The 72,089-nt window shown below is 45.1% G+C and overlaps 2 protein-coding genes and 1 long non-coding RNA gene across 3 annotated transcripts in view; all 3 read right to left on the bottom strand.

The window, feature by feature from the left end:
• LOC130122447 (uncharacterized) overlaps nt 1–4,093 on the bottom strand; it is a 13,782-nt gene extending 9,689 nt beyond the window's left edge. The window contains exons 1-2 of the long non-coding RNA XR_008811240.1: nt 3,965–4,093; nt 2,449–2,604 (exon numbers count right to left, since the gene is read on the bottom strand). This is a non-coding gene — a long non-coding RNA (uncharacterized LOC130122447). The remainder of the gene's footprint in view (nt 1–2,448; nt 2,605–3,964) is intronic.
• A 16,249-nt stretch (nt 4,094–20,342) lies between these two features.
• On the bottom strand, nt 20,343–30,802 carry LOC130122513 (cone cGMP-specific 3',5'-cyclic phosphodiesterase subunit alpha'-like). The gene is made up of 22 exons (XM_056291445.1): nt 30,335–30,802; nt 29,504–29,656; nt 27,860–27,949; nt 27,551–27,691; nt 27,284–27,358; nt 27,115–27,179; nt 26,885–26,951; nt 26,719–26,766; nt 26,466–26,615; nt 26,203–26,346; nt 25,891–25,956; nt 25,514–25,660; nt 22,989–23,096; nt 22,760–22,869; nt 22,525–22,612; nt 22,052–22,152; nt 21,436–21,543; nt 21,211–21,274; nt 21,047–21,121; nt 20,861–20,944; nt 20,486–20,633; nt 20,343–20,383 (listed from the first exon to the last, which is right to left on the bottom strand). Exons 1-22 carry the CDS (start codon nt 30,800–30,802, stop codon nt 20,343–20,345), a joined length of 2,541 nt encoding a protein of 846 aa, XP_056147420.1.
• Nucleotides 30,803–33,474: 2,672 nt separating this feature from the next.
• LOC130122512 (centrosomal protein of 55 kDa-like) lies at nt 33,475–71,774 on the bottom strand. The gene is made up of 10 exons (XM_056291444.1): nt 71,583–71,774; nt 39,632–39,904; nt 38,557–38,607; nt 37,224–37,374; nt 36,760–36,886; nt 36,445–36,622; nt 36,283–36,345; nt 34,243–34,365; nt 33,900–34,090; nt 33,475–33,481 (listed from the first exon to the last, which is right to left on the bottom strand). The coding sequence occupies exons 1-10, from the start codon at nt 71,772–71,774 to the stop codon at nt 33,475–33,477; spliced, it is 1,356 nt and encodes a 451-aa protein (XP_056147419.1).
• Nucleotides 71,775–72,089: the final 315 nt, after the last annotated feature.

Raw genomic sequence — 72,089 nt, 5'->3', positions numbered from 1 at the left:
TTTCTCCCGATACGTACAGATGAGGAATTATGTTCATCAGTGTGCATCTAACTGAGTCTCTCCCTTAAGGAAGAATGATTTATAAGCTTTTGTTGGGCCCACCTGAATCCCAAAAATTGGTCTCAGACTTTGTAAATATATTTTCTGAACAAGTAAATTATGCCACACATTCTCTGAAAAATGCCTGGGAGGAGGAACTGGGAATATAGATTGGGGATGATGTTTGGGAGGAGGCCTTAGCAGGACCCGATCTTGTTCTATTAATGTCAAGCATCAAATAATCCAATTCAAGGTGATGCACAGGCTTCATTAGTCAAAAACTAAATTGCACAGAATCTTTCCTACCGTTTCCTCTCTGTGTGATCTGCTCAACCCCCTGCAGTTTGCCTACCGAGCAAACAGGTCAGTGGAGGATGCAGTCAACATGGGCTTGCATTACATCTTCCAACACCTTGGGTCCCCTGGGACACACTCAAGGGTCCTGTTTGTGGACTTCAGTTCCGCGTTCAGTACCTTCATCCCAGATATCCTCTACTTCAAACTCACCCAACTCACCGTACCAGCCCCCATCTGCCAGTGGATTAAAAACGTCCTGACAGACAGGAGGCAGCAGGTGACACTGGAGAAAATCCACATCCAGCAAAGCCCCCTGAAGCAAATTTGTAATTTGTGATATTGGGCTATACAAATAAAATTGACTTGACTTGACCTAGACAATCAGCACTGGGACCCTCTTCTCTTCTCCCTCTACTTAAATGATTGCATCTTAGCTGACCTATCTGTTAAACTCCAGACATTTGCAGACAACACAACCATCATTGGCCTTATCTAGGACGTTGACAAGTCTGCATATAGACGGGAAGTTGATCAACTGGCCCTCTGGTGCAGCCATAACAACCTGGAGCTCAATACGCTCAAAACAGTGGAGATGACAGTATAGACACAATCATCAAAAAGGCCCAGCACAGAATGCACCTTTTCCACCAGTTCAAGAAATTCAACCCACCCCAGGAACTGCACCATTGCACTTTATCACCTCTCATTTCACCTGTATAAGTCAATCCTTGTGTATATATCTGCAGATTGTTGTGTTGTAGTGTTGTTATTCTATGGTAAGTACACTGAGAGAGCCACAAAACCAGAGTCAAATTCCATGTATGTGCAAAACCTACATGGCCAATAAACATGATTCTGATTCTGAGCTAGTTGGGTTTTGACTCGCTGGTCTTCCTCTCAGAAGAGTGAATTACTACCACTCGAGGACCAGCGACCTGGGGCATCGTTCTCCTCCATCACCTCCACTGCGCCACTATCTGCACATGAGGTCAGGTTGTCAGAGGATGCAAGCTCAACCCTGTCATGTCCTGGACTACATTGGAGAGCAGAGTCGGAAAATTGTCAGCAAGCCCCTTGTCCCTCGACTGATTGCACCTATTACAGGCATAGGAAAGGTTCTTGCACACCAGAGAGATGAACCGGTAGAGTACTCCTCTATGTCAAGTGTCCCTAGACCCATTTCTTAAACCCAGCTAATTTACTCCTCAGCCAACCCCGTAAGGCTCTGGTCACAAGCAACATCAATTAAAGTGAGTGACATGAATTAAAGTAATTAAAGTAACAAGAAACATGAATTAAAGTAAAGGAGAGAGAGAGAGAGAGAGAGAGAGAGAGAGAGAGAGAGAGAGAGAGAGAGAGAGAGAGAGAGAGAGAGAGAGAGAGAGAGAGAGAGAGAGAGAGAGAGAGAGAGAGCGAGAGCGAGAGAGAGACACTCATCAGGTTTTCAGAGTCCATGTAGAGGTCCTCTGTCGCTGGATGCAGAGATTCAAAGTGCATCCAGTCTGTTGGTGCCACAGTCAGCGAGCCAATGACATAAAATTCAGCCCTGGATACAGCTGCCAAACTTAGAAATTAAACCTATTTTGAACCATTGGACCATTTTTAAAAAAAATTTATTTTGAGATACTTTATTGATCCCTGAAGGGAAATTATGCTCTGAATTTAACCCATCCTAGCTGTGTAGCTAGGAGCAGTGGCAAGCTGCCATGCAACACCCGGGGACCAACTCCAGTTCTTCTTTCCATTGCCTCCGTCAGGGGCACAGACAGGAGTATTAACCCTAACATGCATGTCTTTTTGATGGTGGGGGAAACTGGAGCACCCGGAGAAAAACCACTGCAGACACGGGGCGAACATGCAAATTCCACACAGGACCACCTGGGATGACCCCCAATTGAAACTGTACCTATGGAAAAACACCCATGGGTTGAGTCACAGCCACCACAATGTTAATCTCCCTTCAGGTAAACAATGGCAAAAGGTTTGTCTCGATGACACAGACTTGTCTCAGCTCTTGAGTTACATACCAACTTGGGGCCTGAGCTTTTCATGTTCAGAAATGTGCGCTGACTGAAACCAACATAATTTGAAAAGCATATGTGAAATATTTACTTTTGAGGTGGATTTTCCTATCACATGACGAGATGAGATGAGATGAGATGAGACGAGACGAGATGAGATGAGATGAGATGAGATGAGATGAGATGAGACAAGACGAGCTGAGCAGGGAACATCGCACTGCGTTGGCCCACATCTGATCTGGCCACACTACAGAGGAGAACAGAAGCTGGGAGTTTATTGTTTTCATGGAGTTTGCACACAGTACAAACATCCCTGTTACTTCACTCACCAAAAGACTAAAACAACGGTGCCAGAGCTTTCAATCACCATTTATATTGCTTACCGATTTCATCTCTTGTTCCATGAGTTATATCCCTAAATCAATACCCAGATAAATAAGCAATAAATAACTGATAAAAACGGGGCAGACCAAACGGTTTTCTCATGATATGTTACGAACACATTTCATTTAAATCATTTTTATTTTGCACGTCAAAATGCAAAAGGTTCTGGGGAAAAAGATATATATTTAGAGCACAATAAGCTGGACAGAAGTTCAATAGCAGCAAAGTCAGGTAAGTCGATTTGGGCAAAATCTCTCGAGCTTGTTTTAATTGGATGACCCCTGGATGTTCATGTTAAACCATGTATACTGCAATGTCTCTGGTGATGCAGGAGGAATTATAGAAACATTTTTACCCAGTGGTTCACAAGACGAAGAAGCTTGCTGGAACGTGTTGCAGCCACTGTTTTTTGTACCAATAAAATCTCATCCGTAACCTGTTCGTGAACAATGGTCAGCGGTTTAAAAACACTGCTCTGATAACAACTGTAGCTCTCCTGTCTGTCCTCTGGAGCCTGCAGATAACCTCTTATCAAGACAGGAACACAGGAACCATAGCAGTTGACTTTCCACTTCCTGTCATCATTCCAGTACAAGAGGCACAGTTGCAAGGAGTGGGGGGCAAAGTGGCCCTGAGCCACTAAAAATGGCCATGTATCAAATATCTAGACAAGAATGGAGGTTTTACCAGTCACTAAACTTTGCCAAATGGGTGTACTGCCATACATTTGACAGATAAACTAGTGTGCCAGACCCCAAACCCTTCAGCTCTATCCATTATCATTGAATCGGACAGCCAATGTGAAATAAGTTTGCCCATTAAGTCAGGCTCTTTTTCACTTTTCACTGACCAAACAAGTCATGCATGATAGATACTCTTAAAGTATGAGAATCACAGATACTAAAGGGCCAGTTTTGTACTTCTCTTGTGAAATCTAGGGCAAAAATGTGGGGTCAGGTTAAACCAAGAGAGGATGCCTGAGTGCAAAAGTACAAATTACAACAATAAAAGTGAGAATTTCTGAAAGAAAATTGTTCCAAATAACCTTTTAGAATACAAGGTTATAGAATGATTATAACCAGTAAATGTAATTGTAAATAATTTCACCATGGTAATTTGACGCTTTTTCTATCATCAATCATAATTTTACAGGGCCACAAAGACAATATTCAATACTCTGCATGTAAGAAGTAAAAGCTGATAATATCAGATTAATATAATACCTGCCTGGTACAAACAACAGGCAAAGCCAGCCTGCTCAGGAGGAATGTAGTTGGTACTGGATCCAGACATTCCTTCAAGGCTGTGGAATCTAGATGACAACAAGCTGTGTGTCCGCTGGTGGCCATTGGATGATGACGGCCCATTCTTTGCCTCCTCTCTGGCTATTGTTCACGCTGTGATTGACTGAGGGAGGTGTTTGTTGCTGCTGGACCCTTATCTGTGTTTCTTGGACTTGGTCACAAGAGGCAGTTGCTGTGGTTTAGGAACAAAGTCTGAAGAAACTGACCAGACCAAAAATGCGGTGTGCCTTTTAGTTTATTAGTCAGAGAAGGAGACACTGGAGCCTGTCGCCACATAACCGGTACAAACTGGTGGGGAAAAACTGAGATGCAATAGTACTGTATGTCTTATTAGATTATTAAATATCTATGTATTTGGCAGTGTTCCCTCAACAGAATCATTTAAACCGGCATATTTCAGTGTCAGTCTTCACAAGGGAGCATATTGTACTAGCTTATAGTTGCTGGCTGGTATTTACAGTAAAAGGGAGGACATGGTCTATTCCGTTGCCTACCAACACGGGGATCACTGGTTCGAATCCCCGTGTTACCGCCGGCTTGGTCGGGTGTCCCTACAGACACAATTGGTCGTGTATGCGGTTGGGAGGCCGGATGTGGGTATGTGTCCTGGTTGCTGAACTAGCGCTTCCTCTGGTCGGTCGAGGTGCCTGTTCAGAGGGGAGGGGGAACTGGGGGGAATGGTGTGATCCTCTCATGTGCCACGTCTCCCTGGCGAAACTCCTCACTGTCAGGTAAAAAAAAAAAAGGCAGGACATTTAATGTCGAACCCTTCTCTTCCTGCAATTGCTTTTATATGCCACCCAGCACTCATTATCGAAGCTCCCCGAGTCTGAGGCGATACAGCACACCTTACAGCCTTCCCCGTGAGAAATATCAGTTTCTTAATATGTTATATTGTTGCTCAGAGAGAACCATCTCTCCCATTTATTGATTCTCAGGGTGAACATTTGCCATTGCCAAAAAATTCATATTACTACCTGCATTACCATCCACCATGGACCCATCCATGGACTCCCTGTGGCGTTGTAATGCGAGGTTGTTAACTGGGAAGCCAAGCCCTATTGTTTGTTGTCATTTTCATTTCGTGCCCCTCAGTAACCGAGCAAGAGGGGGACCCATGAGGCAGTACAAAGGAAAGAGAAAGAGAATGAGCATGCAGAGGCTGAAAATTCTCCCAAGCTGTCACGAAAGCTGCAGCGGGTGAATACCTCTCCATTTTCCATTGCCTTTTATCACCAGATGAGCGAATTGAAAGCTACTAAAGTCAAAATGAGAAACACTCGGAGATGCCAAGTTTGCTGTCAGTCTCCTAGAAACTGCAGCCCACCTCTGAGACCGTTTTCTTTGTTTTTCCTTCAAGGAAGTTCAAGCTCCATCAGGTTTTTATTGGTTTTTCAAACAGCAAAAAAAAAAAAAAAATGGACGGGAGAGTGAAAGGAGCTGTAGATGTCAAGCTGTAGCATGAGCTGGATTTTAACTCATTTTCTTGTTCGTTAAAGAAAAAAGTGCATCGAATGTTTTGCCATTGCTAGATAAAGATAATTATACACTGTATTGATGATTGCCTACTCTAAATAGATATATCTAATCAATGAACGGGCTTTTCTCTAGTTTTTATAAAGCCGTTTTATTTGTCATTGTACTGTTACATCGAATTGTATTCTTACAATGAAATGTGTTCTCTGCATTTAACCCATCTTATTGTATAGGGGCAGTGGGCAGCTGCAGCGCCCGGGGACCAACTCCAGCTCTTCTTTCCATTGCCTTGCTCAGGAGCACAGACAGGTGTTTTAACCCTAACATGCATGTCTTTTTGATGGTGGGAGGAAACCAAAGCACCCGGAGGAAACCCCACCCAGACATGGGGGGAACGTGCAAACGCCACACAGAAGGGACCTGGGACAGCTTGGGGTTCAAACCCAGGACCTCCTTTGCTGTGAGGCAACAGTGCTAACCACTGGGCCACTGTGCTGCCCTTAAATTAGGTATATGAGTGTGCATCTTGATAAAAGCTCCGGGGATTGAAATAAAGACACAATTTGTTAATTATACCTATCGGCGGCATTGGACAGCTTTCCTCTGGTTCAATATTGCTCTTATAAATTTCTTCTCAGGATAATCTATCACGGGGCATTTCAATCCTCAGGTGATTACACTATATAAAGAAATCTGGGATGTTTCTCCATTAACAGTTATTTTATCCATCTGGACCATGGAGTGGGGCAGGAGTTTGGAAGGTGTGGCTAAAAAGCATACGGCAGACCAAGCTTGTGGGAAAGCTTCACTAATACATACTACAATGTCATTAGCTAAAACTCAGATCCACCGCAGTTCTTTTTTTCAGTGGTGGAGAGGGTGTCAACACAGTACACGACCGTTTTATTTTGAATGAATTTCTAGCACAAATGTCCGTAACTTGAGAAAAAAAAAAGAAGAGTCATTGGGGTTGTAGTCACAGGTAAAAAAAATTAAATGGGTGGAGAAAAAACGGTGTTAATCTTCTAAATAATTTTTTTATTGCCCTCAAATCTGTGAACTTCTTTCTTTTACCTTTTCTTGTACCTGTAATATCCTGAGCTACCTCATGCATATTAATTTTCATGAAAACTCAAAAATATCGATTCACATTTCACAAGGTCTTTCACTATCTGATAATGAAAAATGGACAAGCAGTTGAAATACTTCAAACTATTGTGAAATGCAATTTAACCCTGGTCTGCACATTGCACAGTGTCAGCACCAGTAAAAAAAAAAAATAGGTGGCCAGGCCAGTGCAGTTCATTCATACAGGGAGTGTGAGGAGACGAGTTGGGAAGGAGGTGTGGACTGCCGGCTGTGTCAACTTACAGCACTCTCTCCTTTGTGCTTTGCTTCTGAGGTAGGGGTGGATGGCTGATAAGACTGGCACCCAGGGACCTATCTCATCACACATGGTTTATATGACAAGTAAGAAGAGCAAGATCTGGGATTTCACTGCACGGGTGGGGATCTTACACTCTTGTGTAACTCTCACTGCTACACTCCTGTGACACATATGGTTGCTGCAAGGATGTTGTTTTGATGAGAACGGCTCTTTGTTGCAGTTACACCTGGCTTGTCAAGAAACTATGAACTGATTGCTAGCTCCTATAGCCCCACTTTCTGCCATAATAACACTACGTTAGTGGGAAGCCAGTATAATGCAGAGTTGGTAGGGATCCTCGTGACATGGTGAATTTAAATTATGCTAAACTCGGTTAATGGTGGCAATTTTCAGTACTTTTTACTCCAACTCCAAAGTCCTCCAAAGTCCTCCAGAATTGAATCAAGAGGAATCAGGAACACTTTATTTGTCATTTCATTTCATGTACATGAAATATCATTTCCCCCAGCCCACAGCAGTGCAAGACAAGGACAAAAACACATATCCAAAAACTACAAGAACACATATCTAAACTAGAATATATATATATATATATATATATATATATATATATATATATATATATATATATATATATATATATATCCAAACTAGAACACATGTATCCAAACTAGAACATATACATCAAAACTAAACACATATAACCAAACAAAGCAACAAGGCAAAAAAATCACTGTAAAATGAGCCAATATACAGATGGACATGTTAAGAGGTTATCTTTTAACATTACAATGCATTTAGCATTGAAGTGAAATTCAGATGGATCAGGATTCCCATATTTGGCCTCCAAAACGACACACCACTTATAGCTGTCTACTGATACACATGGCTGCAAAACCAAGTATTAAAATCATTAACATCATGTTTTAAACAACAGACGCTGTTGGTTGTAATTTAGTGTAAAGACTGAACATACAATAAAAAGAACATTGAAAGGGAAACAAAAACAGGAATCCTTCTCATGCCCATGAGAAAGCAATGCATGGGTTAATCTGCCGGCAGAAGTGGGAGTACTGCACTGTTCTCAGCTCCTGGTATAAAATAGATTACATAATTAAATTTGCTAACATGAATAGCAACCAGCTTGAACAGGTTCTCTATAATCATCATATATAGAGAACCTGCTCAGATGGTTGAACAGGTTCTCTATAGCTCTATATTTTCTCGAGGGGAAATTTACTCAATTTCCCCTCAGGGATAAATAAAGTATTCTGATTCTTCATTCTGATCATCAGCTTTCTGACTGCCTTAGAGCTGGGTAAGATGTTGTGTGCTAAATGTAAGTTGGTGGTGTAAGCAAGACTGTAAGGATGCATGTCGGGGGGGGGGGGGGTGTAGATAAATATAGGTCTGTCTTGAGAGCAGATACAGAAAGCAGTCGTTCTGGGATGCCAGAATTCACTGTTGCTCATTCTTGACGCGTTATGAGTGTGATGACAGGTTTGCACCATTTGAAATAACTTACTCCTTCTCACTCACTCTGATCTCTTCTGACACCCATGCCAAATACTGTTGTTTAACACAAACGGCATCAAAACCAGGTTTCTCCAGCTCTCTATTCCATAACTGCTCATCCTAAATAACACAGTGCAAGGTTGTATCAGATTTTGTGTGTTTTTGTAAGTGCCCTTCATCACAGCTTACCTCTAAATCAATTATGAAATCCTGCTAATATTTTGTGAAATTACACGGGACAGTGAATGCAATTTCATTTTTCAAACTGGTGCATCACACAGGGAGAACACACTGGTCTCAGACAGACACAGGAGATGAAAAACAAAACCAAATGGGGTTCAGAGACAAGAGCATTGTGCCGGGGAGGAAGATAGTGGGACATTTTAGCTGGTGCTTGACCCATTCTCCTGCATGGACTCCCTTCCCTGGAATGCATGTATGGCCTGGCTTGTCTTCACATCTAAAAGATGGGAAAATAGGAATGTTTAACAGGAAGTGGCTCTACTGGCAACCTGGGCGGGATACCAGAGAATGTTCTTTTAATGTCGGTCTATCACCTCAATGTAAGACTTTTTGGGTCTAAAATCTTTTTGTACACTTTCTTAAAAAGTCATTCAATCAGGTAAGTGTACCAAGACCACTTTCTTTTTGATAGCGGTGTCATGAAGATGTAGCTTGTTGTAGAGGTGTAGGGGTAAAAGACACTTATCAGTCTGGCAAGTCTCGCACTGCCGGTCACAATACAGTGCCACTGGAGCATTTGTGGGCTCCTCAACTTGCTCCAGGGTAAGCCAATATTTGCTGATACAGGCCAGAGGTTTGCCCATACACTTAACTTTCCAAGTTTTTCCTTGCTAGTCTGTTTATATTAATCAGTGACCATCCTGTCATAAGCCCTCAAGGTACAGCCAAAGGTGGTTAATTACAAACCATGTATGGATGCCAGCCACCGAAATGCTGTAGCTAGTTGTTGGGGGCAGAGTGTGAATTATACAATGACAAATTGGAGGGGGTCAACTTTTTCTCCAGGGTGTAAAGGGAACCCGGTACAGCACAGATGCGTGCCATTAAGTCAGACCCCCCCCCCCATACACACACACACACAATAGCAGCAGACCATCATTTCCGCTCAAACACAGACCCACACAATGCTGTAGCAGAACCAAAGACACTATCAACATGCCAAAGAGGTAGGCAGATGTGTTACTACCATACAGCATCTAGACGTGTGCCTGACTAACATTAAAGACATAGACCACCCAGTAATCTAAATGTCAGCTGTTTTCTTAATGTGAAAAAAAAAGAACATTCCACCTTGTCTCATTCAACATCATCATTCTTTACTATCAGGAGCCAACATTTTATTAAAAGTCCTAGCATATTAGTTAAAAACAGTAGAGTATGATTGTTGTGCATCCCCTCAGTTTCTGAAATTACTATTTGCCTAAATGATAGCATACATCTTTAAGTGCAGTCTCCTCTGTAACTCACCTCTTTGCTATTAGGTCTTGTCTGCTCACTGTCAGTCTGACCTTTCTCTGCTTCCTTAACACAACAGCACATAAATATAAAACTTACCATCACCCATACTATCCTGCTCAGTATGACGCTTACATGACAATCAGAGAAAATACAGGCTGCATTATGATCTCCAAGTCCTAATTCTTAGAAGTTTCAACTTACTCTTATTTAAGCACCAAAAAAAGTGCTGGATCTCCTCTTCTCTTGCTCATGTTGACTGTGAACTAAATCTAATGAGTTCAATAAAGTAGTCATGCATTTGAACTAATATAATCACTCAGCCTTCAGCTCACGTCGATTTTAATATTGTTAATATTGTTCTGATTCGGTTGCCAAGGAGGCACCCTAATCAGATGCCCGAACCATCTCAACTGGCTCCTTTCAATGTGATGCAGCAGTGGCTGTACTCCAAGCTCCCTCTGGATGTCCGAGTGCCTCACCCTATCTCTAAGGCTGAGCCCAGACACCCTATGGAGGATACTCATTTCAGTTACTTGTATCCATGATCTCACCCTTTCGGTCACTACCCAAAGCTCATGACCATAGGTAAGGGTTGGAGCGAAGATTGACTGGTAAATTGAGAGCTTTGCCTTCCGGCTCAGCTCCTTCTTCACCACAATGGTCCGGTACATTGTCCACATTATTGTTGATGCTGCACCAATCCGCCTGTCAATCTCTCTCTCCATCCTACCCTTACTCGTGAACAAGACCCCGAGATACTTGAACTCCTCCACTTGAGGCAACAACTCATCTCCAACCCAGAGGGAGCAATCCACCATTTTCCGGTAGAGAACCATGGTCCAAGACTTGGAGGTGCTGACTCTCATCCCAGCCATCCCAATGAATTAAAATATTGAATACAAACAGATTGCCTAATTACATTAACCATGACCTTTTGTGTACTCTGAGTGTTTTCTCTCTTTCCAACGAAACCAAAAAAATAAACAAAGGCAGATGAGAAGGTGCCTTGTAAGCCATGTTTCTGTATTGTCGCCCCTTATTATTTGATGATGGGCCATCTCCGCGTTGGCCAGCTGTACTTAGTCAAACAGGGACCAAAGCAGAGGATGCGCATGCACATATGTACGCTTACACACACACACACACACACACACACACACACACACACACACACACACACACACACACACACCTAGACAGGGCAGAGTGGTGCTGGCCCTTTGCCTCAAAACATCTGCTGGCAAGTCTGCGTTCACTCTGATCTCCAATGACATGCCAACCACTTTGTCCAGCTCTAACACCAGTCACACCATCTCTCTCTCTCTCTCTCTCTCTCTCTCTCTCTCTCTCTCTCTCTCTCTCTCTCTCTCTCTCTCTCTCTCTCTCTCTCTCTCACTCACACACACACACACACACAGACACACACACACACACGTGAGAAAGAGAGCCCCAGCATAACAAGGAGGACAAGGAGATGGAGACTGAACAGAAAACAGGGGGCAAAGTCACTGCGAGCCAAGTTGGAATGAAGGGTTGCACATCAGCTTCTGCTGAAAGTGGATACTGACACTCAATTTACCTCAGACTTGAGTCTGAAGAGGTACTCTGGTGAATGAGCTTGAATCAAGAGGAGAAATCCACTCAGCAGCGTAAACTTCATTTCTCTCCTATTGATGGATGAGGTCAACTCCCTATACCCTTCCTCAGATGACAATGAGACATTTGACAGTGCATATGTCTATGTTTGTGTTGTCGAAGGGGGGTGACGGGTGGCAGGGTGGGGGCAGGGGTGGAGTGGGCTATCTAAAATATTTGTACTGTTGCATTGGCTGAGGTGAGCTCTGTTCTCAACCATGCCGGGAATGTACCTGGCCTGCCTGCCCATCCATCAATCTGTCCAAATAGCCAGTCATTGTCCAGCACAAGTACTTTGCCAAAAACGTCATAATAAATGCTCAGTGTTGTCTACCACCTACCTCAGGGGTTGTCAGCCTACTAGCCAGGAGCCACAAACGAGTCACAAGGTGAGTTTGAGGGTTGCACAATGGTTTAGCCAAATATATACATGCACATTAAAAATGCTGAATATCATGTTTATAAAAACTTACAGTGCCTTCATGCTTCCTCATAAACTGACTTGAAATGTTGTTGCTGGCTAGCCTGAGAAGTACATAGCAGGAGATAATTTCAAGGTTTCATGTATGTTTTTGACAGCCGTTACAATATCAGATTTGTGATGCAAAACAAGGTCCATAAACATAGATTGGAATAAGGAACTCCAAATGTGAAGCTGTGATGACAGCTGAGATCGGTTTGGGCAAAATCCTTTCTAATTCAGTTCATATCAGACGTTGTTGGCTTACTTCAAGGATGAAGTCAAAGGTCAAATATTCCAAACACCGAAGAGCTGGTGAGGGATGATTTATCCTGGAAACTGTTTTGTTTGAGCCTGTTTCTACAGCACTTGACACTTGACTTTAAACACACCTGCTCTGAAAAGCATATCTGACATTTAATGTTTTCGCTTTCAGTGCTTGAATCGTCTCATCTAGGTGCCAAATTCCAGTTTCCTTTCATATTTAACTTGAAACAGATATGGATTTATCATTATAACACTTCAAATACGAATCAATTGTAAATCTTAAAATGCTGGAAACTTGACCCCCCCCCCGCCAAAAAAACAGCCAACCAAATACTTATTTGAAGAAAAAAAAATTCCAGACCTCTGACATGCTTTATATATTCCTTGAGCTGAACACAGAAAATTTGATGGGCTATGAAAATGCCACCTTGTTAATCACACATTCGTATTTCTGATTTGTAAAATGTTGACTTTTGGGTAGTACTCCCAGGATTTCAACTGTTTTTGTGCCAACCCTCTGAGCACCATATCAATCAAAGGCAACATCCACACACATGCAGAACAGGCCCTGGGCACTGGCCACACACAAAGTTGTGACAGATGTGCACAAAGACGCACTTGCCTGATCTACGGGCCCAGTTCACATGTACACAACAAGCAAGAGAGCTCACAGATGATGGCATTTGTTCGCTCGCTCACTCGCTCACTGCCGTTGATTGATCAGAACTTCTTCAGGTCCTTCCTCATATCACTGGACTGGGCGCTGCAGCATCCCACAGCCCTGGCGTGCTCCTCATCCACCTCCTCCTTCAACCTCCGCTGCTCCTTTAGCAACTCCCCCCACTCCTCCTTGTGACGCTCAGCGCTGGCCTGCAGCTGGGTGTTCTGGAAGGATATAAAAAGAAAGGTTTTAGCAGCTGTTGGAGTTTTCTGACAACAATTTCTGATTTGACATTTCCAGTCTTCAAGAACGTTTCTTCAAAGTATGTGCATCGCCTTCTAGGTCCTCCCCCCCAAGGGTGTACATAAATCTCTATGCAATTTCCCAAAACAACGTCTCAGTTCAGTTCCGTTCAGGGAGGTGTGACTGACTCTCACAAGGGATTTAGTTACTGGGACAGAATCACATATGCAGATGAATTGCTACTATGAAAAACAGATAATGTTCTAATCTTTTCATATTTAACGTCTTAAAAAAACAACAGATTAAAGTCCAGACAGATCATCAGCCCCAAGAATGACAATTTTTTCTTCAACTAGCGATCCATTTCACAGCACAGTTCAAACCCAATGTTTTCTCTTCTTCTGGGACATAATTTCTTCTCGTTGTCATTACCTTAGCTTCATGTGTACACACGCCCACACACATCGACACACACAAACACAAAGAAAAAGACAGACCAGGAGCATACCCCCCACCCCACCCCATCACCCCATCACCCCAGTCTTTTGCTACGTTTCAGATTGTCATGCCGCAAAGCTATTTATTTCTCATTTGAAGAGACCTTCCTCAAAGGAGGCCGTTGTGTTACCTGGCTGCCTTTTAGCTCCCTCTGCTGGATTCTCTGTGCCATGTGACTGGCAGTCAGAATCAGGCAAATGATTTAATAAAGAGAACATTTACTCACTCTCAGCGAGCCAAGTTACATCATAATACAACTAAAAATATTACCTGCAAACGGAAGCAGTTTTCAATGTGAAAAAAGCACAATGGTCTATAAACCCATCAATGTTTTCACTATTTACTCTACATGACCTATGACGTAATAATAGTAATAATAATAAACGTTTATTTATATTGTACCTTTCTGAACAGCATTACAAGGTTACAACTACATGTTCAACGAAGGTAATAAATAATACATTATTCCTTGACAAAGTCAAGAAATATGCCATTCAGTTATCATTGTTTTTTAAATATTCCAACATTATGTTTCACAATATTTTTCTTTCAAAATATACAGAAACACTAGCTGGTAGTGTGTGAATTTAGACATGAATTAACATGATCTAATGTAAAAGTGAGGGAAGACCTACACTACCGTTCAAAAGTTTGGGATCACCCAAACAATTTTGTGTTTTCCATGAAAAGTCACACTTATTCACCACCATATGTTGTGAAATGAATAGAAAATAGAGTCAAGACATTGACAAGGTTAGAAATAATGATTTGTATTTGAAATAAGATTTTTTTTACATCAAACTTTGCTTTCGTCAAAGAATCCTCCATTTGCAGCAATTACAGCATTGCAGACCTTTGGCATTCTAGCTGTTAATTTGTTGAGGTAATCTGGAGAAATTGCACCCCACGCTTCCAGAAGCAGCTCCCACAAGTTGGATTGGTTGGATGGGCACTTCTTGCGTACCATACGGTCAAGCTGCTCCCACAACAGCTCAATGGGGTTCAGATCCGGTGACTGCGCTGGCCACTCCATTACCGATAGAATACCAGCTGCCTGCTTCTGCTCTAAATAGTTCTTGCACAATTTGGAGGTGTGTTTAGGGTCATTGTCCTGTTGTAGGATGAAATTGGCTCCAATCAAGCGCTGTCCACTGGGTATGGCATGGCGTTGCAAAATGGAGTGATAGCCTTCCTTATTCAGAATCCCTTTTACCCTGTACAAATCTCCCACCTTACCAGCACCAAAGCAACCCCAGACCATCACATTACCTCCACCATGCTTAACAGATGGCGTCAGGCATTCTTCCAGCATCTTTTCATTTGTTCTGCATCTCACAAACGTTCTCCTTTGTGATCCAAACACCTCAAACTTGGATTCATCCGTCCACAACACTTTTTTCCAGTCTTCCTCTGTCCAATGTCTGTGTTCTTTTGCCGATCTTAATCTTTTTCTTTTATTGGTCAGTCTCAGATATGGCTTTTTCTTTGCCACTCTGCCCTGAAGCCCAGAATCCCGCAGCCGCCTCTTCACTGTAGATGTTGACACTGGTGTTTTGCGGGTACTATTTAATGAAGATGCCAGTTGGGGACCTGTGAGGCGTCTGTTTCTCAAACTAGAGACTCTAATGTACTTATCTTCTTGCTCAGTTGTGCAACGCGGCCTCCCACTTCTTTTTCTACTCTGGTTAGAGCCTGTTTGTGCTGTCCTCTGAAGGGAGTAGTACACACCGGTGTAGGAAATCTTCAATTTCTTAGCAATTTCTCTCATGGAATAGCCTTCATTTCTAAGAACAAGAATAGACTGTCGAGTTTCAGATGAAAGTTCTCTTTTTCTGGCCATTTTGAGCGTTTAATTGACCCCACAAATGTGATGCTCAAGAAACTCAATCTGCTCAAAGGAAGGTCAGTTTTGTAGCTTCTGTAACGAGCTAAACTGTTTTCAGATGTGTGAACATGATTGCACAAGGGTTTTCTAATCATCAATTAGCCTTCTGAGCCAAAGAGCAAACACATTGTACCATTAGAACACTGGAGTGATAGTTGCTTGAAATGGGCCTCTATACACCTATGTAGATATTGCACCAAAAACCAGACATTTGCAGCTAGAATAGTCATTTACCACATTAGCAATGTATAGAGTGTATTTCTTTAAAGTTAAGACTAGTTTAAAGTTATCTTCATTGAACAGTACAGTGCTTTTCCTTCAAAAATATGGACATTTCAATGTGATCCCAAACTTTTGAACGGTAGTGTACATCGAGTTATGACATTGTGGGGGATGTTTGGGAGCTGATAGAAGAAGGAGTGTGTGGGGGGTATTACTCACTGTCAAGGCCCCTGGGCTGGAAGAGGAGTCACGAGAGCCCTGTAGTCCCAACAGCCCACCTGCCGGTTCCTCTCTCTTTCCTCTCTCTCTCTCTCTCTCTCTCTCTCTCTCTATATATATATATATATATATATACACATACAAACACACACACACACACACACACACACACTTGCTTGCTGGTTGTCCATCGTGCCCGATGATGACCATCTTCTTCTATTTGTGGGTCCTTTGAGGACTCAGATAGCAGAAGATACCTGCGCAGAGATGGTTTTTAAAGTGGCATGGGGGGTGCGCTTCTCCCAACGCCACATGACTTGATTGTAGAGCAGATGGTTCCGATGGCAAGGGGGATCCCTAGACGACCGGCACCTCCTCACAACTGCAGGGGGCTGCCGGAAATCCAGTTTTTCGGAAACCGCCTCGAAGCATACCGCCACAGCTTGCTTTTCTGTTGGGGTAAGCTCCCTTAGCCTTATGTCTTCCAGACTCACCCACAAGGCAGCGGGGCAGTGGTTGATAGGTGCCAGGGCATGTCCACCATGGTGGGCCTGCACACCATATCTCTGGGGCCCACTGCTGCTCCGAGATCCCCTGCCAAGTTAGCCTGGGGCCGCAAGACCCCAGTTACCACGTGTGGCCACGGGGAGGCCTGGCAAGAGTCTTGGTGAAGGAGAGGCTATGTACTGGCAAGGGAAGGCTTACACGCTAGGATGCTTCCCTATTCGCCACAAAGGCTAGCCAGCGGCAGCAAGCTAAGGGCAGGAAGGACACAAGCGGGTTGGAAGAACACATGCACCTTCCCTCCAACTACACACTGCTGCACTAGACGCATCACAACACCCTGTGTGTATGTACACACACACACACACACACACACACACACATATATATATATGTATATATATATATGATGCCCTGGCAGCCTGTCCAGGGTGTCCCCCTGCTTGCTGCTCAGACTGCTGGGGTAGGCTCCAGCATCCCCACGACCCTCACAATATTCATTCATTCAGAGAGAGAGAGAGAGAGAGAGAGAGAGAGAGAGAGAGAGAGAGAGAGAGAGAGAGAGAGAGTGAGACCATGGGCAAGAGGGATGAAGAGGCAAAGAAAAAGAAAAAATAGAGAAGAGGAGGAAGAAGAAGAAAGGGCAGTGTAGAAACCCCCCAAAACCTCAAAGAACAAGAGAGAGAGGAAGGTACGAGGCAAACTGAAGTCCTCGGTACTGTGGCACTTTAGGAGGTGCTGGGTTGCGTGACGCATCCCTGCTGTCACCCCGTCCCCACGGCTCCATGGGAAGACAACAGTGGTGGTAACAGCTACAGTATGTGGCTCGCAGCCTGAAAATCAACATATGTACTCATCATCATTCGCTTTTCAGGGAAGAAAAGATATGTCCTTTTCCCTTTTGTGGCAACCCAGAACAAAACCTTGTTGGGTGAAAACAGTGAAACTGCCCCCTTCCTCTGAGCTTGAGAGTTGAGTGCAGGCAGAATGTGTGTGTGTGTGGTGGTGGTGGTGGTGGTGGTGGTGGGGGGGGGGCTATGTTGGCTATGATTAGCATTTGCTGAGGTCCCCTGCTGCCGTTTCGGGGCTTGTCCTGCAGATTAATGGCCACTGCGTTGTCATTTCTCCCACGTGGCCCCGTCCCGCTGTCCTCTCCTGTCTCCTAGCGTGGGGATGGATCGCCTCCCTATCAGAGGCAGTTTCAATGCCGACTCGGGGCAACAAGCTGGGAGAGGCCCTAAACCTGTTGAGGCGGCCCGTCCCTTAAAGTGCCCACGATCAAAGTGACAGATGCAGGAGAGAGAGGGGAGGAAAGGGAGGACGTGGTGAACGGGGACGTCTCTCCGTACGTGGTGAGCACAGTCGGCTCCCTGGGCTACGACTTTATACACAAATGCATACAGTCAGTGCAGTGACCAATTAAATCTCTCCTTTTTGAGTCATAGCATAGGAAATAAGGTGTCAGGGTGATGGTGAAATTCAATGAGGATGTTCAACAAGTGTGTTAAACTGTTCAAGGTATTGAACATATTTAATCCCCAATTGAACATGAAATGTACATGTAAAGCAGTTTAATAACGTCAATCAATCAATTTTATTTAAAGTGTAGAATCACCATGTAGCATGGATTGGGAATATTGAAATCCCAGTTTTCCTATTAAAAATCTTTTATCACTGAGAACATGAAACATGTGGGCGATTCAAAATTACTATGAGTCAAGTTGATTGATTTTTTTTTCTTTTTCCACTGTGCTAAGGATTGCCCCAGTCATCTCAGAACACATTTAACACAGTTCCAGGTCTGCGGGAAAAGGTAGCCGGGAGCCACGTGCATAAATGAGGTCAACCAGAGATATCCCTTCCCATATGACGCACCACCTCATCTGCCAGTTATCCTCAGGATTATGAGATACAATGAGAGGTCATGCACTCATGTCAAACACCCAGCATACATGTCGGTGTGTGCCGACTATAAACTATTACTGAGCACACAGCGTGGTAGACAGGAGACTAGCGGGTTCACACAAATGCTGTATTGAAAAAACATTGCAACTTAAATTGCAACTGTAAGCGGTACTTAAATATAACAATAACCTCATTAAAATAACTAATGTGAATGCATTTGCATTAAAGGGTAGGAATGAAGATTGGTTTTGAAAGATAAAAATTTTTTAGACAATAGTTGCGTGTTCATTCCTAATCCGGTTCTGGCCGTTTATCATAGCAATCCTGTTAAAGGTTAATTTATGCTTTGGAAGAATACCAGACATTTTGAAAGGGAACTCATGACCAATACAATCATCTTCAGTAAGCTCGTCAGCAAGGTGATGAAAAGGTGATGTATGGTCACACTATTAGAGACCTTACTGAGTGGCCTTGGCAAGGAAGCCACTGACCTTTGTTCTCATTAGGGCTTTAAATGGCTTTTATATCATAGTTCACCTCTGTCCCCATATACCATGGCTTATCTTTAGACACAACAAAGTCAAACTTCATGGTCATCTTCCTGATGCCCGTTTTTAAAATATGCTTTAGAGTAAAAAGAACACCTACTTTAAATGGCACAAACCATGCATGCTTTGAAAATAAACTTTATTTCTTATGCTTTATGCCACCAGACGCTAATTCATTCATCTCATAGTCTATGAAAGACGTGCGTGTGAGAAAGTGTTGACATTTTTAAACAAAGGTTTCAATATCTCACGGGCAACTGCACAAATGTTTCCACGTGCATTATTTTCACATGCCTCATCCCTGTCCAGCAAGTCCCCCATGCTATGGACATGTACATCTGACTTCTGAGATGGACAAGTGGTATTTTTACTTTATGTAAGCAGGGGACTTAAAAACGGAAAGCCTCAGGGCTCCAGATGGCTTATAACCAAATCCAATTCAGTCAAATCTTCTTACATCTCTCACCCATTCACCATGGCCATAGGTTTGAAATTTTGAGAGCATTACCATCATCTTGAAAAAAGAAGTAAGAGACAACACATTTACATTGTCTCCGAGCATAAAAAACTTCTGATTAAGATTTAAATAATTCACAGATCCACTTATAATGTGAGCTCTCCTGCAAATTATTTACTGCACTGTATTTGTAATTTCTTTTGCAGTGAGCTTCTTTGACATAAGGTGAGAACATTATTGTACATTTCAAGAATGTTCTCATTTCTGTCAATTTCAACGGCATCAACTTTAAGAATGTATTATCCATCCATCCATCCATCCATTATCCATGCCACTTATCCCAATCGAGGTTGCGGGATGCTGGAGCCTATCCCAGCAGTCATTTGGCAGCAGGCGGGGAGACACCCTGGACAGGCCACCAGGCCATTACAGGGCCGACACATTCACACCTAGGGACAATTTTGAGCCCGTTACATGAACAATACATTTTTAATGAGGGCATGCCCAATTTTTGCATTGCTGAGTCATAGTCTCCGCTATCAACATGCGTCACACTATTGATAATGCTCGTGATGTATTATATCATACATAAATATGCACTAATAATAACATTTAGATATGTATTATGATCAAGTACGGAAAGATCCATTCATTGCAAATATTTTACAAAGAGCTATATTCAGGAATATCTCTAAATTACCTTATTCATAATAAACATGTATAATACTGCCCTGCTGGATCAACTTATATGTATAGCACTTATAGAGTTTATAAAAATAGAGCAATTTTGCATATTAGCAGCTCCTCTGCTGTGGAGAGGACACATCAAAGAGATGGTTGAATAACTCCACTGAAATCACTGAATCCTTTCTCTCATACACATACGTATATGGTACACACAAACACATTCAGGCAAACGCTTCCACGGCAGGTCTAGCAGATAACACACGTCTTTGACTTCCCACCTTCGGCGACTGGAAAACAAAAACAGAGATGGTGAAAGAGGAAAGACAGTTCAAGTATGACATGAGCAGAGGAATCATGGAAAAGATTGAATTTCAAATGGCGTCACTCACCTTGGCCTCCACCTTCCAGCCTTTTCTTCTCCTCTTCAATTGCTTTCATTTTGGCCTCATGGACATCAGCCAGGGCTCTCCACTCTGCTCTGTTGTTGTTCAGTCCATCAAACATGGGGCTGATCTCCGAGTGGAATCTAGCAAACTCCTGCAAATAGGTAGCAGATATAAACAGGCACACAGGTGTATATGCTCAGAAAGACATAAATGAACATGCACATGTATGTATGCATGCACACATGCAAACACATACACACAGGGGCAGGAGGAAGGAAGTAGAGAAAGAGGTTGCAAGAGATGTTTTAAGGGAGAATAAGACAAAAAAAGAAAACCTGTGACCTCTCAAAGATGTCATCAAAAGCATTTTAGGCCCACCTTGTACACAAAGGAGCAGACAAAATCAATGAAACCACACTGCATCTTGGGTAGCTCATCAGCGTGGTTTCTGTCCATCATTGGCTGAGGAATAGGCAGAAAAGGAATTATTTTAAAAAGATTTAAATCACCATCCATACAGAACAGTCAGCATCCTAACCTAAAGAGGATTTTTCAAGCTCTTACAATAGGCTGCTGATCAAGAACGGTCCTTTCAAGATCTCCTTGTTCCCAGAATTCTGCTGCCACCATCAAAGCAACCTAGAACAAAGAGAAGCAGGACTTTTACAGCTTGGCTTTTATGTGGCATACTGTGGAAAATCATGTTTCATATTAGGGGCCAAACAGACCTTGCTCTGGATTTCCCAAGGCTTAGTAATGGCTGACAAATCACAAGCTGTCATCATCATTGCCCTGTGGAAGAGACACACCCGAGGACATGGTAGAATACAGTTGAGGGAATGGAATTGCAAAAAAAAACTATTCAAAATTTTGACAAAGTCTTCCTCCACAGTTGAAAAGATTATCCAGCCTGCTACAATATATCTCAATTGCCTTATGCATTGTATATTTACATGATAATTTCCTTCCTAGTAGAATTGTTTGAGATGAAGTTGAGACTCTCCTTCTCATCTGCCATTGGCTGAACGGTGTCCACAATTTTCTGAAACAGTGTTCTCTTCCTGAAAGATAATCCAAAATAAAATTACAGAGCATTTTGTTTTTTGGTCAACCCAAAATTATTTTGAAAAAATCTGCAGTAGCTTTTAAGTAACATGTTAACATCAAATAATGGATATATCTCACTACACAGCTAATCCAAATAGCACTCCTGACAGAAATGGTGTTGCACACTTGGACAAAGAGGGACTTCCAGGCGGGCATGGGTTTTCACTCTTTTTAATCTGATAATTCAGAGACACAGACACATCAGTCACTCGGTCATTTCACTGCAGGCGATCTGTTTACTGACACGTCCCGCCTTTTCCTGAGGACCCCTAGTTGCCCTAAAGTGCCTGTATTAACTCCTCACATGTAACCCACATTCATAAAGCCAAATATTAAAGTTGTGATAAACAGCCCGAAAATAAACAAACCAATTAATGTGACCAACAATGCAAACTAATGAAAACGGGGTGCCCCGTGTCCATAACAGTTCCAATATTACCCCGGGCCCCACAATGGTCTTACTTGAAATAGAGGGCCAGATCAGTGGCAATTATGCACACTTCAAAAAGATGCTGCACCGTCTCAAACTGACGTTTCTGAAGGTTTTGGAAAATGTTGAGGGTCTGTGGACAATAGCAAAGGGAAGTTTGTTAAACTTCAGAGGCTGGCCATTTTGGGTCTCAGCTAGATCCTGTCTAAAAATCGCTTAAAGGCACAATCCTGTAGCCAAATGTAGAAGAATAAGGCAAGTGTGAAGAAGAAGGAATGTTGTTGTGGCGATCAAAGGGATAAGGTAGCCCAATCACATAGTATATCTATACTAACACATTCTATGGCTGTTTCATTTTTAATGGTTCTCATAACTGTCAGTAAGTTGAATAGAACAGTCTTCAGGATTGTATCTTTAAATGAATGTAGAAATAATATTTGTTCATTTCAAACTACAACCAAACATAATGACACAACATGATTAAGATGACTATTAGAGGACCCACCTCTTCCTCCATCAGAGTTTTGCTGTACTCAAGATGATGGCGCTCCATAACTGAAGTGCTGTGAAGCTTTGCCAGTGGTGATGCACTCCTGCAAAAAAAACAAAAATGCTTTACATAAAAAAGTGCCTTTTCGTCTACAGCATATGAACAGTATTTTCAAATTGTTCTGTTTTATGCCATTCAGTTTACAAGTGCTAAATATGAACTATCTGAAGACGATCAGTTGGACTCTTACTTTGTCTGGTAGAGATTATTAGTTCCTCTGTGGTCAATATCATGGCAGAATCCAGCAGCAATCATGGCAAAGGCTTCGAGATCTGAGTAGTACTTCTTCAGCTTACCTGTCTGTTGGCGAAACAAGAATAGAATCCTGCATTTAAACTCTACGTATTCTATCTGTCGCCCTGAATGCACAATAACAAATAGAGATTGGTAATAAGGCCAGAAGAGGTTGTCTGACACACCATCAGCAGTGTGAACATGGTCTGACCAACATTGAAGCCATGCCTCCAGTTGTGGTAGGTGATGTCACGGTAGCCCTTGCGAACAGTATACATCCACTTCGTCAGAGTCTGTATATGAAAGTTGACAAATAAAAAAAAAGAAACAAGAATAGGATCCAAACAAACATTTTGTCTCACAATACATGGTCCTCTAGTTGAATTAGCCGTTCAGAAGAGACAGCACTGTACATCAAATTCAGCATTTCTACTTCCAATCAAGGCACGACCAGAGTTAACACTAATTGAAACGGTGAATATGCCAGGTATATCGCCAGGCATATCGCCCCTTCTCCGGTGCTCGGACTTGGCGACAAACCACTACTTTTTTCACCTACCAGGAGACAGGAAAATACAGAGGCACTGCCTGCATAGCTCCCCTTCTCTGGTGCTGACTTTATAATGCATAAATCCGTTTTAAATTGACATAATGTATCATAAAGGTGGTTATGAGGTGTTGTGAGGGCGTATACATGGTTATAATGAATCTTACAATGACTTATAGCTACACTTATAGGGCATTACAGATGCTTATAGGGCATTATAGATGAAAGCTTCATAGAAAGTGTTACCCAGGTTGTTGTTTTTTTTTAAAGTTTTGAATCACCAAAACCACGACAGGTCCTTGACCATACAATTATAACTGTGGGCAAATATTATCAGGCTGACAGGCTGTGGACAGATACACGCACACATGAACAGAAAAACCAGTGTTTTCCCTGCCATTATAAGACTTTTGCGCAGCACCCAATTCAATTGAAGGGAATATGAAAAAAAAAAGTTTTTTAGATATGCAGCTTAAGCTAAAAAAAAAAATCTACCTAATAAAAACGTTTTGCCTGTCAGTCTGTGGATGTGCAGCCTTCTAGGTGGACCTTCAAAAGAATGCGTCAAAGTCTAATATGAACTTGCACTTTTCCAAAAAGAAAAGGTTTGCTATATGGCCATTTTGGTCTTGCCCTAACCCTGTCTTTATTTTCACAATATAATAAAGCTGGGTAAACTGCAACCGTTTACACTCGCACATGAATGACTCACTTCTACGGTGGACTAAGATCGGGCAGCGACAAGAATATGCAACACTTCCTATTTTGACTGCAACCTAGAGGAAGCTGTTCCTTTATAACGTTGGCATAATTTTGTGGATTATCAAAATTCTTTTAATAACTTTTGACCATTTAGCTGCCCGATCTGAGTCAAACGTAGATGTGAGTTGCGCATGTGCGAGCGTACACAGTTTACCCAGCTTTACTACAATATTATGAAAATAAAAACAGAGGTTATTATTTTTGGTTCATCCAGTGTTCCTCCTGTGCTGAGATCAGCAGTGAAGATTTGCCAACTTGTGAAATACGATCAACTTCTCGTTTACTTTCAAGACTCATACCGAATACATAATGTTTTGACACCGTTGCTGCCCGATCAAAGTTAACCATGCGCATGCGTGAGCATGCGTGACTCACATCTACGGTTGACTCAGATCAGGCAGCGACAGAGAGCAGCACTGATCGAGCAAGCTAGGGAGTGAATGATGAGATGGAGCGGCAGTATCGAGAACGTTTTTCAAAGGTTTTGAATCACCACAACCACCAGAGGTTCTTAATCACACAATCATAACTGTGCACAAAAAATATTAGGCTAATCGGTCCAGTAGTATGTGAGATTAGCTGTGGACAGACACACATGCGACGAAACGCAATATCCCCTTCAAGGCTACCGCCTAGCAGAGATAATAATGTCAGTGAGACCTTACTGACCACACCTCTGACTAAAGTGTTGTGTTTTTGTGTTCATCCATCTTGTTGACTGCTGAAGTTTAAAATACAACTTTATGTGTTAGTCTATTATTTTCCAATACATTTCCCATTTTAGACAAACTCATGCTCTTATCCTGAGTGATTAATGGTGAGTGTAACAGTTAAAAAAACCCTTATTTTCCATCATAAAGATTACAAAACTTGATTCCTATTTAAAATTGCAAGTGACCAACAGCAAGTAGGACAAGGGTAAGCTCCATGGTGACTTGATAACAATGCCGTGATGGTGGAATCATCATGCAAAAATGGAAAAAGAGTAATTAAGAGCTAATTCTCTACAGAATGTTTATTTTTATATAATGTTTTTTTTAATATATACTCTATTGATTCCCATAGGGAAATTATGCTCTGCATTTAACCCATCCTAGCTGTGTAGCTAGGAGCAGTGGGCAGCCGCCATGCAGCACCCGGGGACCAACTCCAGTTCATCTTGCCATGCCTCGGTCAGGGGCACAGACAGGAGTATTAACCCTAACATGCATGTCTTTTTGATGGTGGGGGAAACTGGAGTACTTGGAGAAAACCCACCACAGACATGAGGAGAACATGCAAACTCCACACAGGACGACCCCCAAGGTTGGACAACCCCGGGGTTTGAACCCAGGACCTTCTTGCTGTAAGGTGACAGAGGTTAGTGGTTCTTTTGTTCATTAGAGATTGTTGTAGCTTTACCTCTGCTGGGACTTTAAACTTCTCCACCACTCCCAGCTCAAAGAAGCAACGGATTCCACACTTAATGAGTTCAAATTCTGACAAGGGGAAGTCACTAAAGTGGAACTCCAGCAGCTCCACAGACTTGGACTCTGGGATATTGGCCCTCTGCACACAGCAAAATCAAGACATAGTTCAATCAGTGAGAAGAGCCTCACTCAACAAGTCAATAAAATGTGCCTTACCTTGTGATTCAATACACAGTGGTCCCATAATATTGAATGGACTTTATTGTATGAACATTAAAAAAAAAAGATCTATGGTATACACCACTGATAAAAGTGTAAGTAATGATATAATTCTGAGCTAATGGCATCATCAAAGCAATTTTTTCCTACCAGTAGTTTGTACATCTCCTTCTGGTCACAGTCTTCAGGTGTACTCCCAAACTTCTCTTGGGTGTTCTGTGGAGAAATGATAAGTATAATATCATTAAGTCTGTTATTATGTGTCCACAGACAGAGTGTCTCTACTTTAAAAAGTTTTATCTTGAATTTTACACTCTTATTTCCCTATGAATGTTCTCATTCATCCAGGTCATGGTTATCCAAAGGAGTTGAATCAAGTGCAACTGGACTTGGTATATATATTGGTATATATTTCCCTATCTTTACAATGTATAATGATGTCTTCGAAGTAGTGAGGTTTACCAGAATGGTCTGAACATCACTCGGTGTGGCTTTGGTCTGATACATGAGGATTTCTTGGGCCACCTCTTTACTCCACTCCGTCCTGTTCAGCTTTTCATAGGTGTCACAGTTGAGCATGGACCAGCCCAGGAACTGTGTCAGGGCCTGGTGACCAGGTCAGATGAATAACAACAGAACAATTAAACTGAGGTACATAATGTGCAAATATTGAATGCATTTTTCTAACATATATTGGTGCAAATGTAAAAATCTGTTTTCCATACTTCTGTAATTTGTTCATCATTCTCATCAAATGGTTTGCCATCTCTTCTGTTGAAGAAAGTGGCAATACCCACTATTTCTTCCTTCTTATTGACAATAGGAAGGGACAGGACATTCTTGATCATCCATCCAGTTTCATCCACAGCTTCTCTCTGGCCAACACATCAAATCAATTGTGAAGACTCCTTAAATCAACAGCAAGAATGAAATGCATTTAAAGGGCTATTTTTTAGTTGTTGGAGGAGAGTATCTTACCTGAAACTTGAAATATTCATCTCCAGAGGCATTCATCATGTTGCAAATCTGAGAGAGGGAAATCAGTTTTCTATAAGCATTTGATATTAGATCAGACTCAACTACAGTGTTCAATATTCACTACAGTGTTCAATCACAGAATGAATGGGGCAAGAGAGTGACTTACATATCCATTCTCAGCCACGTATGTTGGTAGTCCACTGACTAGAGCCCAGTGGTCAGCAGGAGGGTTTCTGTAGGCACAGAGAGAGGAGGATTACTGTGCAACATCTTGAAAGGACTGTCAACCAAACAGTGATTAAAAATGAGAATGAAGTCAGACATCAATGATCACGTGTACGTATTTTTCTGACATGATGGTAAATGTACTATGCCACAGTACAGCATGATACTCACGGGATAACTTTGATCTCCTCTTTGTCTTCCAACAAGTAATCAATAATCTTGTAGAAAATTATTTCCTGAATAAAATGGATAAAACATTAGCGTTTTATACTTTTAATATTTGATTGTTAAACTTTGTAGGAGTGTTGCAACTATGTCATAACAATGACATTGAGCTTACTCTGCCATCAGGGGTCTTTGGGCCCTTATACGGCTCCTGATCTCCTAATTTGATTGCCCACTCATCAAAAAATTCCTTGTGAAGAAAAGCCCAAGAACACGTTATTCAAGAAATGTAATCGATATGAACACAAATGACAGCTAGAGTCCAAGCAGCCTCAAATTTATCAGCAAAATAAAAATGCTGGTAGTGAGAGTACAACTTGCCACATTTCCACATCCTATCATATAAGGCAGTGGATTTTGATTCTGATTTTGTATGAGGTACCTTCTCTTTAGTCATGTCCAAGAGTCCCACAGAGTATCTCTCACATTTAAGGTAGGTCCTCACTGTGTACAGAGCTTTGTGAAACTGTCTCTCAATATCCGTCAACTCCTCAAACACTTTGCATGCTGACCACAGCAAAACCTATGGTAAACATAAAAAAAAATCCATTTCCAATCTTGATGGACACTTTGTCCTGTAATTTAATTCTCTTTCAACACAATTGAAATGAGTTTTAATTCTCAAACAGACAGAGAAATGAAGAAAAGTACCTAAATGAAACCGGCATTTACAAATAGATTTAATTTTTACCTGGCTTCTTCTGGACTCAGTATCCCACATATATGCTGTGTGGGCTTGGAGAGCAATTACTGCAGCAAAGTTGACATACTTATTGAAGAGCTGGGTTAAATAAGGAAAAAAGGTCTTGGTTAAGTAAATGTACTTTTATCCCTCTTTTTGCCCTAGGAGCCCTTAGTAGCAATAAATATACAAACATTTTTGTGTTTGTATGTACTTCTGTTTGTCTCTGAAATTATTGGAACATCTCATTGTCAGCTGGATGACGAGTATAAAAACACTTGACAAAGAGGTCCCTAATGCCATGGACTGGACTTGTCAGTCCAGTATGTCCCACAGATGCTCAATCGGATTGAGATCGGGAGAATTTGGAGGGCTACACCTTGAATACTTCATCATGTTCCTCAAACCATTCCTAAACAATATGTCCAGTGTGGCAGGGCGCATTATCCTGCTGAAAGAGGCCACTGTGCTATACAAATGAAATTGACTTGACTGCCACCATGGAATACCATTGCCACGAAGGGGTGTACCTGGTCTGCAATGATGTTTAGGTAGGTGGTACATGTCAAATTGACATCCACGAGTGGCCGGGCCCAGGGTTTCCCAGCAGAACATTGCCCAGAGCATTACACTCCCTCCACCGGCTTGTCTTCTCACAGTGCATCCTAATGCCATCACTTCCCCGAGGTAAATGGGGCACACGTACACAGCCCTCCACATGATGTAAAAGAAAACAGGACTCATCGGATCAGGCGACCCTCTTCCATTGCTCCAAGGTCCAGTTCTGACGCTCGCGTGCCTGTTGTAGGCACTTTTGATGGTGGACAGGGGTCATCATGGGCACTCTGACAGGTCTGTGGCTACGCAGTCCTATACGCAGCAGTGTGTAATGCACTGTGTTGTGACATATTCCTCCTGTAAATATCATTAAAATTTTCTGTGACTTGTGCCACAGTAGACCGCTTGTCGGTTCCAACCAGGCAGGATAGCCTTTGTGGCCCTCCCACATCAACAAGCCTTGGGCGCCTAACATCCTGTCGCCGGTTTGTGGTTTGTCCCTCCTCAGATTGCTGTCGGAAGGTATTTGCCCACTGCTGACCTGGAGCACCGCACAGGCCTTGCCGTTTCAGAGATGCTCCGACCTAGTTGTCTGGCCATAACAATTTGATCCTCGTCAAAATTGCTCAGGTCTTTACTCCTGCCCATTTCTCCATCCAACATGTTGTTCGCTTACCATCTAATCTACCCAGACCTTGACATGCGCCCTTGTTTGGTTCACATGTGAGTGGTTAAATCTTGGCTCATCAGTGTATATGGGTCACAGACAGGAAACCAACTGGCTAAGATTCGTTTTATTGCATTACTGGTCATTCCACTTTTTGTAGTATTTGTGTTTACTGCCATATCGTCATCCAGTGCTACAAGATGCATTTTAATGGTCCTGCAACCTGAAAGGCATATCTTTTTATACTGATCATGCATAGTTCCTATGACTCATGTTTATAGTGGTTATTCTGGCAAATACACTACACTACACTACACTACACTACACTACACTACAATAAGCCACACCACAGTGCAATATAAATGCCAGTGTTTTGGATCAGTATGGTTTTTCTTAAACAAAACAAAAATGACATGCTACCCACTCACCTCCTGATCACTCTTTGAGAACTCATTAGCGCCTTGCTTGTTAAGTGCCATGATAACAGCAATGGGCTCCTTTCCACTCATAAGGGGAGCAGAGAGCATACACTTGGTGGTATATTTAGTCTGCTTGTCCACAAAGTCACTGAAGTGTGAGTCCTGAAAATAACAAACCAGAATGATTAACGAGAATTCACATCTTGCGAAGAATATTTGGAAAGATGTTTATTGTACAGGAAAAAGCACATTTCATTCTCATGGTAGAACTGTTTGTAAAACTGTTTACATTAACATGATTTAATGAGCTAATCAGCAGGAGAAATACGCAATGCCCCGTTTTTAAGAAAGCCAAATAAAATTGACTGCAAATTACAGTATATATTGTATTCTTAAACCCCTGAACAAATGTTTTAATGAGCTTTTCCCGTTTGATTTTCCTCACAGTGCTTGTTGAATGGTTTAGCAGGAGTAAAGTCATGTGTCTGAATCATAACAATAAGCTTTGCTTTGTTCATCAGCAGGTACGCTTTGGGTAGCAATGTTCTGCATTTCTCTAGATGGTCTGTGGATTTTTCCTGAAAAGTAAACACGTCTTTCATTTCCAAATACAGTATGCTTTATCACAAAATAACATGGGATGGAACTATGGCAAGGCTTAGAATTGGCCTTGGAATAAGTAACTTCCTTGGTTTTAAGCCTTTTATATTCACACAAAAATTTTGTTTCACTGTTGCTAAATGTGATTTTCTTTCTACCCAATCTACTTGTGTAAAGTATTTAGCTTTGTTTATCATATTAGATGTTGTCCCCTTTGGTATTAATTTGACATTAGCTCACCTTCTTCACATCAGGAATATTTTGGGGCTTCTTTGAGTGTGCTGTCCATCCAACAATCCCCATGTCAGTAGGGAACACAATTTCTACGTTTGGGTTCACAAGATTTTTCTCAAATGGAGAAGTGGCTGTCACATCAAAGAGGAGAGTGGACAGTTCGGGAGAGCCATTCCGGGACCTGTAGGCAAAGTAGCTGCAGCGGTCAGCCTGGATCAGCAAAGAAATCCTCTGGAGGACTTTGTGCAGCGCTTTCTCCATTGGGTTGGTGCCCTGCATCTCTTTGATGAGTTCAAACATGAACGCAGCCTCCTGGATGTTAGTGGCATCCTTGTATGAGGCTGCATCTTTCACCTGGACCTGGTTATTGAAGGCAGCAGTGATCACATCCGCTTTGACCTTCTTCTCGTAGTACTCCATGGCAAACTGTGGGTTGTTGTCAAGGAACTTCTCGACACTGTCCTTATCTGCCATTTTGCCCGATATTGTATCGATTATCCCTTCTCTGGCAGCTCAGAATTGGCACTCAGGAGAGTATGGGTGAAGGAACAGCAGAGCAGCTAAAGTGGTCTCCAGAAAATGTGGTGGCACGAGCCCTACTGAATCATCCCAAAATCTCTACAAAGTAGATGAGACCAAAGCTCCAGCTCCAACTTTCTCCCCGTAACAGAAGGTAGAGAGTGGCTTAATGGGTAAGGGGATCCCAAGGGGCAATAACGACGGTGACGCAAGAGTCATAAATCTCCTGAGCTTTCTTAACATGCAAATCCAGTCACTTGTCATTTTAGTGGGGCCAATCCCATCATAGGTAATGATGGCTGAGTTATGGCAGGTATGACCTGCACCGTACAAGAGGGCAGGGGGCTAGCTTCAATGCCAAGACTGAACTAACACCTGAACTAACTCGATATTATAAAGAGCTATTGAGTATGTATTTGCTGTACAGTAAATGTAAAACCTATTCTACCTCAGCATATTGTTGTCAGTGACGTTGAAAAATGTAGAACTAGAAAAAGAAATATCATAAGAATAAATAGTATGATTTTATGAGGATAAGGATAATGCTATCATGACAATACCAAGCAAAGGTCAGAGGAGGTGTAGCCCACATGATAGAGGCTGTGTTTAAGTGCCTTATTGGGTGTGGGAGGCTTTGCATGAAGGTGAGCAACCTAACAGGACAGACTAATGAAGAAACTGTTGTACAAAAGAAACAAGACTAAGTTCAGGTGCAGAAGAATTATGACATGTTTAGCTTCAACGGTGGTTGGTTTGGTTACATGTTGTCTCTACAAGTGAGGCAAACAAAAGCACAAAGAACCAACACAGAAGTGATCTAATGAGATGGCTGACATGCAGCCACCTGAGGTGACCACACTCCAGTGGGACAGAAGGACAACTCAGCATGAGTGCTTGCAGGCTAGCATGTTGTAGACTAATTTTGATCTAATGGCATTAATATAGAAATAGATGTAAACGTAATGGACTAGGCTATTTCAGGCTATACTGCCTACTTAAATTAGATATCACCTATGAGAATATGTGGGGTTACAAATCACTGCTTTGCATTTAATTCCTGTTGTTGGCAAACAGACTCCCATTTGTCCCTAAAATTTGATTAGGAGGCAGTAACGGCAGACATGTTCTGCCTTGCCAGAAGGACATGACCAAAAGCTACTTTAAAATATATGCCACTTTTAACAATATCAGAGCTGAGCTCTCTTCAGTAGTAAACTAAATGTAGGGTCTTTGAAAACTTTTTTAGTTGTAATCAGTTTAATTAGTTGTCATTGGTTATTCTTACATGTGTCATCTGCTGGTAAATTACATCTGCTCAGATTTTGTGAATCAAAACAATATTCTCAAAAGTGGGTACTAGTATCAGTTGAGTTTAAGTTAAAGAAGGGATTAATATACCACATTTAAAATTCCTATCAGTAAACAAGACATAGATTTCATAGTTTTCTTTTCACTGGTAGTTCCCTTTCATTGTACTGAAAATAAAATATTCACCATCAAAAAATGACTTAATTCATTAGCAAAAATTGTCTTTAACTTACAAGCCGTTAAAACATACTCTGCATATACCTTTGGCACTGCTGCATAGACCTTTGGCACTGTAGGATTTCTAATATGATCACTGTTGAGGAGAGGACATGTTCAACAGGACCACAGAAAACAGGACTTAAATGATGTCCACATCTGTAGGATCTGTGAAACATCTTAAGGTAGGAGAGTGTGATTATTCTGTCCATCAGTAACATTATGGTAGATTGAAATACCACACCATTAGTGTGGTTGAGCTCCAGCATCCCTGCGACCCTGAGAGCAGGATAAGCGGTTCGGAAAATGGATGGAATGGATAGTGTGGTTGATACTACACCTCTGATACTCATGGCTGTTTCTCTCATTATTAGCACAAGGCATCTGCTTCAGTGATGCTACAACAGAGCGATGGTAGAGCCTGTGCCAGCTATTCCTGACATGGCACACAAAGTAGAGGGTAAGACTGAGACCTAAACTGGCTAGAATGAATGTTACCATCCATAAAAACATGGTGAGAGAGACATACTGGTGACTGTTGAGGTTCCTGGCCAGGATAAGGAAAGAGTTGATGAAAATCGTGCCCTATATAATTAGGAAAGACAGCATGGGTGCCAACAGCATACAGGGGAGCTTAATATCTTGGAGACAGTGGGATGGGGGGAGGGGGGTATGGTGAAGGGAGACTGGCTCTTGTAAGGCTGTGTTTGTACACTAGCTTCGAACTAAGTGGATAACAATGAAGTGGATAACAAGAGAAGACAGCTTTATTATACCATAATAACAAGCACTGGGAAAAGTGTTCGAACACAATCAACTAACTAACTTTACATGAATGTTTCTTCATATGCATACTTCCTGAAAGGTAAGTAAATTTGTGCCTAAACCATATTATGCACCAGCTTTTTCCTAATACCAGCCTGTAGGTTAACCCTTGGTGACATTCCCTTTCAAAGCCTACATTAACAGACCTCTACAGCCCCATATTCTCAACTACTACAGGGGAGATACTAATCCCCTACCTTAAATAGTAAGGGACGGAGATTACCTTACACAATCTGTTTTGAGCTATTTATCTGGTTTCAGAAGTGAAAGACAAGGATCTAGCACCTGAACACCATATGAAAAAGGAATTCATCACACTGAATTTGAATAGTACTGTTAAATCAATTTCTAAATTATGCCAAATTAAATCATTAAACAATAGAGGGATTTTAAAGCAAACACACCAAAATAATAAACAAGTAAAAACATATTTTTTTGAAAGATTTTCACAAGGATACATATAAAGTCTTTGAGGCTTTATATAACATTAACATAACCTCTGCTATTTCAAGTTATCTGTGATGAAGGTAGGATATTTCCGGAACAAATAACATATACATATCTCAAGTTAGTCGAGTTATTTATGACTAAATAAATCAAGTGAAATCTTAAACAACTCCCTACAATACAGTATGCATAAAGACCACACCATACATAAGAAAGGACCTGGATATAACAGAGATGGTAGCTAGACTCTGCTCACCCTAGGCAGTAATCTAGGTGAGCCAGCAGTTCTCGGTGTTTGCTGGTTGGGTATTGTGCCTGGCAGCCTGGACACTCCAGGAAGCTTTCGTCTAACAGGTTAGGGATTTGAAAAGACGTCACATTCTCTCTGGGGGGCTTGTAGGGTACATGTCTGTTGTGAGAACTGGCCTCATATGAGCTGGCATCCACCTGATTTCGCCAAAACAGCACACATGCAAACAAGAGAAGGTTTAGATATTTTTTTCTAAAATGCCTATTCTGTAACACTTAAAAACTGCTACTGAGATACATTAACATGGAATATCAAACGTGACATGGCCTATTGGTCTGGCCATACCAACCTCAGACAGTTTTGCTTCATGGCCTTTTGTCTTACGCAGTTCCTTGAGAACTCTCTGTAGATGTTTTTGTAAATACAGGCAATCTTCTTTCTCATCTTTAAGGTCTTCGGAACATACTTGGATCTATAATGTACAAATTTACAATTACACTAAAGCCTATAATCCAGTATAATGATAAATGGCAAACTTATTGAATTTACACAGAGAACAGTGTTATAGATTATTATTATTAGGGGTCCAAACAACTGTTGTGTTTGTTCTGGTTCTTCTTCTTCTATTTTGTTATCAGTTTTTTATGCCCTAAAAGTGTCTGGCTCTCAGAAACCACAAGGCATAGAGACACCAAACTTGGTGAATAGGTTTCATAAGCTGCTGGTCTGTGGCAGAAATTTCTATATTTGCTTAATATGAAAGCCTGTTCAAATCCAACAGTTTATCAGCCAACCTTGACCCAATTTCTCAGGTAAATGGTGTAATGCTTTAATGAATATTAACATAATGTGAACATATGTGAAATCTAACCAATGAAGCAATTTGCATGAAAATGGTCTATATTTATGTGGGACATGTGGCAGATGTTGTAAATTGGCAATGACTCATAATTATGCCAGAATGGTCCTTTAAGACTCTGTAGATGTCTTTTTTTTTTTGGATTCCCTCCCATTTTCACCGCAACTGTACTTGGCCAATTACCCCACTCTTCCGAGCCGTCCCTGGTCGCTGCTCTACCCCCTCTGCCAAGCCAGGGAGGGCTGCAGACTACCACATGCCTCCTCCGATACATGTGGAGTTGCCAGCCACTTCTTTTGACCTGACAGTGAGGAGTTTCACCAGGGGGACGTAGCACGTGGGAGGATCATGCTATTCCCCCCAGTTCCCCTTCCCCCCCGAACAGGCGCCCCAACTGACCAAAGGAGGCGCTAGTGTAGCGACCAGGTCACACCCACATCCGGCTTCACACCCACAGACATGGCCAATTGTGTCTGAAGGGATATCCGACCAAGCCGGAGGTGATATGGGGATTTGAACCAGCGATCCCTGTGTTGGCAGGCAATAGAATAGACCACCACACCACCTGAAAACCCCCAGATGTCTTATCATTTTAACTGATTTTAATCTCTGGTGTCACTAATGCGGGTGCTTTCAATAAACTGGCTGTTGAGCCCTTTTTTAACACCACTGGGGCCTGTGTCATAATTAAATTGCTTTCTGTGTGTAATCGTACATTTGGCAAATTGTATAGTCTTGTAAAGTTTCAAGGAAATGTGGCCTGCCTGTTCCTGTGTATAGCCCAGGCTCAAACTGAAGGAGAAGTGCAGACTGACAAAGAGCAGCTATTGATCTTTATTAAAGTAGAATTAAATGTCAATATTGAGTAGCTAGATTTGCATCAACATCCAGGGTTTATTAAATTAACTTTCACTTGAAGATGTAGGCTTGATACATAAAGCAGAAGATATCAAACATGCATGCTCAATAATCCAGGTAAGAAAATCAAATAAAGTTGAATCAGTTCACCTGGATACATTTATTGACAGATATGTTTCATCACTCAACTAAGTGACATCTTCAGCCTAAACTGACTGCAGGCATCCCCACCCTGTAACAACACTGTACAAAACAGTTGCCTAACGACTGAAACCATCGACCGGTTTCATGTGCAAATATGGGTCAAAACTCTAGTTAATGGTCACATTCATATTTGCACATGAAACTGGTCATTGGTTTTGGTCGTTATACATCTGTTGCCATACAATGCTGTGATTGCAACATTCCCTAATCCTCTGTGAATAGTACGCATGGCCTTTGAAATTCTAGTTAGGGGTCACACCCAATTTGCATATGAAACTGGTCGATGGTTTCGGTCGTTAGGCAACTGTATTGCACCGTGTTGTTTATAAGGGGTGGGGATGCCTGCAGTCAGTTTAGACTGAAGATGTCACTTAGTTGAGTGATGAAACGAATCTGTCAATAAATGTTGTATCCAGATGAACTGATTCAACCTTCTTTGATAGAGCAGAAGAGGTATGAATACCATACCTGCTGCCCAAGGATTGCCATCTTTTTTTGGTCCTCCCGGAGGTGCACCCGAAGGAGATTCACCTTAGAGAAAGATTCTGGTTAATAATTTAAACAACTATCTTGTGGTCCTCTTGTACTGAAATTCCCCTGATTGAATCACTTTGCTCGACACTATTGTACCTGTAATAGGAGCTCAGTTGACCTGTGCTTCTCCTTAGCCAGTCTGTCCTGGAGCTCTTTGGCCTTTGCTCTAAGCCTGCTTTCTCTTTTAGCTTCCTCTGCACTCTTCCTTTTACTCAAGCTCTCCTCCTGCAGCTCCTGTTTGAGCTCATCCACCTGTCTTTGCTTCTCCTCAAACCTAGACATTCATCAGTTTTTCATGCAGCTGACCAGCATCCTCAATTTCTCACATTTTTACAGGGACCAATTCCATTTTTTCTAAGAAAACGTAGGTGACAGAGTTGGTAGTTTTAGCTTTGGGCTGATGTTACCCACCTCAACAGCATCTCATCTGGGTCACAGTAGGCCATGCTGACCTTCTCCCTGAGCACTTCTAGCTGTTGTTTCGCTTTAAATAGGAGATTTTCATAGTGCTCTTGCATCTGAGCCATTATATCCTCCTCTGCTGAAACTGAAAAACAGCAGTAGTGGTAGAAATGAAACCAACTAAACATAAGTTTCATCCTTCAATCAACTGAAATAGTTAAGATACACTATGACATATATATATATATATATATATATATATATATATATATATATATATATATATGTGTGTGTGTGTGTGTGTATGTGTGTGTCCTAAGTGAATAGATGGTAAGTGGGCCACAGAATGGGTCATGGAATACTCCCAAGGTTTTCTCATCTCTTGGAAACATTGTTTTGACAGTTTCTTGGTGTCCCTTGTCAGCAGATGTCCCACTGGTGTGTGCCCACTGCCCGCTGTCCCCCTGGCTTACCATGTGAATGGGCCTCATTGTACTGCTCTGAGGGGGCCTGGTTGGCTTGGTTCAGCTGCTTCTCCAGCCATGACATTCTGTCCAGAATTCCCTTCATATAGGCCTCTCTCTGCTGGTCATACGCCACCCACTGCTTGTTCTTCTCCAAGGCCTTGGAGAATAAAATAACAGAATGAGAAGCAAATAATGGGGTGACACAGAGACAGCCGCGTCAAGGGGACGACTACACAGTACAAACACTCAGCAAGTTACTATTTGTGTATAGTCACCCTTCCTCACCAGGGGGAAAAAAAAACCTCTCTCTTTGGGCACACAACAAACACATGTATACACACACACACACACACACACAACAAAATATTTGTTCTATTCCATAATAATCTTATCTAAAGGATAACTCACTTTTTTACAACCTGGGCCTTATATTGGTAGTTTTTGCCATTGTGCATTATCACTAATAATATCATTTTATTCACTGGTTTCATTTTGAAGATTTTGGACATGAGACCATCACTACACAAGACCTTACTGGGCATTGGAACCCAAGCTTTAAACCTGCCTTTTTCAACAACATTAACAAAAAAAAAAACAAAAAAAACAGTGCCTCAGCTAGACTATGTACACAATGTTCCATTACCATTCTCAATTGTGCTGGATGTTTAGTTTATCACTGTAAATATTCTGCAAGTTGAACCAGGAAGTTGCTCAGCTAGATGATAAGACTATTGTTGATAATGTTTGATATTTCAGGTAAATAACGGTTAACTTTGGTTTTCTCTTCCACGTGGTTTAAACTGGATGATTTCTGTGTCACTTGGTCCCTTGACAGTAGCAACTGATTACAATCACTTAGTCTAATATAATTTATGTAGTATATTTACTCGCAGGACTTTCCAGATTGCCCTGTGATGGCCTGGTGGCCTGTCTAGGGTGTCTCCCCACCTGCCGTCCAATGACTGCTGGGATAGGCTCCAGCATCCCCGCGACCCTGAGAGCAGGATAAGCAGTTTGGATAATGGATGGATGGATAAGTAGGTTGAAATGGACTTGCTGAAATGTGTCTCACACTCGTTTTACGATGCCGTATAAGACACTGTTGTAAAGCTGTCTCTAGCAGTGATTCCATGTCCAAGATCTACACAATGAAACCAGTGGGTAAAATGATATCATAACTGATATGCACGATGGCAAAAACAATGAAAATAAGGCCGAGGCTGCAAAAAAATGGAATTACCTTTTAATGAAGAAAGATGAAATAGATAAATGCGGCCTTATTGAAATGGCCAGAGACTGACTGGAAGGAACTTTTCCAGCTCCAGCTATGCCAACTTACATCTTTCAGGTTATTGCTGAACATTGTCAGAAGGATATTGGAATTGGAGTTCTATGAGAAAATATGGGGATAGAATACACACCAATTTACAAAAAATACAAATGACAAAATTACACAAAATAAACACAAGTATAAATGAAACTTTAAATGAAAGCAGTCTCATGTTCAAACTCAAATTTGAAGAATGCTGTGACATTAAATACCCTCAAATATTTCAGATGTTATATCCACTTCAATTAAAAGTTATTGCTGTGTCTTGGTTTTATCAGAGTGTATTTCCCTCTCTGTTAGCAGCAGCACTTTCAAATGGAGAATTCTTTTCAATATCCATTATGATCAATATCTATTACTAGTTAAAGGTAGTGTAAAGAAAGGATGCCACTACAAAATAAACACTGCCATCTAGTGTTGTGGACACTGAAAGTGACAAGGACACAACTTTTTCATGCTGTAATCCATCTTGGCCTGGGACCTACCAAATATTTTGTGCAGTAAAAAAGCAAGACAATTAATCCTCTCTATATGGTTCATCTATACAATATTCCCCTTCTCAGTCTTCAGTCATGGCCTACTAATGATCAAATCAAACTGAAAAGGCATGTCAACATTAAACATTAGATTAGTGATGTTTTGGGAAAAAAAATTAATCAATGCATTTTTTACACTGACTCAAAAAATATGAAAATACATGTTTTCTTTCTTTTGGCATAGTGGCCCAGTGGTTAGCGCTGTCAGCTCACAGCAAGAGGGTCCGGGGTTTGAACCCTGGGTTTGTCCAACCTTGAAGCATGAAGGCAGCAGCCCACTGCCCCTAGCTACACAGATCACAGCTAGGATGGGTTAATTTGCAGTAACTGAATTTCCCCAAGGGGATTAATAAAAGAAACGTATTATTCAAATTCTTTCTTCAAACAAAATGCATTTATTGTAGATATTCTGCTCATTGATTAAATAAAAACAATAAGCCCTAGTGATAGAAAGTTGAATCAGTTCATCTGGACACGTTTATTCAACTTTCTGTGATTTTCTTACCTGGATTATTGAGCATGCATAATGACAAGAAGCCCTAGTATACCTGGTAATCTTCAACTTTGGCTTCCATCTCCTGGCATCTGTCAGAGAGAATCACCAGCTTGTTCTTGACTTCTTCTCTCTTAGTCTCAAAAGCCTGAATCAATTTCTTTGTGTTTTCCTTTTCTCTAACATAGCGGTCGATCTGTTCCAGCAGGTGGGCATCACTCTTCCCTCTTATCATATTCAGCTGTCTCCTTAGTGACGCTATCTCTTCATCTTTTGCCACCAGCTGCTGAGAAAAACTCTCACTTATGGTTTCCAGAGAGAGGATTCTCTGTGAATCAATATAGAGAAAATGATTAATGTCCTCACCAGTTGGACATATATATATATATATATATATATATATATGTATATTGGCTGAATTGTCTAACCCAGACATGGGCAATTGGTGGCATTAGCGTGTGTGTGGGGGCTGCAGCTCCCCCTAGTGGTGGCAGGTGGCTGTGTAACATCTTAGACCCAACAGTATGCCTAACTTCTATACAAATGCAAAAAATAATAAATAAATACATACATAAAATAAAACACCTTTATTTTAAACAGTAGGCTAGGGCTGCGTGGAATGTATATGTTTTTTTGTGATCAACAATTTTATTTTATTTTTTTTAAAAAAGCAGGACACGACACACAAACAACAGGGCAGCACATTAGTAACAATGTTTAAGGACTGAAATAAAGGGAAAAAAATTACAGAATAAAAAAAACGTATCCATAGTAGCTGAAACTAAGAGACAGACTTTCCCAAGAGAAAAACTGAAAAGAAAGAAAAAAACCCCAATAAAACAAAACTATACATTGTATATACAACCATCCATTTCTACTAATTTCCAAAGCTGGCCAGCTCCAGGTCTGATGTTACTGGGTGTGGGGGGGCGTAGGGAGGTGGAGATCCCCTCTTTTAAGGTAGTCTCTTATGGACACAGCTATGCCTGACCATGCCTGCACAGCGGCAGTCTTAGCTCAATTGAGTCATGCTGTTGTACACTCAAGACACACTATGCTCTGGTAGGACGCCATCCAGCACTTAATTAAAAGAAGTTTGGGATTAAACCACAGTGTCAGTATGGTCTTTTTTGCTGCAGTAAAGCCTGCCAGCATAAGTCTTCACTGATTTAAATTGAGAGACAAAGACAAATCGTCATTGAGCAGACAAAGGCAGGGATGAGGCAATATTGTTAATCCTAATAACTCTGACAACGTTGACATAACCTGTGTCCAAAAATCTCTAATCAGTGAGCAGTCCCAAAACATATGCATTGTTGTGCCCAGCACCTGAGCCCGGCAGTGAGTACAGTTAGGGCTGGTAATGAGTTTCATTTTAAAACATTTGATTGGTGTAGCATATGCTCTGTGAATCATCTTATAGTGTATAAGCTGATGCGCAAGATTTTTAGAGGTACTGCTTATGTTAGACCATTACGTTTCCCAATTTGCTTCCAGACCGACAATGCGGAGTTCCTGGCCCACACCCCTTCAACTGCCAGTGTCTTAGTAGAGTGATCAAGCAGAGAGTTATATATACACGTGTCACTGTCCCCCGAGTACCCTGCCCAGGACCGATTCACTCCTCCATAGGGTGCTCCGGCAAAGGCCCATTCCAGGGCACCCCATATGTTTTCATTGCAGATCTCAGTCTCAAGTAAAAAAAGAAAGAGGTGCCCGGTAAATCCTATTCCTCCCTAATATCTTGGAATGAACGGAGTCCAGCATTGTTAAAAATATCAATGAGAGTGAAGACACCTTTTTGTGACCATGAGGGAAATATAAAAGGCTGCCCACCTGATTGAAGGTGATAGTTATTCCATAGTGGAGATGTTTGATGAAATAAATCTATTTTGCCCATCATCAGCTCCACTTTTTGCCATACATCAATAGAATTGGTTACAATGCTCCTGTATCATAAATTAATGTTTTTGCACCCCTGCCTGTATATAATAACTCTTCCAGACGGGTGTGGCTTCACGCGTGCTGCCTCCATAGCCCACCAAGGGACCTCAGATTCCTGTTTTCTCCAAACATGCAGTAGTCTAATTTGAAAAGCACAATAATAAAAATTAAGGTTTGGGACAGCTAAGCCTCCAGTGAATTTGGTTCTTTGTAAGGTTGTAAGTTTGATTCGTGCATGCTTTCCTCCCCAAATGAACTGTGATATGAGGGAGTGCATTACCGTGATAAATTTAGGTGGTGGTGCTAGGGGGATAATAAAAAACAAAAAATTAATCCGAGGCAAAATGTTCATTTTGATAGTTGTAACTCTGCCTTGTAAAGACACAAAGCGAGTCCCACCTCTTCAGATCATCTTTAATCTTTTTCACAGCCAAAAAGTTTTCCTGAACTATTCTACAAAGACTGGGGTAAATCTTTATGCCAAGGTATATAAAGGAAGTACAGTTAGGGATGTCAACAGTCAAACTGGTATTTAATGCAGCGGTATTCAATGGAAGAAGAGCAGATTTAGTCCAGTTGATTTTATATCCTGCCATCCCTTTAAATAAATCAAAGAGTTTTAGGACCTGCAGTAGTGATGTCTGAATATTAGATATGAAAAGACAATCATCTGCATATAATGAAATATGTCTAGATTGGTCTAAGGTTATAGGAGATATTGTGTCACTCTCTCTGATGGACTGAGCCAGAGGTTCTAGGGACAACGCAAAGAGCAGAGGGGAAAGCGGATAACCCTGTCTGGTTCCGCGATGTAAAGGAAAGGGTTGTGATTGCTATGTTCCTGTGAGAACTGATGCTGTAGCATGACCATATAGCGTTTGTGTCAAGGAGATGAAGTTAGGCCCAAATTCGAATCTCTCCATGACCAGCCATAGGTAACTCCATTCCTGTCTGTCAAAAGCTTTATCAACATCAAGAGAGAGATCAGCACAGTCCTCTGGAACAGTATCTGCAACCTCGATAACATGTAGGAGGCTTCTAACCTTATCTGATGCTACTCTCCCTTTCATGAATCCCGTCTGATCAAAGTGAATTAACTTCCCAATTACCGCCTCCATGAGAGTAACCAGTACCTTGGCATAAAACTTTACATCTCCACAAATCAGCGAAACTGGGCGATAACTTGAGCATTCAAGTGGATCTTTACCTTTTTTGAGTAAGACGGTGATAACTGCATTTCTCTGGTCCCTATGAAAGGATCCCTGTTCAATGGCAAAGTTTATAGAGCCCAATATAAGAGGTCCTACCTGATCCCAAAAGGCTAGATACAGTTCCGGAGGTAGGCCGTCCAAACCAGGACTCTTGCCCTTTTGGAGAGTTTTTACTGCCGTTTCAAGCTCTTCTAAATAGATGGGGCTTTCTAAGCTTAAGCTCTCTAAGTGGTCCAGACAAGGCAAAGCTAAATTTTGAAGGAACATGGTGCACTTCTCCATATCTACATGGCAGTCTGATGTGTAGAGACTGCTGTAGAAATTTTTGAAAACATTGTTGATTGGACTGGGACCTGTAACGTCACCTTCTGTTGTACGAATTGCATTAATCACTGCTTTGGATTCATTTTGTTTTAACTGGAGGGCTAATTGTTATGCTCGCGCACCAGAACCTGACCCGTGTGGCGAAACCCAAGACAGACACGAGATGACTTCTAAGTCTACAAAGGGGGGTTTTATTGTGGGAGGGAAATGTATGGTGAAAAAAGGCGTTCTGTTAGTGGGATGTGTGAATAAACTATGTGTGGTGTCCCGTGGTTTGCGTGTATAACTATGTGCGAGTGTTTTTAGCCAATGTGTGGTGCGGTATGTAAATGACCAGGAGGTGTTGAAGAAATGTGCGTGCACCTGGCGAGAAAGTCCAGTCCGTGATCCAAGAGGGGTTGTCCGAGAAAGTCCAGGTCCGAGATCCGGGAAGTCGAGTCCGAAAGGAGGGGTTCAGGTAGAGGGACAAGGGGGGAGATCGCAGGAGAGGTCCGGGGAGAAACGTGAAGGTCGCGGAGGGAGAGTCTTGGGAGGAAACAGAGACACGAAGATAAGACACTGGGGAATAAACAGAAAAGCAAGGAACGCTTGTCAGAACTTTACCGCAGGGTTCAGTACGTCGAAGCACTGAGAGACGTTCTGGGAGGCTTTTTGTAGAAGGCTGCCTGATTGCCACAGGTGTGCCTGATGGATGATGGCAAACACCTGGTGCAGTGCAGCGCTCGTCTCAGAGCGCGAGCCGAGCGCTCGGATGTTTCCGGCACGTCCGAGCTGGGGGAGTGGCTTGAACGTGCCGGGGAGGCAGCTCGGGGCGGTGTAACCACAACAGGACCCCCCCTCCTACGGGAGACACCGGGCGACCGTCCGATGGCGTTGGGGTGGGCCCGATAGAACTCCTCCAGGAGTGCGGGGTCGGCCAGGTAGGACCGGGGAACCCAGCTGCGGTCCTCGGGCCCATAGCCAACCCAGTCCACCAGGTATTGGTACCCACGCCCCCGGCGGCGTACGGCGAGCAGCTGGTCGACATCCCAGACCATGTCACCACCGTCGAGGACCCTGGGGGGTGGAGGAGCTTGGACAGGGGGAGACAGGGGGCTGGTGGCTACCGGTTTGAGGCGCGAGACATGGAAGACGGGATGGATCTTGAGTGAGGTAGGGAGATGGAGACGCACCGCCGAAGGGTTGACGATGCGGTCGATGGTGTAGGGACCGACGTAGCGGGGAGCCAGCTTCCGGTTGAGGGTAGGGAGGGGCAGGTCCCGGGCCAGGAGCCATACCCTCTGGCCAGGTCGATAAGCTGGGGCCGGCACTCTCCGCCGGTTGGCGCTGCGCCGGGCCCGCTCTGTAGCTTGCAACATAGCGGCCCGGGCGGTCTTCCAAACGCGCCGGCATCGGCGGAGATGGGCCCTCGTGGACGGGACCGCTACCTCCAACTCCTGACGGGGGAATAGAGGGGGTTGATAGCCCAGGGAACACTCGAAGGGGGACAAACCGGTAGCCGAACTCTCCATGGAGTTGAGCGAGTACTCCACCCAGGGCAGGTACTTGCTCCAGGAGGCGGGGTTGCTGGTGGTAACGCAACGCAAAGCCGCCTCCAGGGCTTGATTGGCCCGCTCTGCCTGCCCATTGGTCTGGGGGTGATACCCGGAGGAGAGGCTGACCGTGGCCCCAATCCCCTTACAGAAGGCCTGCCATACCTTCGAAGTGAACTGGGGACCACGGTCAGAGACAATGTCCAGGGGAATCCCATGAGGTCGGACGACGTGGGAGACGAGAAGGTCCGCCGTCTCGGCTGCAGAGGGGAGTTTGGTGAGGGCAACAAAATGGACGGCCTTGGAAAACCGGTCGACAATGGTCAGGATGGTGTCATTGCCTTGGGACACGGGGAGGCCAGTTACAAAGTCCAAGGCAATGTGGGACCAAGGTCGGCCGGGGACAGGAAGGGGGCGCAGGAGACCTGCTGGAGGGCGATGGAGAGCCTTGCTGCGGGCGCAGGTGGTGCAGGCTGCCACGAACTCTCTGGTGTCTGCCTCCATGGTGGGCCACCAGAAACCCCTGCGGATGAAGGCCGCCGTTCGGTAGACACCGGGGTGGCAGGCAAGATGGCTGGAGTGGCCCCACTCCAGCACCTGGGGCCGGACAGAGGGAGGCACAAATAGCCGGTTCCGGGGTCCATTGCCTGGGTCGGGATGGGCGCGCTGGGCCCTTCTCACCACTGATTCGATGGCCCAGGTGACGGCGCCCACCATCCGGGCCGGGGGAAGGACGGTGTCTGGGGCGTCAGGGGACCCCTCGGGAAACAGACGGGAGAGGGCGTCTGCCCTGACGTTCTTGGTGCCCGGGCGGTAGGTGAGGGTGAAGTCGAACCGGCTGAAGAAGAGAGCCCAGCGCGCCTGCCTGGGGTTGAGCCTCTTAGCCGTCCGTAGGTCAGGTTTTTGTGATCGGACCATACGATGAACGGCTGCCCTGCCCCCTCCAGCCAGTGTCTCCACTCCTCTAGGGCGGCGTGGACGGCCAGCAACTCCCTGTTGCCGATGTCATAATTCTTCTCCGCAGGACTGAAACGCCGGGAGAAGGCGCACGGGTGGATCTTCTGGTCCTCCTCCGACCGCTGGGAGAGGACGGCTCCGATGCCCGTGTCCGATGCGTCCACCTCCACGATGAACTGTCTGCACGGGTCCGGGTGGGCGAGCACCGGAGCCGTTGTGAACAGCCTCTTCAGGGCCAAGAAGGCGGCTTCCGCCTCCGAGTTCCAGGAGAAGGGGCGGAGGTTGGAGGTGAGTGCAGTGAGGGGGGCGGCCACACGGCTGAACCCCCTGATGAAGCGCCGGTAGAAGTTTGCAAACCCCAGGAAGCGCTGGAGTTGCGTCCTGTTGGTGGGCCGTGCCCACTCCTCCACCGCTCGGGTCTTCCTGGGGTCAGTGCGGACGAGCCCCTTCTCCACGATGTGGCCAAGGAACTCCACGGAGGCGGAGTGGAACACGCACTTCTCGGCTTTCACGAAGAGCCTGTTCTCCAGCAGCCGTTGGAGGACCAGGCGGACATGCTGGTGGTGTTCCTCCTCAGTCCTGGAGAACACGAGTATGTCATCCAGGTACACCACCGCGAACGTGTTCAGCATGTCCCGGAGCACGTCGTTGACCAATGCCTGGAAGACGGCCGGGGCGTTGGTGAGGCCGAAGGGCATAACGAGGTACTCGAAATGCCCTAGGTGGGTGTTGAAGGCCGTCTTCCATTCATCCCCTTCCCGGATGCGCACCAGGTGGTACGCGCTGCGCAGGTCCAGCTTCGTGAACACCGTGGCGTGAGTGAGTGGCTCGAACGTGGAACTCATAAGGGGAGTGGGTATTTATTTTTCACCGTGATATTATTTAACATTCGATAATCTATGCAAGGCCTCAGGCTGCCCTCCTTCTTTGCCACAAAAAAGAAGCCCGCCGCCACCGGGGAAGACGAGGGCCTTATGATTCCTGAGGCCAGGGACTCTGATATAATTGCGCATAGCCTCCTTCTCTGGGACGGAGAGGTTATACAACCGACCGGTGGGAAGGGCGGCCCCGGGAAAGAGATCTATGGCACAATCATAGGGACGGTGAGGGGGGAGGGAAAGTGCACTCTCTTTACTAAATACAGGGGCTAAATCGTGATAAATGGAAGGAACACCAGTAAGATCCGTGGGAGGAGGCACGGGTCTGAGGCCGCTGGACGGGGAGTGGGCGGAGCGAAGGCAGTTGGCATGACACGCAACGCTCCAACCCAAAATCCGCCCAGTAGACCAAGAGATGTAGGGATCGTGCCGTTCCAACCACGGTCTTCCTAACACCAGGGGCGCGCAAAACCAAGAAACGGATAGCTTCCACGTGATTACCCGAAAGAGTGAGGGTGAGGGAAGCAGTGCTGTGTGTGATTTTACCTAGTGAACGTCCATCTAGGGCTTGGGCTGTGAGGGGTGTGTCTAGGGGGACGAGTGGAATGCCGGCCTGCCGGGCCAGCGAGGTGTCCATCAAACACTCGTCCGCCCCCGAATCCAAGAGTGCACCAACAGACAGTGAGCGGTTACCCCAGGTGAGAGTGACCGGAAAGAGGTGGTTGTGCTTCTTCTTGGGCTGGGGCTGAGGAAGGGTCGTCAGACTCACTAGGACACCCCTCACTAGTGAGCCGGGTCTTTTTGGGCGAGTCGGGCAGGCCTTGATATAGTGGCCCGACCTCCCGCAGTAGAGGCAGAGGTGGCCATGCATCCTCTGCTCCCTAACTTCCAGCGGGAGCCGTGACCGACCCAACTGCATGGGCTCCTCCTCCGGCCTGGATCCAGAAGCCACCCAGGGTTGCGAGGTGGAGTGATCCCACGGGACGCTGACCCAGGGAAGGCACCGGTAGGACGGACGGGGGTTGGTCTATGGGAGGGGCCAGCGCGCAGGGCGCGTTCCTGGCCCCGCTCCCGCAGCCGTTCGTCCATCTGGAGGGCGAGGGTGACGAGCTCTTCGAAGGAGGCGGGGTGGTCCCGAACGATAAGATCTTTGATGGGCTCGCTCAGCCCCCTCCTGTACGCGCTCTTGAGCGCAGTGTCATCCCACCCACTGTCTGCCGCGAGTATCCTTACCTCCAGGGAATACTCTGCCACCGACCTGGCTCCCTGTTGGATGGAATGGAGGCGGCCGGCAGCGTCCTGCCCGTCAGCTGGGTGGTCGAACACCAGATTGAACTCGCGGCGGAAGGCACCATAGTCCGAGGCGAGCTGCTCGGTATGGCCTACCGCCGCTATGGCCCAGCTGAAGGCTTTGCCGGTGAGGAGGGACATGACAAGGGCTACCTTGGTCTCTCCTGTCCTATACCTAGCTGGCTGGTGTTTGAACAGGAGCTCACACTGACCAAGGAAACCCCTGCACAGCTCGAACTCCCCACCGAAGGCCTTGGGGCAGGGGAGGTTAGGCTCGCACCGGGGGTCGACTCGGAGGGGGAACGTCGGGACCAGGAACGGGGAAACCGGAGGCCGAGCTGGGGGCAGAGACCGAGGCCAGGGCAGGGTGGTCGCTCATCCTGGAGACCGCTGTGGAGAGTGCAGCGATCTGCGCGGTGAGGGCATCTAACGTGCTCGTCGCGGCCTGGGAGCCGGACTGAAGATCGCTGATCTCTCCGGTGACACGGGTGAAGGCAGTAGTAAGCTCCGAGCAGAGAGAGGCAAGTTGGCAACTGTGACTTCTTACTGCCTCTAGGGGGACGGGGCTCAGGGGCGTCACAGGGACCGTCCGCTCCTTGGGTTTGCCTGGGTCCATAATGGCTTCGACGTTCTGTTATGCTCGCGCACCAGAACCTGACCCGTGTGGCGAAACCCAAGACAGACAGACACGAGATGACTTCTAAGTCTACAAAGGGGGGTTTTATTGTGGGAGGGAAATGTATGGTGAAAAAAGGCGTTCTGTTAGTGGGATGTGTGAATAAACTATGTGTGGTGTCCCGTGGTTTGCGTGTATAACTATGTGCGAGTGTTTTTAGCCAATGTGTGGTGCGGTATGTAAATGACCAGGAGGTGTTGAAGAAATGTGCGTGCACCTGGCGAGAAAGTCCAGTCCGTGATCCAAGAGGGGTTGTCCGAGAAAGTCCAGGTCCGAGATCCGGGAAGTCGAGTCCGAAAGGAGGGGTTCAGGTAGAGGGACAAGGGGGGAGATCGCAAAAGAGGTCCGGGGAGAAACGTGAAGGTCGCTGGGGACGAGGGAGACGCGGGGAGCCGTGGAAATCGCGGAGGAAGAGTCTTGGGAGGAAACAGAGACACGAAGATAAGACACTGGGGAATAAACAGAAAAGCAAAGAACGCTGGAGGGCTTGTCAGAACTTTACCGCAGGGTTCAGTACGTCGAAGCACTGAGAGACGTTCTGGGAGGCTTTTTGTAGAAGGCTGCCTGATTGCCACAGGTGTGCCTGATGGATGATGGCAAACACCTGGTGCAGTGCAGCGCTCGTCTCAGAGCGCGAGCCGAGCGCTCGGATGTTTCCGGCACGTCCGAGCTGGGGGAGTGGCTTGAACGTGCCGGGGAGGCAGCTCGGGGCGGTGTAACCACAATACTAATAGTCTACTCGGGCGGTCGCCAACATAATAATATCTCTGTTTGGTTTTATGTAGAATAAACTCGGCCTTGCTTATGGATAAATTTTTATATTCTCCCCTTAACGCCTCGAGAATATTCGCGTTGGCTTCAGAGGGTGTTTCTCTCTGCGCCTTCTCCACTCTGTCTATCTCCTGCTCAATTTCAGAAAACCGCTTATTGTGCTCAGGTTTTAACCTAGAAAAAAAACTAATACATGTGCCTCTTATAAAACATTTCGCTGCTTCCCATAATGTTTGGGGATTGTCACATGACCCAACGTTCTGTTCAATAAATTCACCAAGTTGTGTTTTCATTTGTAATAGAAAATCAGCATTGCTAAGCAGAGTCATTAAATCTTCATCTGCGTGCTTTGGGATAAACAATTAATGGTGTTAAAGTGCATGACACAGGGGCATGATCAGATTAAGATAGGGAACATGTTAATATGGGGTATATCATTTATAAGATAAGGGCCGACAAATATATAATCAATCCTGAAGGAGGTGCCATTACGACTAGAATGAAAGGAATAGGCTTTAACTTTGTAATTACGAATGTGCCAGAGATCTACTAAGTTCAAGTCAACCAGGAAGAATCTTAGAGCTAAGGATGAGGGAGGAGCTGTGTTGAGTGCGCCTGTAGATCTGTCAAGCTCTGGGGAGACTGTGGTATTGTAATCGCCAGAGACAATGCAATGAGGGTCTCGATAACGTAACAGAGTCACACTGATGGAGAGCAAAAAGTTTTCATCAAAAACATTAGGTGCGTAGATACATGCTAATAGAAGTTTTATATAATTAATAGAGAACAGCACATAGACAAATCTACCATCATTGTCATTACCATTCTCCATAACCACAAGCTGTAATTTCCTTTCCGCTATAATCAGGACACCTCTAGCTTTAGTTGACGCGAATGAATGAGCTATAATTTTATAGTGCTTGTTTTGGAATCGCTGTACATCCTTCGCTGTCAGGTGTGTCTCTTGAATCAGAGCTATAGAAAAATGTTTGCGGTTTAAAAATTCCAGGCAACAAGTGCGCTTCATGGGTGAGTTCAGACCTCGACCGTTCCAGCTCAAGATATTTAAGTTGGCCATTTAAATGGTGGTGTAGAAGTGTATCAAAATAACATGTAAACAGTCCACTTTATGAGTAGTAAAGAAAAGACTTAAAGTGAGAATATGTCTCTTATTAGCTAATGGCCGCACAATACATTTAACATAGACCAATTGAAAGTTTAACAACAGAACTATATACAAACAGGCAAACCGCCAGGTCCTTGTTACACCTAAGGTTTGCATGGAACATACACTAGTCATTCCGGTGGCGCGCATATTGCAAGGCCACTCCTCACAACCCCTCTTCCCTCCTATGTCTCATGATGTTCAACAAACAACAGAAAACAAACAGAAAAAAAACCCGCAGAAGAGATGTTGAAATTGGCATAATACACAAAGTACATAAAGAGCTTCAGCATTGTGGGCTATTCAGTCCATGATATAAAACGCGAAATAAAACACACAATAGAACATCATAAATATCAACCAACTTATCTAAACAATAGGAAAATTGCTCAAGAGTGAACAATGCATGATGTGAACAATTCAATCCCTATGACATAAACTACCAGATAACCCGCACAGCAGAATGTCATTAACTTCAACAAACTTTGTTAATCAATGTGAATAAATAGCCCTAAAGAGTGAACAATACACTCACCGGCCACTTTATTAGGCACACCTGTCCAACTGCTCGTTAACGCAAATTTCTAATCAGCCAATCACATGGCAGCAACTCAATGCATTTAGGCATGTAGACATGGTCAAGACGATCTGCTGCAGTTCAAACCGAGCATCAGAATGGGGAAGAAAGGTGATTTAAGTGACTTTGAACGTGGCATGGTTGTTGGTGCCAGACGGGCTGGTCTGAGTATTTCAGAAACTGCTGATCTACTGGGATTTTCACGCACAACCATCTCTAGGGTTTACAGAGAATGGTCCGACAAAGAGAAAATATCCAGTGAGCGGCAGTTCTGTGGGCGAAAATGCCTTGTTGATGCCAGAGGTCAGAGGAGAATGGCCAGACTGGTTCGAGCTGATAGAAAGGCAACCGTAACTCAAATAACCACTCATTACTACCGAGGTATGCAGAAGAGCATCTCTGAATGCACAACACGTCGAACCTTGAGGCAGATGGACAATAGAAGATTGGAAAAACGTTGCCTGGTCTGATGAGTCTCGATTTCTGCTGCGACATTCGGATGGTAGGGTCAGAATTTGGCGTCAACAACATGAAAGCATGGATCCATCCTGCCTTGTATCAACGGTTCAGGCTGGTGGTGGTGGTGTAATGGTGTGGGGGATATTTTCTTGGCACACTTTGGGCCCCTTAGTACCAATTGAGCATCGTGTCAACGCCACAGCCTACCTGAGTATTGTTGCTGACCATGTCCATCCCTTTATGACCACAGTGTTCCCATCTTCTGATGGCTACTTCCAGCAGGATAATGCGCCATGTCATAAAGCTCGAATCATCTCAGACTGGTTTCTTGAACATGACAATGAGTTCACTGTACTCAAATGGCCTCCACAGTCACCAGATCTCAATCCAATAGAGCACCTTTGGGATGTGGTGGACCGGGAGATTCGCATCATGGATGTGCAGCCGACAAATCTGCAACAACTGCGTGATGCTATCATGTCAATATGGACCAAACTCTCTGAGGAATGTTTCCAGTACCTTGTTGAATCTATGCCACGAAGGATTAAGGCAGTTCTGAAGGCAAAAGGGGGTCCAACCCGGTACTAGCAAGGTGTACCTAATAAAGTGGCCAGTGAGTGTATGTGCGATGTGCAGAACTGTGAATGTACATTTTTAATAATAAAGTGAGTAAATGCTCCATTCCAAGTCTGCTACACACACACATATTACAAACAAAACAATGACGTCATACTGTAGCAACTTGGGGAGGCGGTCGCTGTGACTGTAGGCGGTTCTGTGCTGGGGGAGCGCAATGGCTGGTAGGACTGTTAATGTTAGCTTTAAAATTGTGTTTGAATAATGCGGTGTTCATGTTGTGGTTATTCTTGTATTGTTGTTTTGGGGGTTCGACTCAGACTATGTACAAGACCGTTTACTGACTAACTGACTGTAGGACCGTCTGTGACTGAGACTGTCACCACTTGCAACATGGGGTGGGGGTGGGGGGATCTTTACATTGTCAGCTCTGGTCTGTTCTGGCTGGTGTGAATAAAAGGGCACTCCCAAGGTCATGCAGTGTATGGGGCACAGGAATTGCGATTAAAAAGAGATCTCTGCCTCTCCACTCATTCTTCCACGCCAGCTCGCTGTAACACTTTTTGTTGTAGTTGGCAGCCCCCCTACTTAAAACATCTTCCCGCGTGCCTGACTGGCGGCCTGCAGGCCACATTTGGTCCCCAGCCTCACTCAGTACGGCCTGCGAGTCAATTTCCAAATATCAATAAATTGTTGGTTTCATGGGCGTTGGAAGCAAGTGGACCACTTGACCACATTTAAACAGGATCCCAACTGTAATTATACTGTCCACTGTTAGAGGGTTCTCCCTTGTAAAACAAGAGACCTGTAGCCAAGCAACTGCTTGCACATGGTCTCGGCGGGCCTCTTCCATAACAATATGTGACAAGGAGAGATATGAGTGGCAAAAAAGAAAACTTGACCTAGAGAACCGTGTCTTCCAGGCAAGACGGGAAACAGAATATCTTTTTACGGAATTCAAAGGCAAACCTATGTGTTTAGAGTGCCAGGGAGGATTTCAACTTGAGTCGCCACTACAATACCACACAGAAAGACAAATATGGCATGTACACTGGAGGTGCCAGAGCAGCTATCATCACTGACCTCTAAGGAAAAATACACTGACAGCAGAGCCTTTTCACCAAAACTACGTCTACATAGGAGTCCTCTCTCAAAGCAAAGAAGCCCTTATCAGATGGCGAAACAGTGAAGCTATATGTAGTAGAGATGGCTAAAGCTTTTGGAGATGATAACATGGTTAAGAACTTTGCAACAGTCTCTCCCAAGAGGCTTCCTCAGTTCGTGCCTTTCTGACTAGACCAAGCTAGTCTGACTGGCTGGTGATGAAACTCAGGACACTCAAGACTCAGCAGTTTATCTACACCTAAAGGAGAAGACACACTCCTTCCAGGACAGCAACGTACACATTTTGGACAGGGAAGATAGATGGTTTGAAAGAGGGGTGAAGGAAGCCATCTATGCGAAAATGGAAAAACCATCCCTTAACAGGGGAGGAGGTGTGCGACACCACCTATCTCCCACTTACAATTGCCGTCCTTTCATCTCTACCCAGGAGACTCAAGAAGCTTAGCCTCCAAGAACAACAGTCGGTCACTAACGGCTCCAACGGCTCATGACCACTGAATGGAGCGTTAACGAAGTTGAAACTATCTCCCCCAACGACCGTTGCTGCTTAACATCGGATCACAAAGAGTCACGCATATCAATACCTCTGATAACGACGGGCATTGCTAAACATCGGAAAACAAAAGAGCTACACATATCAATACCTCTGATAACGATGGGCGTTGCTATACATCGGAACACAAAGAGCCATGGACATCGTTAGCTCCGATAACAACTCTAAAGAGGATAAATATCTGAGTTTCATCACCAGCCAGTCAGACTAGCTTGGTCTAGTCAGAAAGGCACGAACTGAGGAAGCCTCTTGGATGAGAGGCGAAACGTCTTCACGGATATATACCAAGTCCAGTTGCACTCGATTCAGTTCCTTTGGAAAAGCTTTAAGCTGTTTTTACCAATGGTGCGTCATCAATGCGAGGAAGACGCACTAGATTCGCCGGGCTCCTTCAACAGAGCAGCATTGACTGTTCAATACTGCACTGCATCATACATCAGGTGGGTAACATTATTGCTAGCTAACTATTAATATATGGTTATGAATGTGGGTTTTCTTTGTGAGAATTTTTATCAAAGGCTAAATCCTATTTCATTTTGATCTTACAGCGGGCCCTCTGTGCCAAGACAATGAACTTCAGCGATGTCATGGATTTAGTTACCAAGGTTACCAATCTCATTAGAGGGGGTAACAGGTCTCTCAATCATAGGAAGTTTGTAGCCTTTTTGGATGAAGTGAGTGCCGCTTAAGGGGATTTACAGATGCACAGTGAGATCAGATGGATGAGCCGCAGGAAGCGCTAGAAGAGGTTTTTTGCACTGCGCACTGAAATCCCAATGTTCTTGGAGGCCAGCATTCGATGTGATACAAGTGCTTATTGTAGTAAACTCCGATACAGATTTTCTCTGCGACATGGCCTTCCTTGTGGATATTACCTCGCATCTTAATCACCTAAATATGCAGTTACAGGGAAGAGGCCAAAGTGTGTCGGATCCCTATGCACACATGAATGCATTTAAGCATAAATTAGCCCTGTTCAAAGAAGTCTTGAAGCATGCTCAATAATCCAGGTAAGAGAATCAAAGAAGGTTGAATCAGTTCATCTGGATACATTTATTGACAGATACATTTCATCACTCAACTAAATGACCTATTCAGTATAAACTGACAGCAGGTATCCTCACCCTTATAAACAATACAGTTGCATAATGACTGAAACCAACGACCAGTTTCATATGCAAATATGGGTGTGACCATTAACTAGAGTTTCAGTGGTCATGTGTACTATTCACAGAGGATTTGGGAATGTTTGCAATGACAACAGACGTACTCTTGCCCCCCCCCCCGGGGTCAGGGATGGTCGTTCTCTCTTAACATAGATGGCCTCTTTGACTCCCCGTTCAAACCAGCGTTCCTCCCTATCAAGGATGTGCACATCCTCATCCTTGAAAGAGCGGCCACTGGCCTGTAGATGGTTGTACACTGTGGAGTCCTGGCCTGATGTGTTAGCTCTCCTGTGTTGTCCCATTCTCTTGGCCAGCGTCTGTTTAGTTTCCCCAATGTATAAGTCACGGCAATCCTCCTGGCACTTAACAGCATACACTATATTGCTCTGTTTGTGCCAGGGGACCTGATCCTTGAGGTGGGCCAACTTCTGGTGCAGCGTGTTTTGGGGTCTGAAAGCAACTGAAATGCGGTGTTTGGAAAATACGAATCTGAGCTTTTCCGATCACCACTGGTTTACACTTAGGCAACTGTTGTCCTTCTCTCTTCAATTGGCTGGTGCACTGTTTAGGCGTCTTCCTGGCTTTGACAAACCTATTGCGTTATTCACTGACCCCCTCTCTGCTGCTGTCAGTGAGCGACCCTCAGAGTTGCAGCTTGAACTTTGCGAACTACAGTCAGACCCCTTCTTTCAAGCAAAGCGCAATGAGAGAGGAATTTAATTTTGGAGACTACTACCCGAGTCCCGCTTTCCGCTCCTCTGGGATTTTGAACTCTCAATGGCCAGCATGTTTGGGAGCACTTACATCTGTGAGAGCAGCTTCTCAACAATGAAGTACAAAGTCAAAAGAGAGAAACAGGCTGACAGATGAAACTGTTCCAGCTCATGCAGATTGGATGCACAAACACTGACATTCAGCCACAAGTATCTCATTAAGACAGAACCTTATACTGATTCACCTGTGGGTGAGTTTCATTGGCTTTATCAATGTATGAATGTGTGTGTGAATGGGTGAATGTGAGGCATACATTGTAAAAAAGCACTTTGAATGGTCGGTAGACTATCCATTCCATTATCCGAACCACTTATCCTGCTCTCAGGGTCGCGGGGGATGCTGGAGCCTATCCCAGCAGTCATTAGGCGGCAGGCGGGGCAACACCCTGGACAGGCCGCCTGGCCATCATTCACACACACACACACACATTCATACCTAGAGGCAATTTAGTATGGCCGATTCAACTGACTTGCATGTCTTTGGACTGTGGGAGGAAACCGGAGCCCCCGGAGGAAACCCACGCAGACACGGGGCAAACATGCAAACGCCACACAGAGGACGACCCGGGACGACCCCCAAGGCCATGGTTGGACTACCCCGGGGCTCAAACCCAGAACCTTCTTGCTGAGAGGCCACTGTGCTGCCTGTCGGTAGACTAGAAAAGCGCTATATAAAATGCAGTCCAATTACCATTTTAAGCCAAATGAATGTTTATTTCTCTCAGGGTCGCGGGGGATGTTGGAGCCTATCCCAGTGGTCACTGGACGGCAGGCAGGCAGACACCTTGGACAGGCTGCCAGGCCATCACAGCCCCCCCCCCCGCCAGGCCCCTCTCCCCCCACACACACACACATTCACACCTTCACACCTAGGGACAATTTAGTATGGCCGGTTCACCTGACCTACATGTCTGAGAGGAGGATAAGCGGATAAGTTTGGATGATGGCTGGATGGACGGATGAATGTTTATTTGAAACGTCGTGCAATTGGAGAGCAGAGTAGAAACGTACTACAAACATGAATATTAGTTGTTGCACTTAGCGTGAATGTTAAGTTTTGTATGATTATTGAATTATGATTTTTGAGACCCCATTGCACTGAAATGATGGTATATCACTCAGGAATGTGGGCGTTTTGTTCCATGTTATGCTGGTTTAAATTTTTTTTATTACCGGTATATATTTTATTCTTTTTATTAAATTAATATCTATAATTGGTTAACTGAGTGATGGGGTTACAGTATCCCACTGGTATAAGTGCATGGTCACAATCTGGCCCTCTGGTAGTGAGGATACAATTTTTGTGGCCCTCTCTATTATCAAAGTCGCCCATCCCTGATCTAATCTTACCTCTAGAAGAAGCATATTATTCTCAGAATCAGATGGTTCCACCTTCTGATGAGAAAGCTCATCCAACGCCTTCAAATATGTGTTCTTCTTTCTCAGTTTGCTAACCTCCATGACAGACACAGCAAGGCCTATGAGAAAGAAATTGATGTGTTCTCGGTTTAAAAAGCATTCAACCTTACGAGCTCTGAATCAGAAATTACAACATTTAACCAAGGTTATATAGTTGTCTCACTGCGTTTTTATTCCCTCATTTATATACCAGTATTATAACACGAGAATTCTGGTGTTAGCTGAGCGCTAACGTCAGATGACGATAACTAGCTAGGTGTATAATTTATAGCTAGCTTTAGCTATCTTAGGCAACAGTTCGTAACTATGAAACGGACGGCGATATAACTGTAACGTTATATAACAGGCCGTTTTCAAAAGCAAGATTAAACGCTGGTTTGGACAAACACTGATAAACAATACTGTCAAGTAAACGGACCTCAAATGCACCGAAGTAGCTGGCGTGAACTACACGTCGCGCGCGGCGCGGTTTATTAGCCCACACAGCCAGTTTTACTAGCGACCTTTAGCTTTCGCTGCTGTTGTTGGTTCGTGCGCCCTGGGGCCTGTAGGCAGCGCTGTAACACTCAATGCCATCCATCCATTACCCAAACCGCTTATCCTGCTGTCAGGGTCGGGAGGATGCTGGAGCTTATCCCAGCAGTCAGTTGGCAGCGGGTGTGGAGACACCCTGGACAGGCCGCCAGGCCATCACGGGGCCGACAGAAACGCACAAAAATGTGTGGACACTCAAACCGATGCCACCGCCAAGTTTGATATGTATGAAAAACTGCAAGTCAAAAAGTGACCTATTACAACTGAAATAAGCGACATCTCAAAATCAAGTTAATTTGTTCATCTGCAGTCATGTTAATAGTTTGACATTTTTATTCTCGAAGTTATTCTCTAAAGAATTGGCGATTTGAGACCCTTCTTAGGGGTGCTCAATCACTCCTATATTTCATTTCAGCATCCCTAAAAATAATCAGAATGATAATAATAATAATATTAAACTTCATTTGTATAGCACCTTTCATGCATAAAATGCAGCTCAAAGTGCTTTACATAGTAATAATTAATTAGCATTGTTATCATTTTCTGATGTCATTTTAGTCCTCTTACGTTAGATTTTGTGAACTTGTCTGTTAGAGACAAGTTCAAATGGCTTTGATAAAACACGTTTACGCCTAATGTCCAGTAGCCTATATAAAAGTCATGACGTTACAAACTCCGGCACAATACGTGACGGCATGCACCTTTCGTCCGCCACGTCAGAAGAAGACGAAAAAGAAGAAGAAGACGACGACGAGGAAGAACAACAACAGCACAAAGAAGAAGAGGAGGAGGGGGAGCCCGGAATTTACTTTCAAATATTCTGCTAGTGAATTTCATGGCCCAGATTAAAAACACAAGTAAATTGAAACGTTAGCAAATAAAATTGCTGAATGTTCTGAGAACGTTGGGTCAAATTGGCAATTTATAATTCCATTTTGTGTCAAAGAACATAAGCTGACATAGTTCGCTAGAGGTTATCGGCCAATGTTAGCTATCTGAGCTAGTCTGCTTGCACAGTTTCCAGCTAAGGAGCTAACTGATGTTACAGTACTTTTATGGACAGTGAAGCATTGGAACAAACCCTGACTCGTTGGACGTGTCTGTTTTTTCATAGATGTGTAGAGAATTCAGGGGGCACCCGGGAACCGCCGCAGCCGGGATGCGAACCCGGATCTCCCGCACTGGGCGACTACGTTAACCAGTCGACTAAAGGGTCTGACCCGTTAGCCAGGGGCTAGCGAGTCTACTCATTCATGATCGTTATAAGCAACCAGCTGATGACTGCTCATAGCATGAAACAGGCTTGTATTGTCTCATAGAGAATTTACTTGACTAACTGGATTATTTTGCTCCTTATTTGTTGAGCACTATTATTGTATTTAGAAATCACGTCAGGACACAGCGCTGTCGCTCGACACAACCTCTCCGTGGCATTCTTTATTTAGACTGACACAGCATCAAAGGCAGACCCGATCAAACAACCCAGAGCCCGCAGGCATCACCAATCGATCCCAGCACAATAGAACAGCACCAAATCAAATGCAGCACTGTCGATGTGTGCATACATAACATTCCCCCCCCCCCCCCGGCAGGATTTCAAACATGAAAGGTTGACACAAAGTCCTCTAGGTGGCCAGGGCGTAAACGTGTGCGAACAGGTCGCGGGGCGGCCTGAGGCTGGGCAGGCCGAGGTGGGGAGGGAGATGGCAGGGGAAGCTGAGGCCCAGAAATGTCTGGGGCCCGTGTAGGAGCTGCATGAAGCCCCGGGGCGTCTCGCCATGCTGAGGGAATGGCTATGGTTGTGTCACCAGCTGTGTGTGGCGGAGCTGACACCTTCCGTAGACGACTGGAGTGCCACCGAGTGCCATCGCTGAAGAGGTAAGTGGCTGGGCCCAGCTGACGGGTGACTTGGAGAGGAGAGGACCAGTATGAAGCCATTTTATTGTCCCTGTGGGGCCTGCGGACCCTGACCCAGTCTGACACATTGATGTCTGGCACCCTGGTTCGTTTTGACTGGTCAAACCGTTGCTTCATCCGCGTCTGCTGACGAGTGACTGAGGCTCTGACCCCAGAGGGAGGTGCCTGAGGTGTGGAGGGGCGGAGCCTGTCAAGGGGCATGCACAGTTCCCGGCCTAGCATGAGAGAGGCTGGGGAGACGCCTGTGGTCGAGTGCTGTGTGGCCCGATAGTGCAGCAGAGTGTTACGGATGGCCTGCGTGAAAGAGCACCCTTGGGCCATGTGTGCTCTGAGGCCGTTCTTCAGTGACTGGTGAAAACGTTCAACGCCGCCATTGGCCTGGGGGTGGTAGTACGCAGTGCGTATATGACGGATGCCCTTGCTTTCGAGATAAGCAGTGAACTCAGCAGAGACCAGCTGAGGGCCGTTGTCAGTGGTGATGGCCTTTGGGAGGCCCCAGCGAGAGAAAAGAGAGTCCAGGAAGTCGATGATGATCTGTGAGGTCAGTGCCGGAAGTGGTGAGTTCAGGCCATTTTGAGTGTAGATCGTAGGCGACCACCATGAAGCGTTGGTGGTGGGGAATTCCATGGATCTCACCACAAATGTCCAACTGCAGGTGTTCCCAGGGCTGAGAGGGCCAGGCGAGAGGTTGCAGGGGTGGGGGAGCCTGGTGGCCAGTCTTGCCACTCACAAGGCGGGCAGAACAGTCCTTCACCAGAGCCTCAATATCTCTGTCTATCCCCGGCCACCACACCAGGTCTCGGCAGCGCTGTTTCAGTTTCACAATGCCCAGGTGGCCTTCATGCGCCGTATTCAAAACACGTGCACGGAGAGCAGCTGGGACCACTGTGCAAAACCCACGTGCCACGCAGGTGTCGTTCCAGCAGGAGAGCTCCTGTCTGACTCGGGCGAACGCAGCCAGCTCCTCTGGGACCTTGTGAGGCCAGCCGTTCTGGATGTAGGTGCGGAGCTGGGAGAGGACAGGGTCCTGTTCGGAGGCTGCCCTCAGCTCCTGCAGAGAGACAGTGGCCTGGAGGGGTGTGTGTAGCATTTGGACAATGTCCTTTTCCACACAGTCACACAGCTGGGGTGGAGACAGAGCGAGAGAGCAGGTCGGCGACAACATTGTCTCTGCCTGGGGTGAACTGCAGGCTGAAGTTGTACTGGCGGAGGCGGTCAGACCAGCGGTGCAGCCTCAGGGGTTTGTGGCCTGTCCCAGATGTGGACAGCAGCGCTGTCAGAGCCTGGTGATCTGTCCTGAGGGTGAAGGAGCGGCCATAGAGGTAGAGGTGCCACCTTTCACAAGCCCAGATACAGGCTAACGCCTCACGCTCACCCACGGAGTACCGCTGCTCGATCAGGTTGAGGGCACGGGAGGCGAAGGCAATGGGCTTCTCCACACCGTTCTGGGTTTGAGACAGCACGGCCCCTATCGCTGTGGCTGATGCGTCACAGGTCACAAAGGTGGAGCTGGAGATGTCGAAGTGAGCCAACACTGGTGGTGAAGTCAGCTGAGTCTTGAGATCACGCACAGCGTCACTGCATGGCTTTGACCACACCCATGGCTCGTCCTTACGCAGCAGCTGGCGCAGGGGGGCTGTGGTCGCAGAGTACTCGGGAAGAAACCTCAGGTAGTAACTTGTCATACCCAGGAAGGAGGCGACCTGGGCGGCCGACCTGGGCTCAGGGATGGCCTGAATGGCGTCCACGTTGGATTGTAGAGGAGTTACACCGCTCGCTGACAGCCGGAACCCCACGAAGTCGATGGCTGGCACAGAGAGGACACATTTCTCAGCATTGAGAGTTAGCTTGTGCTTGGACAGGGCTGCGAAGACCATGTTAAGGCGCTTGTCGTGGATTTCACTGGTGGGCCCGTGTACCACTATATCGTCCAGATAAATGGCCACGCCCAGCATGCCAGCCAGCACGGAGACCATGATTTTCTGGAAGCAGCTAGGGGCGGAGCTGAGACCGAAAGGCATCCTGGTGTAGCGAAACACTCCTGCATGTGTCACAAAGGCTGTGAGGTTTCGGCTGCTGGGGTGGAGGGGCACCTGTAAGTACCCCTGTCTGAGGTTAAGCTTGGAGAACACCTCAGAGCCATAGAACTGAGCAGTGAGTTCTTCTGAGGTGGGCAGTGGATACTTATCAGGGACCACTGCCTTATTTACTGCACATAGATCGACGCAGACACGCAGGCCCCCCGACTTCTTCTTAGCCACCACGAGGTTTGAGACCCAAGGTGACGCGTCCACCGGTTCAATGATGCCAGCTTCCAGCAGTTGTTGCAGCTCGGCGGAGACCCCATCACGGAGAGCCAACGGGATGCGGCGCAGTGGTTGGATGACAGATTTCACAGCAGGGTTGAGGAGAGGTTGATGGGTGAAGGCGGAGAGGCAGCCCAGCCCCATAAACAGCGATGGCCACTTCTGCTGCCAAGGTGTGGCGACAGTCAGGATTGCTGCCCCCCTTGTGTCTAAGAGGGAGAACCCCAGAGCGGAGAACAGGTCAAGGCCCATCAGGTTGGCCCCACGGCGTGCCACATGAAAAACTGCATTGGGCACCAGCTTGGTTCCATAGCGGACAGTCAGTTGGAGAGAGCCAACCAGATCGATTTTGGAGTCACCATACCCACAGAGGACAGCTGAGGGTGCGGACAGTGGCAGTGAACCGAAAGATTGACTGTAGGTATCAACATTCAGGAGAGACACACTTGCACCGGTGTCCAACAGCAGGGGGATGCACACATCATTAATGTTGACTGTGCATGATTTGAATGACACTGGCCCAGAGCTCACCTTGTGAATGACGGCGGTTGAAGACTGGGGGGTGTGGCCCTCTGACCCAGCCGGGGAAGATCGACAGACGTTGGCAAAGTGATTGTGCTTACCGCAGCTACGCCATGTCTGGCCACGGGCAGGGCAGTTCTGAGCCCTTGAAACATGAGACCGAGACCCACAGTTACCACAGGACTGTTGAGGGCGGGGCCGAGAACGCCGTCGTTGCAGTTGCAAGACGTCCCCAGTGGAGTCGGCGCCCGCCTCGCTCTGGTTGGGTTGCGTCCCGAGGGGCAGCCGTGAGTAGAGGGAGGAGTCGTTGGCAGCTTGACTGGAGGTGGCCACTTGCTGTGTATTTAGCATAGCAGCACACTCAGCTGCTCCCTCAACCTGTAGTGCGATGGTAATTGCTCTGGACAGCAGCAGATCATCTTTTTCCAGCAGGAGAGTCTCACGCACCTTTGCGTTGTTGGTGTGTTCGATTAGCTGGTCGCGAACCATCTCGTCCTGAAGCGCGCCAAACTTGCATGAGCTAGCTAGCCCTCGCAAATTAGCTACGTACTGCCGCACAGACTCACCAGGCAGTTGGTGTCGCTGATGGAATATAAATCGCCGAAGGAGGGCACTCTGTGGAGCAGCGAAATGGGTGCTCATAAGTCCCACAGCTTCGGCAAAGCTTGTGACGTTCCCCAGAGACCCGAGCACACGATGACCCTCTGCTCCCAAGCAGTGTAGCAACAGAGCCGTCTTCCTCGCCTGGCTCACGTCGTCGAGCCCTGAGGCGATGATGTAATTTTCAAAACTATGTAGCCAGCGAGTCCATGGTACCGGAGGCTCGCCAGGTAATGCCAGGAAGGGGGCAGGTGGTGGGAGGGAGATATCAGCCATCCTCGTCGCCAATATTGTATTTAGAAATCACGTCAGGACACAGCGCTGTCGCTCGACACAACCTCTCCGTGGCATTCTTTATTTAGACTGACACAGCATCAAAGGCAGACCCGATCAAACAACCCAGAGCCCGCAGGCATCACCAATCGATCCCAGCACAATAGAACAGCACCAAATCAAATGCAGCACTGTCGATGTGTGCATACATAACAACTATCCCTACCGTTGAGTGTTTCTTTTAACAAAACTGTGTGCGTATGTATGTATTTAAATATGCATATGTATGTGTGTATGTATGCATATATGTCTATATATAATTTTTTATTTATTTATATCATACTCTTGCTTTTGAATGTATAATTAATATATGCCGCAGTGCGACCCTATATTTCCGTGTCATTAATGCATAGCAATATACAAAGATGATGTTTGTTCTTATTTTACTTTTATTTAGTTTTCTTTCTTGTCTTGTCCTGCTGTGTCCTATTTCTAATAGAGCTATATTTTAGTACTGATCGAGCCCCCTGGTACGTCTACACCACTGGTAATGTTTTCCAATGATTTCTTTTACCACGGGTAAGCCCAAGTTGTGTTCCCGAGGCACTTTGTTATCCTTTTAAATAATTACAATTTTCTTTCCACGGATTTGCGAAGTTATTGTTCACATATATAACATAACTGTTCACAACTGTTTACATTTATTAATATAGGGGTTTTTGTAAAGGGATGGGGGTGCCGAGACGTCTTGAGAGGGAAGGATGATAAAGAAAGGAAAGCTTGTATCAATTCGTTTGGCAGAGAAGGTTTGTATTATGGGAAGCAAAGGGACAGGGAGGTGAGGGGGGCACAACAGGGGTGGGTTAGATCTCACAGGGCTACAAGTCTGGGTTGGGTTGGGAGGGATAAAACAGAGAGGGAGAGCCGGGTTAGGGTGGGTAGGAAGACCTCTTTGTTTGTGTACTCTTTAAATGGGAGTTATTTTTCATCGAACTCGTGTACATTATATTGTGTTGTTTCCATGTGTTGTATTTCCTCTACTCGTTGCTTGCATTCTAGGTCCGACCTGACATTCCTAAATGCAATGTCATGGCTAGTGTGGCTGGCATGGGGACTGGTGGCGGACGGGCAGTGAGAATCATCTCGCTAAACACTGGTGGGTTGAATGCACCTGTGAAACGTGCAAAGATTTTTGCACATATCAAAAGTCTAGACATGGACATAATTTTTATTCAGGAGACACATTTATGTAACGCTGACCAGCATAAACTAAGCAGGCCTTGGCTTGGACAGGTACTCCATTCCAAATTTAATCTGAAAACGAGGGGTACAGCCATACTAATTAGAAAAAATGTACATTTTACTCCTAACACCGTCATCACCGACATAAATGGCCGGTATGTCATTGCCTCTGGTGTGCTTTATCAAAAACCAGTCGTTTTAGCATCCATTTATGCCCCCAACTGGGATGACGATAACTTTATGAATTGCTGTTGTCCTCTATCCTAAATTTAAATTCACACTTATTGATATTTGGGGGAGAGATGAATTGTGTTATAGACCCAACACTTGACAGATCCAGCCCAAGACATATTGCATCCTCAAAAATGTCTCAGACTCTCTCTGCTTTTATGGACCAATATGGTTATGTCGACCCATAGAGAGTTCTAAACCTCTCTACTAGAAAATATTCATTTTTCTCCCATGCACATCGTTCATTCTCTCGTATAGATTATTACATCGTGGATAAAACACTCATCCCATCTAATGTAGTCACCCAATATTCACCAATAACTATCAGACCATTCTACTGTGATTCTAGACCTTCACTTGGACCTAAGCCCAAGGGATTTAGATTTTGGCGTTTTGACCCTCTTTTGTTAGCTGATTTACATTACATCTCTGAGTCAATTAAATTCTTTTGTGAGACAAATAAAAATGAAGAGAGTCCCACACCTCTGATATGGGAAACCCTCAAAGCCTTTATTAGGAGTAAAATTATTTCACATATATCTCATGCCAGTAAACTTCGTAGAGTACACCAAAAGGAACTAGAAGAGTCTATTACCAACATAGACAACTAGCTCACAACTAATCAATCACCCAATCTATATAAAGAAAGGATGGGACTCAGAACGGAGCTCGATCTTCTCCTAACGAGAGGCAGAAAGTCTCTTAGTGCGCTCTTGGGGGACCATGTATGAACATGGAGACAAGTCTGGTTGCTTATTGGCCCACCAACTGAAGGCCAAGATGGCATCAAATCAAATCACCCAGATTAGAGATGATTCAGGCTCCCTTACTTCTGACCTGGGTGAGATTAACAATATCCTTAAAACATTCTATTCCCAGCTTTACACATCAGAATCTACCAAGGATGAAGCTCAACTGCTTTACTTTTTTGAGAATTTGAACATGCCCAAGATTTCTACCAGTGATTGCCAAATGCTTGATACCCCCTTAACGCTTTGTGAAATCAAAGAAGCAATTAAGTCAATGCATAGCGGCAAGTCCCCAGGCCCTGATGGGTACCCAGTGGATTTTATAAAAAAGTTTTCAGATCAGTTAGCCCCATTATTACTTGAAATGTTTAATTAGTCTCACCACCAGGGCTCACTGCCACCTACCCTTACACAGTCCTCTATCTCTTTTGATTTTTAAGAAAGGCAAGGATCCGTTGAACTGTGTGTTGTATCGTCCAATCTCACTTTTATCTGTGGATGTGAAAATACTAGCCGAAGTCTTTGCTCGGTGATTAGAATATGTTATGCCCTCAGTCATTTCAGAAGATCAGACAGGATTCATAAAGGGGAGGCACTCTTTCACAAACGTACAAAGACATTTCAGCATCATTCACACTCCACCCTCTACTGAACCAGAGGTGATCATATGTCTTGATGCTGAGAAAGCCTTCTACAGGGTGGAGTGGGCCTATTTGTTTGCTACGCTATGACAATTCGATTTTAGTGAAGTCCTTGTTTCATGGTTCAGTTACTTTACTCTTCCCCTCATGCATTGGTGTGTACAAACACCCGCTCTGACCCCCCCCCCCTTCCGTGGGATGCGCCAGGCATGTCCATTGTAACTGCTCTTGTTTGCGATTGCTATCGAGCCACTATCAATTGCTCTAAAGGCAGAGAGTGGGCTTAAGGGCATCCGGAGGTGGGGTACAGAACATAAAGTCTTGCTATATGCTGATGACCTGCTTTTTTTGTGCGTGACCCTTTGTCTAGTATCTCTCATCTTCTTTCGGTCTTGGAATCTTTTGGTGTGCTCTCGGGTTATAAATTAAATATCCAAAAAAGCTTATGTTTCCCTATCAACCAATTGGCGGCAGATTTACCAATGTCGTCAATCCCTTTCGAACTGTGTAACTCAGGATTTAAATATTTGGGCATCATCATTACTAGAGCCATTCGTTCACTACTACTACTACTACTTTCGGCTGCTCCCGTTAGGGGTTGCCACAGCGGATCATCCGTTTCCATTTCTTCCTGTCTTCTGCGTCTTCCTCTGTCACACCAGCCACCTGCATGTCTTCCCTCACCACATCCATAAACCTCCCCTTTGGCCTTTCTCTTTTCCTCATCCCTGGCAGCTCAATATTCAGCATCCTTCTTACAATATCCAGCATCTCTCATCCACACATGTCCAAGCCATCTCAATCTTGCCTCTCTTGCTTTGTCTCCAAACCGTCCAACTTGAATGGTCCCTCTAAGATAATGCAAAATGCTTAACACTTCAAGATTTAAAAAAAGAAGGACTGGTTGTTAAAATCCCTAGTGTTTGCACTGCAACAGTTTCGGTGGGAATTAAACTGGAGATGTCTGCCAAGGTGACATTGCCACCACCAGGACACATCATCAGTTGTGTACCTCAGCATCACAGGGTGTTTCGGCCTTTTATCACAAGACACCCTCCCCTGAGGCAGGCCCACCACAGGTTGATTGGTTCTGTGTGTGTGACCTGTGGTTAGCTGTTCACCCTAGCAGCCCAGACGGCGTCTCTCCTTTTGATCCAGAGGCTAGTCCTCTCAGCAGTGTTGGCTAGCTCTTTGAGCACTCTCCTGTGGGCCTGCCCCCTGGCTCTTAGTTCCCTCAGGAGTTTTGCTGTGGAGCTGGCAACAAAGCCCCTACAACCCACCTCCACAGGGCGCACCTTCACCTTCCAGCCTCTGTCCTCTGCTTCGGCTGCTAGGTTGGCGTACCGCAGCTTCTTACGCTTGTACGTTTAATCGACTGCATCCTCCCAGGGGACTGCCAGCTCAATGATGTAAGCGAGCTGGCAAGAATTGGACCAGAGGACGAGGTCTGGTCGCAAGGTGGTTGTTGCGATCTCTGTCGGGAAGATGAGCTTCTGGCCTAAGTCCACTCGCATTTCCCAATCCCTGGCTGAGTTTATCGAGCCTAAGTTGGGAAGTGAAGGGTTGGCCTTCAGTTTATCCCCCTCCCGAACGAAAGCTGGAAAACGCCGGGGCCCTTCCTGGTTGTTGAAGGGTTGGGCATTGATGGAAACCCTCGTGCGCTCGAGTTCAGCTACCAAGCACCTGATTGTGTCGCCAGGTGTATCTGCCTTGGGTAAGGCTGGTCTTGCAGCCAACCAAGATGTGCTTGAGGGTTGCTGGGTCTGTACACAGGGAGCAAGATGGATTCTCTCCAAACCAGAGATTTAGATTTGTGGGAGAGGGCAGGACATCATATGTGGCTTTGATGATGAAACTCAGCCTGTTCGATTCCATGCTCCAGAGCTCACTCCATGTGAGTTTCCTCTTTTCAAGACCATCCCACCTCATCCAGCGGCCCTGTTTGGCTTGTGCTGTGGCTTTAGAACATCTGGCTGCTTCCTCCTGTCGGCGAACCTCCTCAACCACCATAGTTCGCCGTTCAGTAGTAGTCGTCTTTTGCCAGGTAGGTGTTTTTATTCCCAGGCCAAGGCCGCCTCTGCCTTGTTGAACATGGCCTACTACGTCTCGGTGGCGGAGGGCAGATTTCGCCTCCAGTACAACTGCAGCTGGGGTCAATTTCTTCCCTGTTGCTAGGGTTGGAGCAACTCCTCTCACTACCGGGTCTCGGGATTCTGTGAGGGACATGACCAGCCTCACTTTGGCACATTTGAATTCCTCAACCAGGCTGGAAATTGGCAGTGCGATGGCTTCATTGCCGTAGAGTCCAACACTGCTGAGACACTTTGGCAGTCCGAGCCACTTCCTCACCTGCGAGTTCACTAGCCTCTCCAAGCGGTTGGCATGAGATAGTGAGACATTGTACATGGTTATTGGCCACATGAGTCGGGGTAGCAGCCCAAACTGAAAGCACCAGAGCTTAAACCTCCCGGTCAGTGCAGCGTTGTTGATTTGCCTGAGGCCACTGATTGTATCCTGACGAAGTTGCTCCAGTTGCTGGGTGTCTTTGAGGTCTGCATTGTACCACTGTCCGAGGCTCTTGATGGGTTTCTCCCGGACTGTGGGGATTGGTTGATCACTGATGCAGAACCGTTCATCTGTTAGCTGGCCTTTAACAATGGAGATGCTGCGAGATTTACTTGGTTTAACCTCCATTCGTGCCCACTTGATGTTTTCCTGGAGTTTCTGCAGCAGGCGCCTGGTTTTGTTGTTGCTATGGTGGTCAAGTCATCCATGTACGCCCGGATTGGTGGAAGACGCAGGCCATTCCTGGACCTTTCGCCTCCCACCACCCATCGAGATACACGGATGACAAGCTCCATTGCCATGGTGAATGCCAGAGGGGAAATAGTGCAGCCCGCCATGATGCCTATTTCCAGATGTTGCCAAATGGTGGTGGCGTTCTTTGTTGTGACACAGAACTGGAGATCCTGAAAATAGGTCTTGACCAACTCTGTGATGTTTTTGGGGACATGGAAGAAATCAAACGCCGTCCACAGGATCTTGTGAGGAACTGATCCAAAAGCATTGGCGAGGTCTAAGAAAACCACGTGCAGGTCTCTCCGTTCTTTCTTGGCAGCTTGTATCTGGTGCCAGATGATATTAGCATGCTCCAGACATCCCGAGAAGCCATGAATCCCGGCCTTCTGCACTGATGCATCGACAAAGTTGTTTCTTTGCAGGAATGTGGAGAGCCTTTGGGCAATCACGCTAAAGAAGATCTTCCCCTCTACATTTAGAAGGCTGATCTGGCGAAACTGGCTGATGCAGGAAGAGTTCTTCTCCTTGGGGATCAGAATGCCTCCTGCTCTTCGTCGTGCCCTGGGTATGACTCTTTTCTGCCATGCCGCTTTCATCAGCTTCCAGAGGTATTTCAGGACTCCAGGAGTGTTCTTATAGAGTCTGTACTGAATACCATTGGGCCCAGGAGTTGACATCGATCTTGCCTGCTTTACCGTCCTCTCCACCTCGCTCCATGTGGGAGGTCTTGTGTCCATATGGTGGTCAGGTGGGTGAATTGATGGCATGTCATCCAGGATGGTGACTGGCTCATGTCTCCGGACATCAGAGTAGGTCCTCTTTAGGTGCTCTTCCAAATCTGGTATGGGGACTGTGAGACTCCCATTCTTCTCGCTGTCAAAAAACTCTTAACACTAAAACTTAATCCTAAAACTCTTAACACTAAAACGCTTAACACTACAACAACTCTTAACACTAAAACGCTTAAAACTAAAACTCGTAACACTAAAACTATTACTGCTACAAACGAAATTATTATTAACACTGCTACTAATAATTTAACTACTAACACTAAAGCTATTACTAATAGTAATAGCCCCAGGTAGTCCAAACTTGGTGGGTCATCCCGGGTCGTTAGTCCAAACTTGGTGGGTCATCCCGGGTCATCCTCTGTGTGGAGTTTGCATGTTCTCCCCGTGTCTGCGGTCGCCTCGCAGCAAGAAGGTCCTGGGTTCGAGCCCCAAGGTAGGCCAACCTTGGGGGTCATCCCGGGTCATCCTCTGTGTGGAGTTTGCATGTTCTCCCCGTGGGTTTCCTCTGGGTGCTCCGGTTTCCTCCCACAGTCCAAAGACACGAAGGTCAGGTGAATCGGCCATGCTAAATTGTCTCTAGGTGTGAATGTGTGTGTGTGTGTGTGTGTCGGCCCTGTGATGGCCTGGCGACCTGGCCAGGGTGCCTCCCCCACCTGCCGCCCAATGACTGCTGGAATGGGCCCCAGCATCCCTGCGACCCTGAGAACAGGATAAGCGGTTCAGCTAATGGATGGATGGAAAGGAGTTCTTTGTTTTCTTAGGCATCTTTTTGCCTTCTTTCTCCTTCTCAAATAATATTTTTCTCCCGCTTCTCCATCTTGGCCAACAGTTTTTTATGTGGAGTCTATTTCTTGACAGCTCATATAAAATTATCATACTAAATAGTATGTCTGTCATTCAGAATAAGACTGTTCGCTTAGTTCAGGTCGTTTCTTACCTGTCTAGCTTTGCCTCCTCTCTTTACCATCACCTGCAGGCTTCCAGTTTCCCATCTGCGGGTTTCAGCCTGCTGGTACTTACTCACCAGGCAAAGCTGCTGTTCTCTCGTTTTGCCGTGTTTGTCGCTGAGAACGGTATTCAGTCTTCCTCTTTCCTCTGCTATTCTGTGTGACGTCTATCGTGTCGATATGCCGGTCCGCGGCCGCAGCTGGACTTTTATTACTTGCCGTCTTTTGTGACGCCATATCAAATGACCATGTCGATCCCCACGTATGATTGGACGAGGGTTATTCGAATAAAAATCAAGGGCGGGTTTTAGCGCCATTGATTTAAATTCATATTAAATTGGCACTTTTATGGTTGGCAGTTTTTGACACGTTTTAACCTGAACAACTGGAGAGGGAGCTATGGAACTCGGTTTGATACCAGGCTGATGGTGATTAAACCAATTAGCTGTGGAGTTCATTATAATTATTTCAATAAAATCAGAGCAACAGAAAGATTGAATTTATTTTTCCAAATCACACAATCTCATATTTTACAACCTCTAAAAACTTTCTGGATGGGGCAGCGACAACATGTTTCTTTTCCTTTCAAAATATTTTTATTGACCCCCCCCCCCCTCCAAAAAATGAACAGGGTTGGGCACATATATTCCACAATGCTACACATCAGTGTACAGAACAAGCAAAAACAAACAAAACCCCGTGACAGTGTTAACAGTGATATTGACACGATCACTGGCCAGAGGACCAGCAGCCAATAGGTGACATTTCCCTATCGGCCTGCAATCAGCCAGTATGCGTTGCACCTGCGTACTAGTTGGCCTGTGATTAGGTGCACCTGTGCTGGGGACTATTTAATGGGTTGTTTTGCAGACATCGTGGTCGAGTCTTCACATCGGTCTGCGGAAGCCCTTGTTTCCTGAACCCTCATCTGCCTCCTCTGTATGAGAGTGTTTTGCTTAAGTTTTGTTTATTCTTGTTTGCATTTTTGCCTGCCCTGTTTGGCAGTAGTCTTCGTTGTGTGTTTTGCTGAAGTCAAGTAAAGCGACTTTGTTCTTTACCAACTGCCTCTTCTCTGCAGTTGGGTCCAAATACAGCAAGACTCGACCAGACATGGACCTAGCAGAGTTGGAGCAGTTGCGCATCACCATTACAACTTGAGGTGCAGTTTTGGGCGAACGGCACACCAAGCTATAGTCGCTGGAGGCGAGCGTCCGCTCCATCTCCAGTTCTGTTGGAGAGATCAACCCCATGCTTCAACAGCTGACGTCGGATCGCTCCCAGCTGCAGCAGGTCCAGGCTCAACATCAGCAGATGTCCGCCATTACCAGCCTCACCACCACTCAAGCAGCTACAGCCAATCTCCCGGTCTGCGGCCACTGAACCCGCTAGCCACCAGCCTGCCTACTGGCCGGTAAACCACTAATCGAGGGGTGGTGCCGAGCCGGCTCCAGCCCTGGACCCACTCTGGGGAACCTGCCTGGTCAGGGGAGATGCCCGGAGTCTCCGCCAGGCCCATGTTCCACACCGGCCGACTCTACAGGTTAGGCCGGCTCCCTCAGCCGACC

Source organism: Lampris incognitus, chromosome 13, assembly GCF_029633865.1.
Source record: "Lampris incognitus isolate fLamInc1 chromosome 13, fLamInc1.hap2, whole genome shotgun sequence".
Classification (NCBI taxonomy): domain Eukaryota; kingdom Metazoa; phylum Chordata; class Actinopteri; order Lampriformes; family Lampridae; genus Lampris; species Lampris incognitus.
This window is presented reverse-complemented; position numbering and strand designations above follow the sequence as displayed.

Excerpts from the sequence above, each read along its gene's own strand:
- LOC130122513 (XM_056291445.1), bottom strand. The coding sequence starts at position 30,802 with ATGGCAGATAAGGACAGTGTCGAGAAGTTCCTTGACAACAACCCACAG. Across the intron at positions 29,657-30,334 it reads ATATTCCTGATGTGAAGAAG|GACTCACACTTCAGTGACTT; the intron begins GTGAGCTAATGT and ends TGTTATTTTCAG. Across the intron at positions 21,122-21,210 it reads CTTGGGAAATCCAGAGCAAG|GTTGCTTTGATGGTGGCAGC; the intron begins GTCTGTTTGGCC and ends TCTTTGTTCTAG.
- LOC130122512 (XM_056291444.1), bottom strand. The coding sequence starts at position 71,774 with ATGGGGTTGATCTCTCCAACAGAACTGGAGATGGAGCGGACGCTCGCC. Across the intron at positions 37,375-38,556 it reads TCAGCAATAACCTGAAAGAT|GCCTTGGAGAAGAACAAGCA; the intron begins GTAAGTTGGCAT and ends TTATTCTCCAAG. Across the intron at positions 36,346-36,444 it reads CAACTGAGCTCCTATTACAG|GTGAATCTCCTTCGGGTGCA; the intron begins GTACAATAGTGT and ends TCTTTCTCTAAG.